General features: G+C 42.6%; 1 long non-coding RNA gene across 1 annotated transcript; it reads right to left on the bottom strand.

The window, feature by feature from the left end:
* Positions 1 to 43,131: 43,131 nt before the first annotated feature.
* On the bottom strand, positions 43,132 to 45,019 carry LOC140190828 (uncharacterized). The gene is made up of 3 exons (XR_011883693.1): positions 44,445 to 45,019; positions 43,923 to 44,085; positions 43,132 to 43,826 (listed from the first exon to the last, which is right to left on the bottom strand). It is a non-coding gene; the product is annotated as an uncharacterized lncRNA (long non-coding RNA).
* Between the last annotated feature and the right edge of the window lie 27,070 nt (positions 45,020 to 72,089).

Genomic DNA, 72,089 nt, shown 5'->3' with positions numbered 1-72,089 from the left:
AAAATATGCATTCAGTTCCTCTGCCATCTCTGTATCTTTCATCACAATACCTCCAGCGTCATTCTGTATTGGTCCTATATGTACCCTCGTCCTTTATATACTTAAAAAAGCTTCTTTGATATTAGTCGCCAGCTCCCTCTCATAATTCATCTTTTTCTTCCTAATGACCTTCTTAGTTTCCTTCTGCAAGTTTTTAAAAGCTTCCCAATCCTCTATCTTCCCACTAGCTTTGGCTTCCTTCTATGCCCCCTCTCTTGCTTTTACTTCGTCATCTACTTCACTTGTGACTTCACTTGTCATCCACGGTAGTGTCCTTCTTCCCTTTGAAAATTTCTTCTTATTTGGAATATAACTGTCTTGCACTTCCCTCGTATTTCACAGAACTCCAGCCATTGCTGCTCTGCTGTCTTTCCTGCAAATGTCCCTTTCCAGTTAACTTCGGCCTGTTCCCTACTCATGCCATTGTAATTTCCTTTATTCCACTGAAATAACGACAGATTGGATTTTATTTTTTCCCTCTCAAATTTCAGTGAACTCGATCATATTGTGATCACTGTTCCCTAAGGGTTTCTTAACCTTAAGCTCTCTTATCACATCCGGATCATTGTACAACACCCAATCCAGCACAGCTGATCCCCTAGTGGGCTCAACAACAAGCTGTTCTAAAAAGCCATCCCTTTTACATTCTATAAATTCTCTCTCTTGAGGTCCAGTACTGACCTGGTTTTCCCAATCCACTTGTTAAAATCCCCAGTGGTTATCATGACATTGCCCTTCTGACACGCCTTTTCTATCTCCTGCTGTAATTTGTAATCCACATACCAGCTTCTGTTTGGAGGCCTGTATACAACTACCATTAGGGTCCTTTTACCCTTGGCATTTCTTAACTCAACCTATAGAGATTCTACACCTTCCAATTCTATGTCATCTCTTTCCAAAGATTTAATATTATTTCTTATACACAGAGCCACACCATCCCCTCTGCCTACTAACCTATCTTTCCAATACACCGTATATCCCTGGACGTTCAGCTCCCAATGGCAGCCATCCTTTAGCCAAGTTTTGGAAATGGCCACAACGTCATATTTGCCAATCTGTAGCTGAATTTCAAGATCATCCATTCTATTTCTTATGCTGTGTGCATTCAAATACAACACTCTCAGTCCAGTATTTGTTGGTTTCTGTTTTAACTACACCACGCCTCTATTGCCCTGTAACACATGCCACTGTCTTTGATTAAGCCTCATCTCCTGCTTGTTCTTTCTCTTATATCTGTTGCACGCTATCTCTGATTTATTTCTGTTTTCCCCTTCCTCAGCCCTATCACTCCAGTTCCAATCCCCCTGCCAAACTCGTTTAAACACTCCCTAACAGCTCTATTAAACCTGCCTGCTAGGATATTGGACCCCTTTGGGTTCAGGTGTATCTGGTCCTTTTTGTACAGGTCGTACCTCCCCCAGAAGAGGCCCCAGTGATCCAGGAACTCGAAGCCCTGCCCCCTACACCAGTCTCTCAGCCACGCATTAATATGCCTGATCATGCTATTCTTACATTCGTTAGCATGTGGCACAGGCAGCAATCCTGAGATTACTACCCTGGAGGTCCTGCTTTTCAGCTTCCTACCTAACTCCCTGAATTCTCTCTTCAGGACCTCCTCCCTTTTTCTATCAATGTCATTGGTACCAACATGTACCAAGACTTCTGGCTTTTCACCCTCTCACTTCAGAATACTCTGCACCCGATCCGAGACATCCCATACCCTGGCACCTGGGAGGCAACACACCATGTGGGTATCTCTATCAGGCTGACAGAACCTCTTTTCTGTTCCCCTCACCATGGAATCCCCTGTGACTACCGCATTCCTCATCTTCTCTCCCTTCTGCACCACGGAACCAGGCTCAGTGCCAGAGAGCCAATTGCTGTGGTTGTCCTCTGTCAGGTCATCCTCCTCAACTGCATCCAAAATGAGATAACCATTACTGAGGGGGATGTTGGGATGTTTTCACTCAAGAGAGTCTCAAACAAGTGGAGTTAGCCATAAACTAAGACGCTGGTCATTTAAAACTGAAGTGTTTAGAAATTCCTTCAGAAGCAGAACCAGGTTTAATATCTCTGGCACACATCATGAAATTTGTTGTTATGCAGCAGCAGTACATTGCAACACATGGTAATATATATAGGCATCCATTAGTCTCGTTAGACCATGGATTTCCAGGGCGCAGACCTGGGCAAGATTGTATGGAAGACTGGCAGTTGCCCATGCTGCAAATCTCCCCTCTCCATGTCACCGATGTTGTCCAAGGGAAGGGCACTAGGGTCGATACAGCTTGGCACCAGTGTCATTGCAGAGCAATGTGTGGTTAAGTGCCTTGCTCAAGGACACAACACGCTGCCTTAGCTGAGGCTCGAACTAGCGACCTTCAGATCACTAGACCGACGCCTTAACCACTTGGCCACGTGCCAACACAATACATAATAATGAAAATACATTAAAAAGTAGTGAGGTGGTGCTCATGGATTCGATGTCCATTCAGAAATCGGATGGCAGAGAGGAAGAAGCTGTTCCTGAGTGCCCTCAGTCTTCTGAACCTCCTCCCCGATGGTAGCAGTGAGAAGAGGGCATGTCCTGTGTGGTGGGAGTCCTTAATGATGGATGCCGCCTTTCTGAGGCACCGCTCCTTGAAGATGCCCTGGATGTTGGGGAGGCAGATGCTCATGTTGAGCTGACGAATTTTACAACTCTCTGCAGCTTACTTCGATTCTGTGCAAATACCCCTCCCCATGCCAGAAGATGAGGCAACCAGTTAGAAGGCCCTTCATGATACATCTGTAGAAATCTGTAAGTGTCTTTGGTAACATACCAAATCTCCTCAAAGTGATTCAGATGCCGGTGAACCTTTAGAATTCTCTGCCGTGACAAGTGATTGAAGCTGAATCAATAGAAGTTTTTTAAATGGGGGTTGATAGATATTTGATGAAGGATTCAAAGGATTTGGAGAAATGGCACAGGACAGGAGTTGAGGCCAGCCTAATCATATCAACTGGTGGGCAGGCTTCTAGGGCCTAGTGGCCTACTCCTGCTCTTACTTACTTGTGGTCTTGTGGTGGTGTTTGGAACATAGAAGATTGGACGTGGTTCCAAGGAGGTATTTAAAGTCATGAATGAGTTCACTGTTCATATTGGCAGAAGGGTCAAGAACAAGGGCATAGAATGAAGTTGATTGGCATCTGATGAGCAATTTTTTTCTCATGCAATGAGTTAGAATCAGGAATGTACAGGTAGGGGCAGAAATGGAGGAAGCCTCATTTATGGTATTTCAAAGAGAACAGGGCTGCACTTAAAAGAAAGAAATGCAGGATTGTGGAAAGGATGAGAGGGATGAATAGCTCTAGCATGGACCAGGCAGGGACTGGATGGGCCAAATAACTTTCTGAGACACTGTGATCCTCTGTGATTCACCTGAAATCTTCGTTGAAAGAACATTAAACAATTCAAACCTGGGAGCTTTCACTCGTTTGATTCCAATCATAGATAATTAAAGTCATCTTTGCAAAGTTTTAAGTGGCTGCAATTTTAATAATATCCTTTCCAGAACTTCACAAAAATACCTGCATCCTTGTACTGAAGCACATGTCACTAATCTATACTGCACACCTTGATTTTTTCTCTCTCTCTCTCTGAAAATATTGAGTTCCAGGTCAAAACAGTGAGAAAATTAATATTCAAATCCTGACATGAAATAACTCACAGTTTAATAAATGCTTTGTAGTTTCTAAATCCAGGAGCTGCAACTAACACGCTAATATAACTCATAAACCAGGAACAAACTGTTGCTGGTATTGGCAGAAGAATATTAGAAGTGTTTTTGTCTGCAGTTATACTATTAAACCATTTAAAGTAAACAAGCGTTAATCTGTATTAATGTAGCTGCTGCCATAATCCCTACCACACATCATCGTTACCTAGGGAAATTAATCATGCTTGTGGCACTTAACCGTTTGCCAGCGCCGTGAAAGCTGATGATATGGTGCACAAAATAACCTGTTTAACCCATGAGCTAATTTTGAAGGCTTTAACATCAAGCCCCCTTCTTGCCCATTTCTTGGACTCTAACAACTGATTAACAATTCACTTCCATTTGATGTTGCACTCCGTTCTTTCCATATGAATTTGAGGTCAGCAGGTCCGTGCGAAGCTGGAAGCCTCACCTTGGCTTTCCTTTTGTGGTCGGTCAAGACCAAGCAAACTTTATTAACTTCATTGGTTTCAGTAGCGGGGTCTGCATAGATTGTAACCATTTCTGGTTCTCTAGATAGATAGATACCTTATTGATTCCAAAGGAAATGACAGCGTCACAAGTAGCATTACAAGTGCACAGATATACAAATATATCAAATATTAGAAGAGATTTAAGAAAGAATTAAAAAAAGTTACCTCAAACAGTCTAACAGGAGGGTCATCACTTCCCCAGTTGTAGGTCGACTCATTATAGAGCCTAATGGCCGAGGGTAAGAATAACCTCAGACAGCGTTCTTTGGAGCAAAGCAGTTGTCTACATCTATTACTAAAAGTGCTCCTCTGTTCAGCCAAGATGGCCTGCGGAAGGTGAGAAAGATTGTCCAGAATTGCCAGGATTTTCCGTAGGGTCCTTTGTTCTACCACAGCCTCCAGTGAGTCCAGTTTGACTCCTTTCTAATCGGTTCATTGAGCCTGTTGGCATTGCCCGTGTTGATGCCATTGCTCAGCACACCACTGCATAGAGGATTGTACTGGCGACAGCGGACTGGTAGAACATGTGAAGGAGAGGCCTGCGTACTCCAAAGGACCTCAATCTTCTCAGGAAGTAGAGGTGATTCTGGCTCTCCTTGTACACAGCCTCTGTGTCGGAGCTGCACTCGAGTCTGTCATCCAGGTGCACCCCCAAGTACTTGTAAAAGGGTTAATGTCCCCAGTATCTCACCTAATGAACAAGAAAACTGAAACCACAAATGCCAGTCTTACATTATTACTTCAGCTTTGCTCCCTGGCACATACACAATTCACCCTGACACCCACCACCATAGCCCCAGCCCACACTCCAACCCAATCTTTCCTTTGAACTTCCTGGGCTTCTGTTCCCAAAAGAGTTCCTCTTTCTTTAATGTTTGCTGATGGAGGAACCGGCTATTCACTTCAGGAAGAGGAAACCAGAGGTCCATGAGCTAGTCCTCATTGGAGGATCAGAGTTGGAGATATTCAGCAACTTTAAATTTCTCTGTGTTATTACTTTGGAGGATCTGTCCTGGGCCCAGAACATAAGTGCAATTTTGAAGAAAGCACGGCAGTGCCTCTACTTCCGTAGGAGTTTGTGTAGATTCGGTATGACATCTAAAACTTTGACAGACTTCTACAGACGTGTGGTGGAGAGTATATTGACTGGCTGCATCACAGCCTGGTATGGAAACACCAATGTCCTTGAACGGAAAACCCGACCAAAAGTAGGCTCTTTGGCTCTGTCTGTCACGGGTGAATTCCTCTCCACTATTGAGCACATTTACATGGAACATTGTTGCAGGAAATCAGCATCCATCATCAGGGTCCCCCACCACCCAAGACATGCTTTCTTCTCGCTGCTGCCATCAGGAAGAAGGTACAGGAGCCTCTGGACTCACACCACCAGATTCAGGGACAGTTATTGCCCCTCATCCATCAGACTCTTGAACCAAATGTTCACTCAACTTCACTTGCCCCATTGTTGAGATGTTTCCACAACCTATGGACTCACTTTCAAGGACTCTTCATCTCATTTTCTCAATATTTATTTCTTATTTATTTATTTATTTATTTATTATTGTTTATTTCTTTTTGTATTTGCACATTTTATGTCTTTTGCACACTGGTTGAACACCCAGGCTGGTCCCTCATTGATTCTATTATGGTTATTATTCTATTATGGATTTACCGAGTATGCCCGCAAGAAAATGAGCCTCGGTGGTGTACATGGCGACATATACGTACTTTGATAATGAATTTACTTTTAACCTTTCTCCTCTTTGACAACTTGCCTGTTGGATAATTTTATTTATCAACACGAGAGCGAGTTCCAAAAGCAGGTGCTCATTCAAAGCTAAGCAAGGTCCCAGTCCTCAGCTGCCCGGTAATCCCAGCAGAAGGTGAGCGTGGGTGCCACGGTAGTGTAGCGGTTAGCTTGCCGCTATTACGGCCCGGGATGTTTCGGAGTTGGGAGTTCAGGGTTCAATTCTGGCACCTCTCGGTAAGGAGTGTCTATACATGCTGACCGTGAAAAGTGTAGGTTTTCTCTGGGTCCTCCAGTTTCCTCTCACAGTCCTAAAACGCACCGGGTAGGTGAATTGGTCATTGTAAATTGTCTCATGGTTAGGTTAGGGTTAATCCAAGTCTGACGGGGTTTACTAAGCCAGCAAGGCTTGAAGAGCTGGAAGGGTCTATTCTGCACTGTATTGGTAAATAAATAAATAGACAAACAAACAAATAAACAAATAAATATAAGTGTAGCGGCTTAGGTTGATTCCCTAGTTCATCATCTGGAGAACCTGAGGCTGCCCATAATGTCTCAGAACTGAGATCCACAAAATGAGCCTTTCAAACCAGGCTCAATATCATTCTAGGCCGTGCATTTAGTTATCATCAGAGCTGCCTCAGTGTTAAATAATGTGCACCTTAACACACTTACGTGTTGGCACGTGGCCAAGTGGCTAAGGCGTTCGTCTAGTGGTCTGAAGGTCCCTAGTTTGAGCCTTGGCTAAGGCAGCGAGTTGTGTCCTTGAGCAAGGCACTTAATCACACATTGCTCTGCGACGACACCGGTGCCAAGCTGCATGGGTCCTAGTGCCCTTCCCTTGGCAACATTGGTGGTGTGGAGAGGGGAGACTTGCGGCATGGACAACTGCTAGTCTCCCATACAACCTTGCCCAGGCCTGCGTACTGGAAAACCTTCCAAGGCGCAAATACATGGTCTCACAAGACTAACGGATGCCCAAAGATAACCACTTATAGAGAGTGATTCTAAAACAAAAAAAATATAGTTTTGTGATTCTATTTGCTCTACCTTCTCACCTTTAAGTTGTAATATCAATTTCTCCTTCCGGTAAACAAATTCCAAGCCCCCTTTCCTCTATTCCCCCTTTGACCTCTTACTTCTTCTCACCTGCCTATTACTTCCTCCTGGATCCCCTCCTCCTTTCTTTTCTCCTATGGTCCACTCTCTTATCATATCAGATTCCTTCTTCTCCAGTCCTTGACCCTGGCCTCACCTATCACCTTCAGCTAGACTCCTTCCCCTTCCCCCACCTTTTTCATCCTGGCATCTGCCCCCTTCCTTCTCAGTCCTGATGAAGGGTCTCAGCCTGAAACATCAACTGTTTATTATTTTCCATAGATGCTGCCTGACCTGCTGAGTTTCTCCAGCGTTTTGTGTGTGTTGCTTTGGATTTCCAGCATCAGTGGACTTTCTTGTGTTTAAGTTGTACAAAAAAAAAAATTACCAAAATACCATGAAATACATAAAACAAAGTAGTTTACAACAGGTTCCTACATGGTTCCATTGTAGAAAATGGTAATGGAAAACAGTTTTCATTGGACACACTGATTTGGCCAATTTGGAAGTTTTGAGTAATATTGAAGTACGTATTTAATATATGAGAAACAATGGGAAGAAGATCAGAACTCTGCAGATAATGGAGATCTGAAATAAGAACAAACAATGCTGGAGGTCAGGCAGCGGCCATGGATAGCGAAAGGGAGTTAATGTTTTAGGTGGAAGCTGCCTTATTAGAAGTGGAAATGAGTAAAAGACAAGTTAGTTTAAGGTTGCAAAGGACTTGAGGGAAGGAATGGATAGGACAAAGGGAATAGCTGTGATAGTGCAGGACCACGGTTGCCATGAGGATAACTTGAAGAGTTCTTCTGGTCAAAAAGGCGATGATGAGGAGGAATAACTTTAAGCAGAGTGTGCACAATCTGTGGAGGTCAAGTCATTGAGTATATATTTAAAGTAGAGGCTGATAGATTCTTGATTAGTAAGGGTGTCGGAAGTTACAGGGAGAAAGCAGGAGAATGAGGTTGAGGGGGATAATAAATCAATCATGGTGGAATGGTGGAGCAGACTCGATAAGCCAAATAGCCAAATTCTGCTTCTATGTCTTATGGTCTTATAACACAATCAAAGAAATGTAATATGTTTCAGGTCATAGAGCTGTGGAATGGGCCCAGCAGGCCAGGTTGTGCTGCCAAAGCCAATATCAAATATGGATGACTTACTGCATTTTGTTCTCCATTATAGTGCAGCGACGTCCTTGTGATTCGATGCCCTGAGATCCTTGGGAATAGTTTCTCTGAGGGTGGCAGAGGCATCCAAAACTAGTTGGATTTAAATGCATGAGGGTGAGATGGGAATCTGTATTCCCAAACTCCCTTGTGTTTGAATGAGCACACTCAAGAGAACACCAAATAAAATGAAAGCCTTTTGGTATTGCATTCAGCCTTGTCTTGAACTTCATAATCCAAACAGGATTTGGTACCTCCTGATGCACCCTGCCAGAACAGAAGTTCTGACCTTTTCAGATATTGTTTGATGAGTACCTTTTGGCCTGGTACACCTTGGAACAACAGTTGGATTGTTCCTCAGCCTGTGACCTAATCTAATGACATAGCCTCTCCAGGTCTCTGCAGTAGTTTTAAACCACTGCTGATTTTGGGTTTAACTCCTGCCAGTGAGGAAGGAAAGAAGATCGAGCTAATTTCTTCCAAGTGTGATTTTACATTGACCAGACAATGAGCAATACAATCCTTCCAGATAGATTTTTGTGGTTTCTGGTAAAAAAAAAAGCAAACCTCTTATTATTTCTCTTAACTTTGTAAAATGATTAACCGTATTTCCTTTTGCAGCTGCTTTTTGTTCATATGCAATACCAGCAGCAAAGAGTATTTCTGTGGATGGTAAATTCTGAAGGCTCCAGAACTGGTAACTGGCAGAATTAAAGTAATCCAGTTGTGCCTCTTGTCACTATCGAGGTTTGTGGGAAAACTGCCTGGACTTATTTTTTCATCACAAATTAACCATTGTCACCTTTGAAATAGATTTCACTTTAAAGCTATTAATGCCCAAGCACGGCTAAATGGGTAGCACAGCAACTTCAGACTGCAATCTCCTGCTGTGTTAGCTTCGCTGAAGAGGGGAAAGCCCTAAAACTTGCATGTAAGTTTCTGGGTAGTGCAACGTGAGTGAAGTATCACAGGGATGAGCGCATCAACAAAAAGAGGTAATTAACTTTGTTCCAGACAAATCACTCTGTAAATTCTGTTGGGTTAAGCAACACTAGCACAAAAGACGCAAGAAAGCCAGCCCCTCAAGCATGCCTTGCCATTCAATATAATCATAACTGATCTGCCCTAGGCCTCTAGTTCTCTACAGTGCCAGTTCCCCGTTGCCGCCAATTCCTAGATTTTTCAAAGATATTGCTTTCTCCTCTTTATAGTGTTCTACCCTCTAGAACACTCTGGAGCAGAGACTCATCACCTTTTGAGTAAAGAAATTGTTACCCACCACAGTTTTAAATGACTGCCCCTCTTATTTTGTAAATGTGTCCTATAATTTGTGACTCTCCTATAAATGTAAACAACTCAACATGTGCAACTTTTTTTACAAAACTATGAAAGTTTATTTACAAAACGTGTACACAAGGTGCAGTCAGTCAATACTTACAAGACAGTAAGTATACTCAAATTAAAATATGGTTACTACCATTTTTAAGTGTCTATACACCGAGGTGACCACTGTTCATGGATATTTTTTGTATCAAAAAAACTATAAAAGTTTATTTACAACTCAAAAGAACACACAGCTCCTCTAAATTGTGCAGTAGACCTGCATTCCTCTAAACTCCGAAGAAGGCAGGTCTACCTTTGTTTCAGAAAATTCTCTCATCCAAGAATTACTATAGTGAATCTTTTCTGGACTCTTGCTAATGCTGGGATATCTTTTCTTAAGTATAAGAATTCAGGCTGTAGCCTCATGACTTTTCTCTGCAATGACCTGAGACTGTAGCTTGCTCCAGATTTGTCACTTTGCTGTTTGCACAATTTGACTTTTTTTTTCTCACTGCACTTTGGGTATTTGATGGCCTTTTTTATGAGTTCTTTTGCGGACTCTTTGTTTTGTGGCTAACTATAAGGAGGCGAATCCCAAGGTTATAAAATGTCTGCATACCTTGATATTAAATGTACTTTGAACTTTGAACCTATACAAGTGTAACAATAATTTTAAATGCCAACCTCCAGAAATAAATGCCAGCACAGTTCACAGAATTATAAAAATAAGTTTTTTTGGCCCTTGAGTTCCATACCAGCTCTATGTAAGGACAATCCGGCTAGACCACTCCTTCCTATAGTGCTGGAAATTCCTCCATTTCATCTGCTTATCCAGGACAACTTTGAATGCTGCCATTGAATCTGTCCCCACTCCTGTCCATGGTATTAGTCTGAGGTTAGCTATATCAGTCTTCCTCCATAAATAATAGCCAACTACTTGAAGAGCCATCCTAAGTGAAGTGACTTCAAGGACTCGTCGCTTAAAAAAAATCTTCCTTAAAGTTCTTTCTTAATTTCATTAAAGTCATACACTTAATTTTGAGTTAGCTTTGATACTTAGAGTCATAGAAAAGTACAGGACAGGAACAGGCCCTTCAGCCTATCTAGTCCTTGCCGAACCATTTAACTATTGACTTGTACCTGGACCATCATTCTCTGTACCCCTACCATCTATGTACCTATCCAAACTTCTCTTAAACGTTGAAATCAAACTCTCATGCACCACTTGTGCTGGCAACTCGTTCCACTGTCTCACAACCTTCTGAGTGAAGAAGTTGCCCCTCATGTTCCCCTTAAACTTCTCACCTTTCACCCTCAAGCCATGAGCTCTAGTTGTAGTCCCACCCAAATTTAGTCCTTACATTGGATGGTCAAGTATGAACTGACTAATTACTAGTGATCACATTCTTCTTTCTTGTAGTAAGATAGCACAGCTTTTAACTCAACAAAATTAGAACCTATCAAAGACAAAAACAATAATGTACACTTACAGCCGCCAGGTGGTTCAGCTGATTGAGGTCGAGACAATAGGGTGGTAGATCTGGGTTTAAAATGCCCTAGGACTCAGTCTGTTAAAGATAAAATCAGGTCGGCATGTTAAGGTCAAGAAATGGCAGTGTACACTAACAGTGACTTTTGAAACTCATAGCCGTGAGCAGGCAGTCAACATTGAGGCAGGTCTACCTCTTACTCAAGTTTGTAATTATGTTATTTTCTCTCCCCTTCATTTATTTTCTGCATGCAGCTGACATTCAGCAGGCTTGGCATGTGACCTGTTCTCAGCTTCCTATTGATGGCATATTTGAACCATGATCTCTCTCCGTCTTTCTCTGCAAAAACACAGAGTGGACACATGTCTATCATTAGGGAGAGGTCAAGGGTGACGCAAGACAGTATCTGCTTTTCCCCATAAAAAGCAGCCCGCTAATAAAAAAAATGTACTCGCCAAGTGCACGTTTGAAAGTGGTGTGTTCTGAGAATTTCATTAGAAAGCCCATTAAAGGCCAAAATAGAAACAGGCATTCCTCCATTTTTGTGAAAGGAAGAATTTTATTTTTGGAAGAGACAGAGAGAAAATTGTTCGGTAGAAATCCAGGCGGAGACTTAAACATGAAAGCATAGTAAAGGCTCCAACAAAATCATTTTGAGTTATCTGATGTTTTTAATCCCTTAAGCAATTCACTCGCCTTCACTCCCTAGCTCTCACTGAGATCAGACAGCAACTCTGTGGGGAATACAGTCCTGCGTCTGAATCCAATCACAGTGGTAGCACCCTGATAAAATGAATGGTGTTGCTTTGATCAGCTTGAGGTACCTGGATTGACGAAATGTATAATATCTACCCCCTACAATTTATGCTTTAGAGGCACAAGGATCAATAACGAAGGAGACAAAATAATGTCACCTCAGTGTGATAGATTAACATTGCATTTTCAACTTCCTGAAACCACTCTATCCATACGCTTGTAATTCTTTTACTTCTTGAAATCTGATTGCTGTAAAAGAGTGCTTTTAAAATGAAAACAGGCATTGTAAACACAAGAAATTCTGCAGATGCTGAAAACCCAAAATAACACACGCAAAATTCTGGAGGAACTCAGCAGGTCAGGCAGCATCTATGGAAGGGAATTAGCAGTCGATGTTTCGGGTCGAGACCCTTCATCAGGATGGTATTGACAAAGGGTCTCGGCCCATAAGATTGACTGTTTATTCCCCTCCACTAATATTGCCTGACCTGTTGAGCTCTACCAGCATTTTGTGACAGGCTCTATAATTGTGTCCCCTTTCCTTCCCATGAGATTAGGCCAAGTGACGTAACACAGTACTTCAGTATTTTGAAAGAGTTAAGTTTGTTTGTCTGTATATGCTACACTCTGACCTGTTCACATAAGTGGAGGGAACTCCAGAGGTGCACCAGATAAAAGAAATTACACAATACTGCATCTTTTCCCAAATACTTAGTGCATCTTAATTTCTGCACGTAGGTTGCTCAGGGTCATCTCTACCTTGCAATACTTACCTCAAATGTTCATTCGGCTGCAAGTCAGAACTTGAGGCCAAAGTTCTTGTTCCTGGTTTTCACTCTTGTTTTGAAGGTCTCACTCCCTGTAGTTCCAATCTCCTCCGTCTACAGAACCTAAAGAGATTTTTACTCTCCTCTGATTCTCGCCTCTGGATATTTCCAGATTTCTTTGCTCTGGAACTTCTTGGGCCCCAGTCTTGGCAATTTCCTTTCTAATTCTCTCTTTTCCCCCCTCTTTCAAGACACTCATTTAAACCAATGTTTAAATTGCTATTAGTCATCCTCCATCAGCTCTTCAGGACATGCCATCATTTTTTCCCCTTAATCATATCCCTAAATCTTTGCTGGCCACAACTGATGTGCCAAATAAATGGAAGACAGCAAATGCGGTGCATTTACGCAAGAAAGTCAGCAGGGATAAATCAGGTAATTATGGGCCAATTAGCCTTAATGGCAGTATTAGCAAAATTCTTAGAGAAAAAAATATCTACACTTGTAAAGGCACTGGATAATCAGGGTTAGTGAGAATGAATTTGTTGGTGTGAGATTTTATGAAGACATTTATAAATATATTGATGAAGACAGTGCACTTGATGTGGTTAAAACAAAGTTCAGTAAGGCCTTTCACGAAGTTCCACATTCAGTAAAGCCTTTGACAAGGTTCCACATTCGGTAAGGCCTTTGTCAAGGTTCTCTATTTGGTAAGGCCTTTGTCAAGGTTCCACATCCGGTAAGGCCTTTAGCAAGGTTTCATATTTAGTTAGGCCTTTGGCAAAGTTTCACATTTAGTTAGGCCTTTGGCAAGTTTCCACATTCAGTTAGGCCTTTGACAAGTTTCCACATCCAGTAAGGCCTTTGGCAATTTCCATATTCCGTAAGACGTTCAACAAGGATGGCCCAAAAGGCCAAGGGATGGCCCATGGGATCCAAGCCAGGTTGGCAAATCCAGTCCAAATAGACTTGATAATAGGAGACAGAGGTCAAGGATGGAGGGCTGTTTTTAGGATTGAAAGCTTGTGAACAGTGGTGCATCAGAGGCAGACATCCCACCTCTCCTGGAAGTTCTGGGAGTCTCTCGCATATGAATATTGGCTCCCTGATGCCCGCAAATTATATACAATATCACAGAAATCAATTTTTTGAGAGCGAGCGAGAGAAAGGAAGAGAGAGCACGCGAGCAACCACGAGAGACAGAGAGAGCAAGCGAGAGCGTGCCATGGCAGAGTGTTCCAAAATAAAAGAAAATATAAAACGTATGTCACCCCAGACTACACTAAGGTGTACCCCTGCCTAATAGGGGTCAAAATAATGACAGTGTTGCTCACTGCGCTGTTTGCAACAGTGATTTTTCTATTGCCCATGGTGGGTTGAGACTGTAAAAGACATGTTGAGGTGAGTTTAACAGGTGTCATTCATTCATTAGTATAGCTAACGTTATTTAAACTAGCTGGCTAGCTGCTAAGGAGCTACTCTATTGCAGACATCCCACCTCTCCCGGAAGTTCCGGGAGTCTCCTGCAAATTGATGATGCTACCTCCCTGAAATGAGTTTTTGCAGGGTGGGATGTCTGCAGAGGAACTGTTACTCTTACAATTTTATAAGCAATTAATGACCTTGATGTGAACGCGGGAAGTAAAGATTATGAAGTTTAGTGACAACACAAAGTTTGGTGGTGTTGTGGACAGCTGAGTGTAAGGTAATGCATCCTGGGGGAATTGCACAAGGGTAGGACGTACAATATGAATGTGGATCCCTAAGGAGTAGTCAGAAACAAAGGAGTCTTAGTCCAAAGATTCCTCAGAGCAGAAGCACAGCTGGATAGATGTAGATAAAATTATGAGAGGCACAAAAAGGTATTAACACTTAGACCAGAGGGTTTAAGTTTAATGCAAAGAGTAAGAGGTTTAGAGCAGGGGTTCCTGACCATTAAAAATGTCATGGACCAATACCATTAAGCAAAGGGTCTGTGTCCCCAGGTAGGGAACCCCTGGTTTAGGGGGATTTTGAGGAAGAATAATTTTCACCCAAGGGTGTCTACAGAGATGGCTGGGGCAGATGGTCTCACAAAATTTAAGAAGCTTCTGAAGGAGCATTTGGATTGCCAGGGCACAGTAGTTTATAGGGAAAGTCCTGGTAAATAGATATTCAGTGGTTGGAATAGCTATCGTGGCTGTTTCTGTGTGCATGCCTCAGCGACTCAATGATTCAAGATAGACCATATTGCCATGTGGTCTTCTTCTGCGGCATAATGGCTTGATACTTCATTTTCTTCAAATAGATGTGTAGAAGTGAGTTGCTGCCCCCCTGTCCGCCAACTCGTAAAGCAACCCACAAAGGCTGTGATCAGAGTATTCCTGTAGAATTGGTTGGTATGGATTGAGGCATTGTGGAAGGTAGATCAGAGTGATCCAGCAAAGTTACTTGAAGTTCTTGGCACGCTGCCTATATATAACCACAACTTTCATGTAAGTCAGTCGCAAAGCACCAGGTCAAACGTCACCCCATTTGAGTCGGATAAGGATCAGAGCTGAGTGAGTGGGTGGAACAGTGGCTGGACTCAATACCACGTTAGCTTCGTCTCTCCAGCTCCATGGGTTCACGTTATGGGGCTCTCCGTATTACCAGCTACTCAGTAAAGCTCAAATTCCAGCTGAGAAAACCACTGAACTCTTATGGTTGAGAGAAATGTTCAGAAGAATTGTTTGCTGAGGTTTCTACTGAGGAATGTTGTGCTTTTTTAACTGGGCTGTTGCCCATTTAATAGGATTGCTGGTTTCATTGTCTATTTCCACTTTTTTGGTGCTTCAGGAATTATTCACAGAAACCAACAACGTTTCTCTTCTCCTTCCACTTTTCTCTGCAATCTAGAATTTGTTTTTCAGAATATTTTTCCTCAGATGTGTGGAAGTTCAATGGGCTGAATTGGTTCTAACACATTTGTCTGGGCCCCTCAGTTATAATAACTCAACTACTTTTAAGCTTTGAAAAGAAAACAGAAATTTCCCAAACCTCATCCCAGCCTAGATTCTGCAGTGGGATGTTGAGCCTTTAAGCGAATGAGCAAAAAAAAAAGCAACTGGCAAAAGGAAATGCAATGTGGGGAAATTTGAAGCGATGCTCTTGGGCAAGAGAAGCCAAAAGTCAATGAGGTGTTTTCACTAGTGGGTGAGTCAGGAACAAGGGGACATAATGACTAAATAATCCCACTGCTGTCTGTAAGGATTTTGCATGTTTTCCCCGTGACTGTATAGGTTTCCTCCAGGTGCTCCAGTTTCCTCCTACAGTCCAAAGACGTACCGGTTGGTAGGGTAAATTGTCCTGTGATTAGGCTAGGGATTAAATTGGGGATTGATGGACAGCATGGCTTGAAGCGCCAGTTCCATGCAGTATCTCAATAAATCAATAAACAAATAAGTAAATATGAGTCAGTATTTAAAACCACATTTTGAGGAAATGTTTTCTTTTAGGAAGTAGCGGATCTCTCAAATTCATTGCTTCCAAAGATGACGGAGGCCCAGATCACTGGAGTTTAAGGTAAAGACTGATAAGTATTTGAAACATTAAGGTAATAGGTTTTGTAGGAAACTGACGCAGAACAGGAGCCAAGGCCACAGTAGATCAGCCATGAATGGTGGACAGGCTTGAGGAGACTGGTGGGCTCCCCGCTCTCTTACCTTCTTGTGCTCTTAAACATAATCAATGTGGGAATCCCCAACTCTCTAGGGTAGATAGTTCCAAAGATACGCAACTTTGAATGAATAAATCCCTCTGTAGGAGCCATGTATCTGTTCTCTATCCGCAGGGTATTCTGTGCTGAGTGTTTATTGTGGTAACTAGTCACATGAGTGGGGGAGCGTGGTAAAAGCAAAGGGAATAAGCTATGTCTTCATGTTTTGTTCATTGCAGTTGGCGGCTTGGGACTAGCGGATGTCCTGTCTTTTGCTGACCACTCAGTAGCGTTCAATTACATTTGGGTATGCTTAAGTTTCATTGCATCAAGATTGTACGCTTGCTAATTGCTGATAAAGGATAGAATAAGGGATTCGACTTCTGGAGCAGTCACTGGGGCTGGGGGCACGTAGTGCAAGTATAACAAGTCCGTGGAGTCACCCGTAGCGGCAATTATTTTGATTTTGGTTTTGCCTCTACAGCCCTCAAGGTCAATCCGACATGTTGGACATCTTATCTCAGATCATGCTCCCTGGTTCTGGACTCAGTGACCAAGGTGAAAAAAAAACCTTAACAAATTCATCTTGTCAAAACCTTTCAGAACATCAAAATAAATCCAAACTGGCAAATAGGCAGGTTTTTAAAAGCAAGGTTATCTTCACCATGTTGTGAAGGTAACAACGTAGCAAGGGTAATCAAATTATTATGGAAAATGGCAGGAATTAACACAACACTTTAAGATGATCCTGAATTTTTGAATGATAGATTAATGCTGACAGCAAAATATATAGGGGGTGACAATGTGGAAGAATTGTTTTCTTAAGGTTTGTATCTACTGCAGGAAAGTCTTTCAACAGTTACCTTTTATAATTAGTTACAATGGCAACAACCCACTTTTGTGAGAATGATTCAACGAGAGAGAAAAAAAAATCCTTTTAAGAACGCTCAAGATGTTGGGACACTGGACTCATTCCAGAACAACACTTTGTTGTGTCAGAGGTAAATGATCTGAAGAGATCATATCTCACTGACTTCAAACACTTCAAAAGACTTCACATAAAACAAATTCTTTAGAAAAGCACCCAGTGATGATATGCTGGTAGAGAGTGCAGAAATTTGCCACAAGATCCCACAAAATGGAAACAAGATCAATGACGCAAACGCGAGGAATTCTGCGGATGCTGGAAATTCAAGCAACACACATCAAAGTTGCTGGTGAACGCAGCAGGCCAGGCAGCATCTCTAGGAAGAGGTACAGTCGACGTTTCGGGCCGAGTCCTGACGAAGGGTCTCGGCCCGAAACGTTGACTGTACCTCTTCCTAGAGATGCTGCCTGGCCTGCTGCGTTCACCAGCAACTTTGATGTGTGTTACAAGATCAATGAAGGGTGTTGGTTGGGGTGGAGGTTGTGGCAAGTTACCAGATGCGCCATGTTACGTTCTATAGTACTGTATCCACTGACCAGGCTAGGAGAACATCTTCAGCATTCTCCTAGCTCGGTAAATGGATACAATGGTCGAATGGTTAAGCTTCTGTACAGCAACCTGGAAGCCTAAACTGATTAGTTCAGTTCCCACTGTGGCATGTTAAAAAACTGAGTTCAATTAATCAGGAACAATGGACGTAAAATTCCTTTCTCTCCTGGACAGTCCTTTGGGATTGAGGACGACTTGGATTTATTTGCTTCATTGAGCTCTGGAGTGGATGCTGAGGTCAATTGTGGGTGCCTGCGGACTCGGCCATGGGGGTTGGGGGGGGTTGACAAGCAGTGCTTGAGGAGGTGGGGTTGGTAGTTTCAGAGGTGGTGTATTTTTTCTGCCTTTTACACTGGCATTCTTGGTGCTCCCAACCATTAGCAGAGGTTCTCTGCGCTTTCCTGTCAGCTGATCCTCTTGCCTCCTAATGTCTCTGAGGCAATTTCTTTCTCCTTGATGTAGAGTTGCTGGCTCAAGAGTATCCTACATTTGCAATTCATTAGCTCTTGGATTTCTTGATAATTCTCATCAAACTTGATGCGTTCTACCAGAAAGGCCATAAGACTTCTCAGAGCTGCTAATTAAAAAAAGCTTCAAGGCAGGCAGGATGTTTCCATTGCCTCCAAGGCTTTGGAGCCAGGATAGTGGATGGGACCGTTCTCCATCCAACAGGTATCAGGATCAGTCAGGGATGAGTGATATGATCACCCATAAGATCCCTGGCTCAGATGATGATATGACCCAACTGGTGCCAATGCCTGGGACCGCAGTGTTAGTCATGTGGCTGTCTCTCTGGGAAAATAGAATGTTAATTATGACAAGTCTGTGCTCCAAGTATTTTGCCAGAAGAAGGGCCTCATTGAAGTTGGCTTTCCCAATTCCCTTCTCCACGATCACGCACAGGGAATTGCCTCGAGCGGATCCGTTTGCCCCTCACTGGGATACGAATCAAGACCTTTTTCCCTAAGGTTTGCAAAAGCCCTCTTTGTCCTTATCTGTGAGCTGACTCTGGATGTGAAAGCCAATGAGTTGGAGCAGAGCAGAATTACAGACACAGTACATAGAGCACTCCCTGTGGCTTATTGCTCAGATTTATCACACGTAACAATGCTTCTCCTACCACACACAAATCATTAAGGTCACATCACCCTATATCACTCAGGAAGGGGATTAAGCCTAGTAGTTCTGCTAATTAAAAACAGCAGCATGTATTTCCCAGAAATTATCAAGCAAGATTTAGATTCCATAAATATGTTTACTCAATTTTAAGGTAACTCACATTTCCCCAAATCAGCTAAGCACATGGTGCTTGAATTTGTCCGCTTCACAAGAACAACAGAGATTTACGTTTGATCGGTTTCAATTATATCATTTCCTAACCCTGGTCCGGAAGGATTTGATTTTAATTTATGCCGACCACCCACCACCCGGCAGCTTTCAAGATTATCGCAAATTTTCATCAGATGCTCAGCCTGAACATTTCTAAATTCAAAATGAATGTGGACCCCGGTGTGGCAGTTTTACTGCCCAGCTCTTGGAGTTTTTGAGAAGGTGACAATAAGTCGCCTTCTTGAAGTTCTGCTCAGGGGTAGGTAGTTCCAATATTCAAAGTTCAAAGTAAACTTATTACTAAAGTACATATGTGTCAACATATACAACCCTGAGATTAATTTTCTTCTGGGCGTTCACAGTAAATACAAGAAACACAATAGAATCAATGATAAATCACAAATAAGGGGATGGACAACCAATGTGCTAAAGACAAGAAAATGTGCAAAAAAAACCTTAATAATAATAATAAATAAGCATTAAATATTGAGAAACACACACAAAATGCTGGAGGAGCTCAGCAGGCCAGGCAGCATCGATAGGAAAAAGTACAGTCGACGTTTTGGGCCGAGACTCTTTGGCAGGACTGGAGAAAAAAAGATGAGGAAAAGATTTAAAAGGCGAGGGGAGGGGAGAGAGAAAAGCAAGGTGATAGGTGAAACTGGGAGGGGGAGGGATGAAGTAAATAGCTGGGAGGTTGATTGGTGAAAGGGATACCGTGCTGGAGAGGGGAAAGTCTGGTTGGTGGGGGATAGAAGGCCATGGAGGAAAGCAAAGCGGGGACGAGCACCTGAGGAGGTGATTGACAGGCAAGGAGATAAGGTGAGAGAGGGGCAAGGGGCTGGCTACTGGTGAAGGAGAGGGCAGGGGAGGGCATTACCGGATGTTCGAGAAATCGACGTTCACGCCATGAGGTTGGTGGCTACCCAGTCGGAATATAAAGTGCTGTTCCTCCAACCTGAGTGTGGCCCCATCATGACAGCAGAGGAGGTCATGGACCAACATATGAGAATGGGAATGAGAAGCAGTATGAAAATGTGTGGCCACCGGGAGATCCTGCTTCTTCTGGCAGACGGAGTGTAGGTGTTGGAATAAGTGTTGAGGACATGAGTTGAAGAGTTCGAGAAAATTAGTCCATGGGTTATGGCAACAGTTCAGTGATGGGGCAAGTGAGATTGGGTGAAGTTATCCCCTTTGGTTCAGAACCCGGTTGGTTGAGGGGTAGTAACTGTTAGGGAACCTGGTGGTGTGAATCCTGAGGCTCTTGTACTTCCTTCCTGGTGACAGCAGTGAGAACAGAGCATGGCCGGGATGGCGGGGGTCCTTGACGATGGATGCTGCTTTCAAGTGATAGCGCTCCATGGAGATATACTTAATGGTGGGGAGGGTTTACCTGTGGTTGACTGGGCTGTATCCACTTTTTGTAGGCTTTATCCCTTCAAGGGCATTGATGTTTCCATACCAGGCTGTGATGCAGCCAGTCAACATACTCCCCAAAACACACCTATAGAAGTTTGTCAAGGTTTTTGATGACATGATGAATCTTCGCGACCTCCTAAGAAAGTAGAGGCAATGCCATGCTTTCTTCATAATGGTACTTAAGTGATGGGTGCAAAAAGATCCTCTGAAATGATGCTTTCTGACTCTCTCCACCTCTGATCCCACAATGAGGACTGACTCATGGACCTCTGGTTTTCTTCTCCTGTAGTCAGTAATCAGCTCCTTGTTCTTGCTGACATTGACTGAGAGGTTGTCGTTGTGGCACCACTCAGTTAGATTTTCATTCTCCCTCCTACATGTCGATTCATCACCACCTGTGATTTGGTCAATGGCAGTGGTGTTGTCAGCAAACTTAAATATGGGCATTGAAACTGTGATTAGCCTTACAGTTATAAGCATAAAGTGAGTAGAGCAGGGGAGTTAGCACACAGCCTTGTGGTGCACTTGTACTGATGGAGATTGTGGAGGGGATGTTGCCAATCTGAACTGACTGGGAATTTCCAGGATTTAGAACCAGTGAAGAAGAAGGTTGGTGGAAGGGTAGCTGAAGTAATGCTGTTCCCTTTTGGTTGATACGCTTATCCTTCTTGGTGGTAGAGGTCATAGTCTTATATTTTGAGATGGTGTCATTGGAGAGAGTCCAGAGGAGGTTCTCAAGGATGATTCTGAGAATGAAGGGGCGGGAGGAGAAGATGGCGGCGCGACGCAGCGCGCGCAGCTCTCCGGTGAAATGATATCGTATTTGTAAGTAGGATGTCATGGACAATTCTGATTTGATGGAGACAGACATAAGAAGCACAGAGGAACATCTGGAGAAATTTCCAGCTGCCGCTGCTACTGTGCGATCGAGAATCTCCGGAGGGAAGGCCCCAAAGTCCCCGGCTTTGCCTGCTGCTGGCAACCGAGGCTGGGGTCGAAGCGTTTGGCAGAGATGGTGCTCGGTACTTGGTGTCGGAGGGCTGATCGGAGCTCGAAGTTTTCGGACGACTCAGAGTCGGACTGTGGTCGGGCATAGCAGGGAGAGTTTTCTTCCTTCTCCCGTCTGTGTGAGATGTGGGGCTTTCGAGAGACTTTGAACTCTTTTACTGTGCCCATGGCCTGTTCTTCATCAAGTTATGGTATTGTTGCACTATTGTAACTATATGCTATAATTATGTGGTTTTTGTTAGTTTTTCAGTCTTGGTCTGTCCTGTGTTTCTGTGATATCACACCGGAGGAATATTGTATCATTTCTTAATGCATGCAATACTAAATGACAATAAAAGAGGACTGCATGTCCTCATAATCTAAAAATCTAAAAAAAATCTAACATATGAGGAGCCTTTGGTAGCTTTGGGCCTGTACACACTGGAATTTAGAAGAAAGCAGGGGTGGGGTGGTTCTCATTGAGACCTGCCGAATGTTGAAAGACTAGATAGGGTGGATGTGGAGAGGATGTATTCTATGGCGGGGGTATCCAAAACTAGAGAGGACAGCCTCAAGGGGTGACCTTTTAGAACACAGGTAAGGAGGATTTTTTTTAGTTAGAGAGTGATGAATCTGAGGAATGCTCTGCCACAGACTGTGGTGGAGGTAAAGACCATGGGTCTATTTAAGGCAGAAGTTGATAGTTTCCTGCTCGGTCAGGGCATCAAAGGATATGGTGAGAAGGCAGGTGTATGTGATCGAGAGGGATTTGGGATCAGCCATGATGGAATGGCACAGCAGATTCAATGGGCTGAATAGCCTACTTCTGCTCCTATGTCTTATGGTATGTTTGAGATGCCATAGTGCATGAGCAGGACGAAGGATTGAATTCTTAGGGTATTGGATGGGGTGCTGATTTAACTATTTTGTCTTTGATTTTAGAGTTCCCTGAGACTCATGTCGTGCACAAGTCCATGTAAATGATGATTATTCCTTTACACTCTTGTTGTATCTTGTAGATGGTGAGGGAAAAGAAAACCTCTGGGAACCAGAAAATGAGCCATTTGCCTTTGACTTGATTTGGATATGCTTGCAGATGGTCCAGTTGAAGTTCTGGTTACCCATCTGGTTGATTCAGTGATGGAAAAGCAGGTAAATATCAAAGTTGGGATGTTAGACATTTTATCTTTGGAGATGGTTACTTTTTGACTCTTGGAGAATTTTTCAACATTTTAATAGCGGAAGTTCCACGGGAGACCAACGATCTGAGCAGTGGAGAACCCTGGAGAACGTGGCACTTCAGTAAAATTGCAGACTATTAGCTTCACACTTATTCTGGTTTTGTAATGAAAGTCCTGGGATTTCCTGGTCACCTTATCTCGAACAAAGCCCATTTATTCCTTCCCCCTCACTTACTGTAGAATAGTACAGCACAGCTCAGAAATGTTGTGCCAAATCAATTAAATTAGTAATCAAATAGCCAATTAAACTAATCCCTTCTGCCTGCACAAATGTCCATATCCTTCCATTTCCTCACATTCAGGTGCCTTTCTAAACTTCTCTTAAAAGTCCTTAATGTGTCTGCCTCTACCACCACCCTGAGCAGTGCATTTCAGGTAAAAAAATAAAAACTGCCCCCCACATCTCCTTTGAAATTACCCCCTCTCACCTTAAATGCATGCCCCTTGGTGTTAGACATTTCAACCCTGGGCAAAAGATACTGTCTGCGTGCTCTGTCTATGCCTCTCGTAATCTTATAAACCTCTGTCAGTTCTCCCCTCAGCCTCTTCCACTCCAGGGAAAACAACCATGCCCTCTAATTCAGGCAGCATCCTGGTAAACCTCTCCTGCACCCTCTCCAAAGACTTGATATTCCTCCTGTATGGGGTGAGCAGAACTCTATGCAATACTCCAGTTGTGCCTATAGATCCCATGTATCTTAATCTTCTGGATGAGCCTCCCATAAGGGATCTTGTCGAGCGTTTTACTAAAAATCCATGTGGACAACATCCACAGCTCTATCTTTGTCAATTGCCGACGTCAATCATGTTGTCCAAACCTCAACCAGGTTAGTAAGATACGACTTGTCCCGCACAAAGGCATGCTGGCTCTCCTTAATTAGGCTATGATTTTCCAAATGCTCATAAATCTTATCCTTAAGACTTAGAGTTTCCAGGATTATCCCAGGTTTCTTTCTTGATTGGCAAAAGGGATATGAGAGGATCATGGGACGGACGGGAGGCCTAGGGAGAAAGAAAGGGGGAGAGAGGAAGCCCAAAGGATGGGCAAGGAGTATAGTGAGAGGGACAGAGAGAGAAAAAGGAGAGAGAGAGAGAGAGAGAGAGAGAGAGAGAGAGAGAGAGAGAGAGAGAAATTAATAATTAAAAATAAATAAATAAATAATAGATGGGGTACAAAGGGGAGGTGGGGCATTAACAGAAGTTTGAGAGGTCAACGTTCATGCCATCAGGTTGGAGGCTACCCAGATGGAATACAAGGTGTTGTTCCTCCAACCTGAGTGTGGCTTCATCTTGACGGTAGAGGAGGCTGTGGATAGACGTATCAGAATGGGAATGGGACGTGGAATTAAAATGTGTGGCCTCTGGAAGATCCTGCTTTCTCTAGTGGACAGAGCATAGGTATTCAGCGAAATGGTCTCCCAGCCTGCGTCGGGCTGAAATGTCGACTGTACCTCTTCCTGTAGATGCTGCCTGGCCTGCTGCGTTCACCAGCAATTTTTATGTGTGTTGCTTGAAGTTCCAGCATCTGCAGATTTCCTCGTGTTTGCACATCAAGAATATACCTCTTATCCCCAAATGAGCTCAGAGGGCCATAAGGCCTTAAAAGGATCAGAAAAATAATAGCTCTCCCTTAGCACTATTGAGGTAATAGACTTCAGAGCACAGAAATTTTTTTTTAAGAGCTCCAGGCTTACTGACATCAAACAGCATTTACTTTCTGAATTCCATCCAGAAACGCTAGAATTACTCTTACCAGATTTTGAGATTTAATGGGCCTATGCTTGCAGCTAAGTGACCTAGTAAATACAACATTATAAAGGGGTGCTGCTCCTAAATGATGAGGCCCTTGAATGATATAAATGTCAATTCCTCCCCCATCTCACTCCCCCTCCACGAAGAGGGTGAGAACCAGAAGTAACTCTGCCCCAAGACAGCAGGAACAATCCTTAATATCCTGCTAAGGGTGACCCGTCAACTATAATTGTTCCCGGATGTTGAGAACTATTCCAGATTATTTAAATCAATAAAATGGTTTTTAAAAAGTTAAAAAATAACTTTAAAATATTAAATGAATTTAAAGCTACAAAATAAATTCAATTTATTCCAAAAAATATGTTAAAAAACTTGAATCACTGGAAACGATTCCATGCATTGAAAGTAATGCATTCATTGTCTCGCCATCACAGGTCCAATGGGCGGATTCACTTAGTGTACACACTGGGGAACTCCTGCGGTTCTTCTGCAGTATGTCAGAAGGACAAGGATCAGCATTTCAATTAAGCAGACAAGAGTGGGATCGGAGTTATTTGTGAAGCCACATGTTAGGGGGTAAAATAAGTATTTCCCTCCAGGCTCTGACCTGCCCCCACCTTTTTCTTTATACCCTGCCTCACTGGACAACTTCATATCCATCAACTGTTATTTTAACGAAAGAGGAAATTTACCTGACCTGGAAAGTCCTGAACCGAAGTTTACTAACTCTTACAGTTCACAACTTTTCCTGCAGTAGTTCGATGCAAATCATGTTTGGATTCTAACCAGGTCTGGTTCCTTAAAATTCCTACTTTGATACTGAAAACCTCTGGATTAATAACCTATTAAGCTAAGTGCTCATTATACTGTTAACAGATCCCTTTTGCTCATTACCTATGTCAGAGACACCATTACTACAGACAGAACGCTATAGCCAGATGACCCAAAAACCCTGCCAACAATTCAAAGTAAAGAACATGAAAGCTGAAATAAAAGAGTCCAAGGCACTTCCATCAATAACTTGGCAATTCATTGGTCATATCTGTAATTGCATAATCTGACTCTTAACCTTTAAATACAAGAGGTACTTTGATTATTGCTACCGAGGAAAATCTTATGGAAGGAATAAAACTATAATATCACGGCTGAAAGACATTATTGTTCTTTTCTCTCTCATTGTCAATGTCCTTGGTTTAACACTAGTCAAGAGGCTCTGGATTCATGTCCTTCCTCAAAGGGGTGAGTATTTAATTCAGACTGACGTTACAAGAAAAAAATGCACCAATTGAGCTCAGCAATTTTACAGATTGCCATTTTCCTCTTTTCATCTATGTATCCAATACTGTTTGTAAGATATTTTCGTATAACATTATATCTTGTTTTCATCTTAGCCAGATGAAAACGATCCCACCGCTCTCTTTGAGGAGTGTGCGAGTCCTTCTTACCTTCAGCTTGAGCAACATGAGAAAAATGCTGTATGGCCTGGAAGTTCATAGGATGGAGTCATGGAACATGACAGCACTGAGAAAGGCCCTTTGGCCCATCTGGTCCATGCTGAACTATTGATCTGCCTAGTCCCACCGACCTCCATTCGGATGATAGTCCTATCTACCCCTCCCATCCATGGCTATGGATTGGACTGAAGATCTCATCTACACTTCCTGCAGCAAATGACAGATACCCATTATACTTCATAGAGTCGTGAAACACTACGGCGTAGAAAAAGGCCCTTTGGCCCATCTAGTCCTTGCCAAACTATGATCCTGCCTAGTCTCATCAACATTCCTCCAGACCAAAGACCTCCAAACCCCTACCAAACTTCTCTTAAATGTTGAAATCGAGCCGGGATCCACCACTTCTGCTAGCAGCTCGTTCCACACTCTCATCACCCTCTGAGTGAAGACATTCTCCCTCATGATCACATTAAACATTTCACCTTTCACCTTTAACCCATGACTTCTGTTTCAAGTCTCACCCAACTTCAGTGGAAAGAGCCTGCTTGCATTGACCCTATCAGTGCTGGTTAGTTGATGTCTGAATGGAGTAAACCATCTCCTGAAAGTTCTTTCAAAAAGTTTTTTTTGAAAAGTCATGGAAGTTGTTAGTCACAGTTCCAAAACAGTGGTGGCAGGATGCCTTGTGTAACACTAATCTCTTTCAGCAACAGCAGGTGTTAGTGCAGTATTTCCCCTCTTTGTAGCTCCTTTCCTCAGAGTTCTGGCCACTAGAAAAAAATATTTTCTCTCTGGCACGGGTTCAGTAGGCAGATTTGATCAATGGCATTATTAAAAGCTGTTTTTTTCTCTCTCTAGAAACGAACAATGCAGTCAGCTACAGGACAAAGGAAAAACAAAAGCTCCAAAGTTGGGAGTGAGTAGTTGGAAGAAAGAGAAACCTGCTCAGCTTTCTTGTGCAAAGAGCACTTACAGTAAGACTTTGCCAGAGACGTTTCAGCAAGGGAATGATTGCATGCAACCAGTGGCCACGCTTTCCCCTTCAAGGTGTGAATACAAAGGGCTGCATTCTCCAAATATCAAATGTCTCTCACTTTGCTGTAGAGATTCCCCTTACTTCTTCAGTACTGCGTTTAGCAACAACTTCTCATGTGTGGCATAAGTTGGCACAGGCAGCCTCAAGTTAAAGTTACAACTCACGTTTAATTGCCATTCAACAAAGCACGTGTATACAGCTAAGTGAAGCGTCACTCCTCCTGGGTTAAGGTGAAAAATACAGTACTCACAGCACATATAGTCATGATAGCACATACAGTCTCAAAATAATATTAACACGTCCTTGATTGGCTTGAAGGTTGATGGTGCGTGGGGTGCTGCCCTGGAGCCAGGTTTCTGCAAGAACAAGCAGACGAAGGAAGCCCAGCTTGTCTTCCAGGCGGAGCAGCACCACCCTGCAGAAACCAGCCCCCAACTCGAAATGATCCTGAGACAAGATTCCTGAAAGTGCAGGTGATCCTAGCTTTGAGCAATTCTGTAGCGGGGTGGCTGGCCTAGGTATTGTTCCTGCAGGAAGTGTTGACCTGGAGTAAGTTCTCAGTGTAGAGTGGGTGGAAAGGGTCCCTGCTAGCACCTCCTTTGCTGGATGTCTCTCGCCTGCATTTTTACTCCTTCTCATTTGATGGACATGGAACCATTTCCTCTCCTGCAGGAGCTTTGGTGGCCACTTCGTTCTGAGCAGTGAGCTAGGCGTGTGAAGGGATCTGAGTTTGACGTGGTGGTATGGCACTCTGCCCATGACTGCAGGCGTCTGCGTCTGATCTTTTAAATAGCATATTGTTTAAATCTTCAGTTTTATTAAAATCTGTTCTATTGAGAGCGAACAGCCCCGCCCAGTTGCTGTGAAGTGCTCTGTGGTGCCAGCTCTCACCAAAAATGAATTTGAATTACCATTGACAATATATTGACCAATCGGATGGCAGAAAAGCTCCATTAGGGTAGACGAAATTCTGGTGTTAGCTCTCCCAGGAACAAGCAGAAAACTGGTTAAAGCTGTCTCTATCCACACAATTACTGCTTTCTCTAACATTGTACAATCAAATTTCTTGATCTGGCTGCATAGTTACCTTGCAGTGGGACCATGCTGTTCCTCGACCCTCCATCATTGACTACATTAAAGTTCTGGGATGAAGATGACAGTATAAATGTGAAATCCCTTTTTCCACTTGAGTAGCCTTTGTCCTTCACTTTATCTACTTTAGTTTGTATTTTTCTTTCTTACTCCCTTATTCCCAAACATTTTCTTTTGGTTTCAATTGTCCTCTCATCATTTCATAAATTATTTTAGACTCCATACTGGGCATTACAGAAAATTATCATTGGTGTTAAAATATTTTACTATATTAAGTACAAATTGTTTAGTTGAGCAAACCCATAACTCACTTCACACAGATATATATTTGTTCTTCAGAGTCACTTTGAAGTGGGTCCTACATACTTCGGAGCTGGCAAGCAATCTGCTAAATGCTAGTTTATTAATCGTTAGCAAGTTGTATCTCATTTAAAATTCCACAGATGTTTAACTGAAGGACTTGACTGCCAGCAATTTATGTCTGCTAGCAAATAATAGCTACTTTGTCTGAAAGAGTGGTTGTTGAAAACTGGAGTGAGATCTTCTTTTGCCACTAGAATGGTTCTAAAATATTGTCTGTCCAGTTTCTTCTTGTCCGTACTAGTGTGACTAAAAAAGGTTTCTAAATCCAGTTGCTTTAACTTAGTATGTGTAATCCAAATTTAGCAGTGACCATACTCATTTTTGTTTTTAAAATTTAAAGTATAAACTTCAGGAGATAAAATATCTACAAACGATGGCAAATAATGCACATCGAAGGTCTAGAATAAGACCATATACATAACAGTAGAATTAGGCTATTTGGCCCATCGAGTCTGCTTTGCTATTTCATCATGGTTGATCCATTTCCCCTCTCAACCCCCATCTTTTGCCTTCTTCCCATATCCCTTCATGCCCTGACTAATCAAGAATCTATCAACTTCTGCCTTAACTATACTCAATGATTTGGCCTCCACAGCCGCCTGTGGCAATGAATTCCACAGATTCACCACTGGCTGGCTAAAGAAATTCCTCCTCATCTCCATTCTATTATGAGTCTGTGTCCTCTTGTCTTAGACTCCTTAAGCATGGGAAACATCCTCTCCACATCCGCTCCTATTGAAGTCTTTCAACATCTGATAGATTTTAATGGGTCACACCTCATCCTTCTGAATTCCAGTGAGTAGAGGCCCAGAGCCATCAAACACGCCTCATATGTCAAGCCCTTCAATGTCAGAATCATTTCCGTGAACCTCCTTTGAACCCTCATCTAATAAATAGATGATTGAATAAATGCATCTCATAAATAAATAATTTTCATCCTCGGTTTGCAAAATTACTCAAAATTTTCAACACTCTATTAAGCCTCATTTTCTCTGCTCTGAGAAGAATAATTGAACATTTCTAGTGGCACTTAGATAAAAAATCCAGACATTACCTTTTGATTGGCAAAGCAGGCATAAGGAACCTGCTTTCTGCTTCTATTTCTTATGTTCCTATGACTAATTCTGGTGTGACTTCTATGTTCCTCTCATCTTAGCTAAATATCCGGCTGTCAGTCAGGATTCACTGGTGTAAACAAATCTTTTATGTGATGCACGATGACGTTGGCCAGTTCAACAAGAAGCTCTACCCGTGAATTTACACTGGGTAAACAATCTACCACAATTGCCCTGTGACCGTTGCCTTCAGACTCAAATTTGTTCGGCCTGCTTGGGAACATATTCTAACGGCAAAACTGGTTCTCCAAAATCATGTGCTAACCATCGCATGAAGTATCTTCAAGGTTTCAGTTTTGCGTGGTTGCATTTTGAATTGCGATCCTTCAAACATGACATTTGGGCATACAGTCTAAATATCTAAATTAACTTCACTTGAATGAATTCCAACCCACTTTGATTTGAATTGCAAATTTTCATTATTTGATTGGAACTTACATTCACCATTTCCATAAGTGACTTCTACTAATATTGAATTAAACAGCATGTAAGTGGTGGTGCAGCTCTTTGTGTCTATGCTTTTAGATTAATTTTTTCTCCCCTCTCTCCATCCAGTCTGGATACATCTACTTTTTCAAGGATACTTGTGATTTTAAAGATTTGGGTCAGATTTTACTAACTATCTAGCCAATGCATTGAAGATCACAAGAATTTTTCCACATCTTCGAAGGTTCTTTTCCCAATAATACTCAATCTATTTCCTTTGGTTTCTGATCATTCTGTCATTGGAAAGTCTGAGGTAAAACTTATTTTTTAGTTAAATATACTGTGTGTGTGATGTTGTGTCATTTGTACATTTTGCTCTGGCCCTTAAACCCATTGACTTCAAAGGAACCAAGTTTCAGCTTTTGAGTAGAATCCTCCTAGACTACTATTCTATATACAGCTCCCACCTTTTTATTTTGGTATCTTTTCCCTTCCTTGTCAACCCTGAAGAAGGGCCTCAGCCTGAAACGTTGCCTGTTTATTCTTTTCCACAGATGCTGCCCGACTGGCTGAGCTCCTCCTACATTTTGTGTGTTGCTTTGGATTTCCAGCAACTACAGAATTTCTCGTCTTTAATATATCTCACGTTTGTGCATGTCTATCTGGGTTTCCACTGGTTGATAAAGTTAGTTTTGAATATTCCTTTTAAATGCCCCCTTCTCTGCTCTAAAGAAAACAGTACTAACATACACAGCTGAAGTTCCTTAACACCCATTCTTGTAAGTCACTTCTACACTCTCTTCCCACTAAAATGCAGTGACCATCATATGATACAGTGCTCCCATAATTTGAAAAGACTTAGGATAATTTCATTAATTGTACGTGCTTATTTTGTTTTAGAAAATTTAAGATTTTGTTGCTTAGAAGTTCATCTGTTGACATTAGGATTAAATTTGCATCAGCAGTTGCATTAACATAATGTATCACCGTGGTTGACGTTGAGGTATGTAATTAATGAAAATAGTGCCGTTCCAGATGAATGGTTCAGTACAATGCCTGCGAGGGCTGATGCTCAATTTGGAACAATGGGAATCCTCAAAAAGACAGAGACATATGCAAGGTGTGCCAAGATGTTATTGCTGGGAAAACCCAGCAGTGTTTCCCCACCCAGATGTGTATATGTATGTGTGTGTGTGTATCTCTCTCTCTCTCCCTCCCTCCCTCCCAGCACATCTATGCAGACCGGTTTGCCTGGCTACATTTACTCATATTAAGACCCTACCCTTCCAAGTCTTGTGCATTTTAGTGTATGACTAAATGCCTCTTAAATATACTGTAGTAATTGCATCTGATTCCATCATCTTCACTGGCAGTACATTTCAAATTCCCTTTAAATCTCTTGCCTCTCACATTAAAGCTATATTGATTTTGATACTCCTATCATAGGAAACAATTCTGACTATCTGTACAATCTCTCATAATCTTCTGAACTTCCCTCGGGTCACCCTCAACTTCCTTCACTCCCAGGAAAGTACACCTGTCCTTGGTAATCAACCTAATGTATAGTAGTGGCAGTTCCGTAGTGTAGCGGTTAGCACGACGCTTTACGGTACCGGTGACGCAGGTTCAATTCCCGCTGCTGTCTGTAATGAGTTAGTATGTTCTAAATGTGACCGTGCGGATTTCCTCAGGGTGCCCTGGTTTCCTCCCACAGTCTAAAGACCTATCGGTTGGTAGATTAATTGGTCATTATAAATTGCCCTGTGATTAGGCTAGGATTAAATTGGGGTTGCTAGGTGGCCTGGCTGAAAGGGCCGGAAGGGCTTACTACATGGTGTATCTCAATAAATAAATAATATAAATACAAGTGATTTGAGTAAGCATATATTTATGTCTGTGACTGCGTGTGTATGAATGGTATGTAGGTGGTAAGGTATATATGGGTGTGAACTATGGTCATCAATGGGAATTTATATTTGCCAGTTTTAGGAGGGGGCTATATATATAATATATAGGAGAATGAGGGGACATTTGATAGAGGTACACAAAATTATAAGGGATATATATAGGCATCCATTAGTCTCATGAGACCATGGATTTGCTCCTTGGAAGGTTTCCAGGGCACAGACCTGAGCAAGGTTGTATGGAAGACCAGCAGTTGCCCATGCTGCAAGTCTCCCCTCTCCATGCCACCGATGTTGTCCGAGGGAAGGGCATTAGGACCCATACAGCTTGGCACCTGTGTCGTCGCAGAGCAATGTGCGATTAAGTGCCTTGCTCAAGGACACACACGCTGCCTCAGCCAAGGCTTGAACTAGCGACCTTGGAATCACTAGACGAACGCCTTAACCACTTGGCCACGCGTCAAGGTGTATAGATGGGGTAAATACATACAGGCTTTTTCCACTAAGGTTGGGTGGGACTGCAACTGGAGGTCATGGATTAAGGGTGAAAGGTGAGATATTTAAGGGGAAGATGAGGGGAAACTCCTTCACTCAGAAGGTAGTGAGTGTGTGGAATGAACTGCCAGTAGAAGTGGTAGATGCAGGTTCAATGTAGACAGTTAAGGGAAGTCTGAATAAGTAGGTCTATGGTCTGGGGGAATGTTGATGACACTAGACAGAATCATAGAATGGCATGGACTAGATGGGCTGAAGGGCCTGTTTCTGTGGTGTCATAGTGTTCTATGACTCTATAAAGTGTAATGGGTATCAGCCATTTGCTGCGGGAAGTGTAGATGAAATCTTTAGTGCAATACGTAGCCACATGAGGGTGTCTGGGCAATTTGCCTGCTTCTCACTTTAAACACGCTGTGGGTTGGTGTCCGTGTTAATTGCATTCTCACACATTCAAATGATAAGAATAGTGCCAAAATTCCTACTGGGAAAATATACACATTCGTTAATTTTTTTCAATTCACTGATCAAGTAAACAGACATAACTCAAAATTTGAGAGCTATTCCCAGTGTGATCGTAAAGTGTATTCTATTCACTTTGCAAGATCTGAATGGGAAGAATCTAAGAAACAAAAAAAAAGTTTTTCTTAAAAACATCCAGCCTTCAGTAATAATAACTTTACAGCATCCACTTTATCTGCAGGTATCTGCACACCTAGCGAGTTAACAGATGTTTTTTGCAGTAATGTGGTAGGGACACACAGATGTGCCAGGCAATATGAATTACAACACTCAATCCATGCAGCCTCATAAAATGCAACTAGTTTCCAAACTGATGTTAACTTTCTCAGTAAATCCACAGGGGACTTCTGTGAGTCTTCCCCTTCAAACGCTAAATTAAACAATATCCAAGCAATAGGGCCGGTCATTGTTTCTCGCGAAGTTATTCACCAAAGAGTGGAAATGAACTTTTGGAATCCAAAAGCACCAGACCAACACCGTGGCACAGCTGTTCCCAGTGACGTTTCTAGTTGCAGAGAAATAAACTCTCATGAACGTCTCTGTCCGTCTGCAGCAGCAGGCACAGTGACTCAGCTCTCGGTCAGAAATCCTCTCAGATAACAGAATCTTCTTGGCCAGGTGGGTTGTGGAACCATCGGTGACTCTGATGACTTTGTAAAATGGGTGATGGGTGATGGCCTCTCTCCGAAAATGAAGAACAGGAGGGGTGTAACGTTCACTGCTGCTTTTATGCACTTTAACACTGTTCTGAGATCAAGAGTTTTGAGCAAATAACAAAATAATTACTCCTGCCACCAGTGAAGCATGATGCCAGTTATTTAAGAGAATAAAGACATAATTCTGAAGAAGCATGAAGACGAACTTAACAGAAACCAAAGTATCGAACTTCTGCCCTTCCCTCCCACATGAATTCTATAGGAGAATTTAGCCCATAAAATCCACAGTCCTTTCCCGAATGCACCTGGACTTACTTTGAGAGCTGAAAGTTGTTGAGCCCGGCACTTACCTTGAAGGAAATTTTACTTGATGCACAGCTGGATATTGGGAATGGGGCTGGAATAAAGCTGGAGCAGTGACTGGGAATTTATTCTGGGACTAGAGCTATGGTTAGGATTGGGCTGGATATGGATGAGGTGTTGGGAGATGGGACTGGAGCAGGAGTGGGACCAGCGATAGGAATGAGGCTGGTGTTGTTGGTTGTGACCGAGCCTCGTACACTAGAAAGTTAAGTATGAAAGGTCCAGGGGTGTCCCCTTAGCAAAAGGCAGAATTGAGGCTCACCAGAGATGTGTCTATGCGAAGAAGTGGTTGAAGTGGCGGCAAGGCCTCCTATGAAAAATCGTGCTCAGGAAAATGGACGTTATAATTGTTGTGGATCTACGATTATGGATCTGAGCAACATCACTGGAGCTTCAGCTAGACATTTGAAAGAGGGCCCCGTTAACCTGCAAGCTGTTCAGTGAAGGCAGTGGCTATTGGAAGCTGAGGGAATATAGGGTGAACAATGTGGATGAATCCTTTTTAACAGCTTCCTTGGGCTTAAATCAACCCTGGTGAGTTTCCTGATCTTCCACAAAACCACAAGATACACGGTGGCATTGAAAAGTTTGGGCACCCCTGGTCAAAATTTCTGTTACTGTGAATGGCTAAGCAAGTAAAAGATGAACTAATTTCCAAAGGCATAAAGTTAAAGATGACACATTTCCTTAATATTTTAAGCAAGAAAATTTTTTTATTTCCATCTTTTACAGTTTCAAAATAGCAAAAAAAGAAAAGGACCCAAAGCAAAAGTTTGGGCACCCCGCATGGTCTGTACTTAGTAACACCTCCTTTGGCAAGTATCACAGCTTGTAAATGCTCTTTGTAGCCAGTTAACAGTCCTTCAATTCTCTTTTGGGGGATTTTCGCCCATTCTTCCTTGCAAAAGGCTTCTAGTTCTGTGAGATTCTTGGGTGGTCTTGCGTGCACTGCTCTTTTGAGGTCTATCCACAGATTCTCGATGATGTTTAGGTCAGGGGACTGTGAGGGCCATGGCAAAACTTTCAGCTTGTGCCTCTTGAGGTAATCCATTGTGGATTTTGAGATGTGTTTAGGATCATTATCCTGTTGTAGAAGCCATCCTCTTTTCATCTTCGGCTTTTTTATAGACAGTATGGTGTTTGCTTCCAGAATTTGTTGGTATTTAATTGAATTCATTCTTCCCTCTACCGGTAAATGTACCCCGTGCCACTGGCTGCAACACAAGCCCAAAGCATGATCGATCCACCCCCGTGCTTAACAGTTGGAGAAGGGTTCTTTTCATGAAATTCTGCACCCTTTTTTCTCCAAACGTACCTTTGCTCATTGAGGCCAAAAAGTTCTATTCAAAAGGTTCAAAGGAACATCTAAACAATCCTGATGTAATTTGGAAACAAGTCCTGTGGACTGATGAAGTTAAAATAGAACTTTTTGGAAATCAGTTCATCTTTTACTCGCTTAGCTATTCTCAGTAACAGAAATTTTGACCAGGTGCGCCCAAACTTTTGCATGCCACTGTAGGAGCAGAATTAGTCCATTCAGAACATCAAGTCCGCTCTGCCATTCCATCATGGCTGATTTATGTGTCTCTCCTTCTGCCGGCAACCTTTGACGCCCTGATTAATCAAGAAACTATCAACCTCCGCTTTAAATATACCAAATGACCTGGCCTTCACAGCTGTCCATGGCGATGAATTCTACAGATTTACCACCCTCTGGCTGAAGAAATTCTTCCACATCACTATTCTAAATGGATATCCTGTAGTCCAAGACTGTGCTCTCTGGTCCTAGACTCCCCCACTATAGGAAACTTGCTCTCCAAATCCACTCCAGTATCAATATTTGATAGGTTTCAATGAGATCCCCCTCATTCTTTAAAACTCTAGTGAGTACAGGCCCAGAGCCATCAAATGCTCATCATACATTAACCCTTTCATTCCTGGAATCATTCTTGTGGCCCTTCTCTGAAACCTCTACAATGCTAGATAAGGGGTCCAACACTGCTCACAATATTCCAAGTGCACTCTGACCAATGCCTTATACAGCTTCAGCATTACATCCTTGCTTTTATATTCTAGTTCACTTGAAATGAATGTTAACATTACACTTGCATTCCTCACCACTGACTCAACCTGCAAGGTAACTTTTAGGGAATCCTGCATGAGGTCTCTCAGGTCCCTTAGCACCTCAGGTTTTTGAATTTTCTCCCCATTTAGAAAACAGTCTATGCCCTTATTCCTTCTACCAAAGTGCATGACCATACAGTTCCCAACACCGTATTCCATCTGCCACTCCTTTGCCAGTTCTCCTAATCTGACTAACTCCTTCTGCAGACTCCCTGCTTCATCAAAACTACCTGCTCCTCCACCTGTCTTTGTATTGTTTGCAAACTTGGCTGCAAAGCCATCAATTCCATCACCAAAATTATTAACATGTAAGTGAAAAGAAGTTGTCCTAGTGCCGACACCTAGTTACCAGCAGACAACCAGAAAAGCCTCCCTTTATTCACACTCTTTGCCTCCTACCAATCTGCCAATGCTCTATCTATGCTAGTATCTTTCCTGTAATACCATGGGCTCTTATCTTGTTAAGCAGTCTCATGTGTGGCACCTTGTCAAAGGCCTTCTGCAAATCCAAAATAAACAACAACCACTGATTCTCCTTTGTCTATCCGGCCTGTTATTTCTTCAAAGAATTCCAACAGATTTGTCAGACAAGATTTCCCTTTAAGAAAGCATGCTGACTTTGCCATTATTATCATGTGCTTCCATATATCCTGAAATTTCATCCTTAAAATGGACTGCAACATTTTCCCAACCACTGAAGTCAGACTGACTGGACCATAATATCCCTTTTCTTCTGCCTACCTCCCTCCCTTCTTAAAGAGTGGAGCAACATTTGTAATTTTCCAGTCCTCCCGAACGATTCCAGATCCATTCCCCTTTCGTTTTCCGTTTACTTTATGTAAGGAAACCAAGTTGAATTTTGAAAATTCTCAAATTCCCATGGAAATTAAGAATGTTGCGGAATAGTAACAGGTTGAAGTTAAGAGACCCTGGCCTCCTGCTCCTTGGAGTGGATGGAAATGGAATTAAGTGATGTGATAGTTGAGTGAAGTTGTCCCGTCTGGTTCAAAAGCCTGATGGTTGAGGGGTATTAACTACCCCTGAACCTGGTGATATGAATCCTAAGGCTCCTGTACAGCAGAGAGAAGAGAGGATGGCCTGGCTGATGAGGTCCTTGATGATAGATACTGCTTTCCTACAACAGCACTCCATGTAGATGTGATCAATGGTGGGGAGGACTCTCCCCGTGATGGACAGGGCCATATCCACTACTTTTTGTTGGCTTTTCCATTCAAGAGCATTGGTATTTCCATACCAGACAGTGATGCATCCAGTCAATACACCCTCCACCACACATTTGTAGAAATTTGTCAGAGTTTCAGGTGATATGTGGAATCTAACTTCTAAAGAAGTAGAAGCACTGCTGAGCCTTCTTTGTAAAGGTCCTTATGTGCGGAATCCAGGGCAGATCCTCTGAAATGATAACACCGATGAATTTAAAGTTTCTGACTTTCTCCACCTCTGATCTCCTGGGGAGGTGCAACGAGACCTGGGTGTCATTGTACACCCGTCATTGAAAGTGGACATGCAGGTACAGCAGGCGGTGAAAAAGGCGAATGGTATGCTGGCATTCATAGCAAGAGGATTCGAGTACAGGAGCAGGGAGGTTCTACTGCAGTTGTAGAAGGCCTTGGTGAGACCACACCTGGAGTACTGTGTGCAGTTTTGGTCCCCTAATCTGAGGAAAGACATTCTTGCCATAGTGGGAGTACAAAGAAGGTTCACCAGGTTGATTCCTGGGATGGCAGGACTTTCATATGAAGAAAGACTGGATCGACTAGGCTTATACTCGCTGGAATTTAGAAGATTGAGGGGGGATCTTATTGAAACGTATAAAATTCTAAAGGGATTGGACAGGCTAGATGCAGGAAGATTGTTCCTGATGTTGGGGAAGTTCAGAACGAGGGGTCACAGTTTAAGGATAAAGGGGAAGCCTTTTAGGACTGAGATTAGGAAAAACTTCTTCACACAGAGAGTGGTGAATCTGTGGAATTCTCTGCCACAGGAAACAGTTGAGGCCAGTTCATTGGCTATATTTAAGAGGGAGTTAGATATGGCCCTTGTGGCTAAAGGGATCGGGGGTATGGAGAGAAAGCAGGTACAAGGTTCCGAGTTGGATGATCAGCCATGATCATACTGAATGGCGGTGCAGGCTCGAAGGGCTGAATGGCCTACTCCTGCACCTATTTTCTATGTTTCTATGTTTCTACAAGGATTAGCTCATGGACCTCCGATTTCCTCCTCCCGAAGTCAATAATCAGCTCCTCGGTCTTTTCGACGTTGAGTAAGAGGTTGTTGTTGGGGCATCACTCAGCCATATGTTCAATCTCCTTCCTATAGGCTGATCTGTCCCCATCCACCATCTTTCTTTCTTTTTCAATCTTTTTTATTAATTTCAAAATATAGAAACAAAACATAGCAATAATACAGATAATATGAGATGTATTGTTACATTTAAAAAAAGAGTAATTGCAAAACCAAATAGTGGAAATTACCAAAACTCCCATACATGTAGAACTGATCACGGATACATCCGCCATCTTTGAACCAGAATCAGATTTAATACCGCTGACATATGTTGTGCAATTTGTTGTTATGGGGCCGTACATAATGATAAAAATTATGAATTTCTGTAAATATATATAGAAAGTTAAATTAAATAAGTAGTACAAAACAGCAGTGAGGTAGTGTTCATGGATTCAATGTTCATTCAGGAATCTGGGGGAAGAAGGTCTTCCTGAATCACCGTGTGTGTGCCTTCAGGCTCCTGTACCTCCTTCCTGATGGTAGCAAGGAGATGAGGGCATGTCCTGGCTGGTGGGGGTCCTTTTGAGGCTTTCACTCCTTAAGCAGGTCCTGGATGCTGGGGCGGCTGGTGCCCATGATGGAGCTGGCTGAGTTTACAACTCCCTGCAGCTTGTTTCGATCCTGCGCGGTGCCTCCCCCTCCCCATTACCAGATGGTGATGCAGACAGTTAGAATGCTTTCCACGGTCCATCTGTACATATTTTCGCGTGTCTTTGGTGACATACTAAATTTGCTCAAATTCCAAGTGAAATAGAGCCACTGCTGTGCCTTTGTAACTGCTTCGATATGTTGGGCCCAGGATAGATCCTCGGAGATGTTGACACCCCGGAATTTGAAATTTCCATTCTTTCCACTAATGATTCTTCGACGAGGACTGGTGTGTGGTCTCTCACCTTACCCTTACTGAAGTCTAGAATCAATTCTTACTGATGTGAGTGCAAGTTTCTTGCTGCGACACTGCTCAATCAGCTGATGTACCTTGCTCCTGTACGCCTTCTCGTCACCATCTGAAATTCCGCCAACAATAATTGTGTCATCAGCAAATTTATAGACGGCATTTGAGCTGTGCCTCGCCACACTGTCATGGGTGTATAGAGAGTAGAGCGGTGGGCTAAGCACACATCCCGGAGGTGCGCCAGTGTTGATTGTCATCAAGGTGGAGATGACAGATTCAGCCCACGACAGTGGTGTCGTCAGCAAAGTTAAATATGGCTTTGGAGCTGCTCTTAGCCTCACAGTCACAAGTATAAAGCGAGTAGAGCAGGGGGCTAAGCACACAGTCTCGTGGTGCACCTGTGCTGATGCAGTTGTTGGCAAAAATCTCAGACGTCGATGAGGTACTCTACACGAATGAGATAGACTGGCTGGTTGACTAGTGTTGTGACAACTTTGTACTCAACATCAACAAGATCAAAGAACTGATTGTGGACTTCAGGAAGGGGACCAGTCTTCATTGAGGGATCAATGGTGGGAAGAGTTAGCAGCTTCGAGCTCCTGGGTGACAATATCTAAGAGGTTCTATCCTGGGCCCAACACATTGATGCAATCAGCAAAAAGACATGCCAATGGCTCCACTTCCATAGGAGATCAAGGAGATTCAGTATGTCGCTAAAGGATCTACCACATTTCAATAGATGTACAGTGGAGAGCAGTCCGACTGGTTGCATGACTGCCTTCTGCGGTACAGTGCACAAGATCAGAAATTGTAGACTTGGCCTGCAACGTCATAGGCACAACACTCCCCACCTTCAAAGATATCTTCACCAAGGACTCTCACCATTAGGCACTTGCCTGTTTCTTGCTAGTACCACTGTGGAGTAGATGCAGGGCTTGAAGACCCATACCCGTCAATTCAGCAACAGCTCCTTCCTGAATCAGGTTTAATATCACCAGCACATGTCACGAGATTTGTGGTTTTGTGGCAACAGTGCAATGCGATACGTAATAATTAAAAACTATAAATTATAATAAGGATAAATATATAAAAATAAACTAAATAAATCATGCAAAAAGAGAGCAAAACAACAAAATGACATTGTGTACATGAGTTCACTGTCCATTTAGAAACCTGCTGGCGGAGGGGAAGAAGCTGTTCCTAAAATGCTGAGTGTGCCCCTTCAGGTTTCTGTACCTCCTTGATGGTAGCAATGAGGAGAGGGCATGGGTGATGGGGGTCCTCCGCTATCAGAGTTCTGACCAGCCCATGATCCCAAAAACACTACCCTGTTGTAACTTGTGGTTTGCATTGTTTATATATGTTTGTAATTTAGAGTTATCTTACCTCCTTGCAAGGTACTGCTGCTGCAGAACAACTAACTTATTCATTATAAAAATCACTGATACCAAATGAGATTCTGATTCTGGACTTGCACGTGCACAAAAGCAAAGAGCAGAATAATCACATTGGCACTTGTGCAGGATTGTGAGAGACAGGAGGTGAGCCCAGCGATCCAAAAGCTTGTGGCCGCCCTGCAAACCATCCCACAGTTTTCCCAAGGGAAGTAGCCTGTCGTCATTAGGTGTGCCAGTCAGTGTTCCTGGCAAATTAATACAGCAAGAGTAAAATTAATGTGTTTCTGCTTATTATTACAGTACTAGTTTGCATAAGTGAGTTGCACTGCGCATATGTTCATATAGTTTATGTATTTTTGGCAATTTTAGTTTATCTGATTGAAGCATACATAGAATACATTGCACTGTACATTTGTAATTATGTATGTGAAGGTTGGATGAGGAAGGTAAGAACTATTATATGAGGAGCTGACTTGCATGAACAAGTGATCTTGCCTGGACTTAGCTAGGGGACGTGATACTGCCACAGGCATTGATTCCAGATCCTCACAACTGGGAAGACCATAAGACATAGGAGCAGAATCAGGCCATTGAGTCCGCTCTGCCATTTCATCACAGCTACCTTATTATCCCTCTCATCCCCATTCTCCATTCCCTGTAACCTTTGGTGCCTTTACTAATCAAGAACCTATCAGCCTCTGCTTTAAATATACCCAATGACTTGGCCTCTACAGCCGCCTGTGGCAATGAATTCCACAGATTCATCACCTCCTGGCTGAAGTAATTCCTCCTCGTCTCTATTCTAAAGGGATGTCCTTGTATTCTGAGGCTGTGCCCTCTGGTCCTGGACTCCCCCACTATAGGAAGTGCTTCATCTCAGGTCTGTCTGGAGATAGTCCTGACAGGTGCCCTGTCTTCTCCACACAAACCTTACTCCTGTCCTCAAATTCTTCTGTCAAAAACTTCCACCTCTCCATCTCAGAACCTCAAATAGTCTGGCCCTCAGCGTCCTCTCTGTGCTTTTGCACTACCAGCATTGTTTGAGGCTCAGTGGACATGTGTTTGATCCCGGTTCACTCACGGTTTCATTCATTAGCATAATATACTGCGCTTGCCGTTTCAAACACAACAATTTAAAGATGATCTCATTGCAATGCAATGATGAAAGTAGGGCCTGCATCACTGTTACACAGAAAACATACTCTGATGCTTCAACAGCCTTTTTTTCCTCTCCGGCAGAAACAAGTATCTAGGCCATACATCTACATGCATATATGCATCGCTTAACATGTTTAAGGTGGTGGGGTGGTGGTGATGGTAGTGCTGGCTCAAATGAAGCAGGCAGCTCCATGCAGGTTCCCCCTCTGCTAATTACCCCAGCACCTCCTACCCAAACGCAAAGAGAACGAAGCAAAAGGAGACTTAAGACAGAAAGAAGAATGAAGAAGTTTCTAACCTCACTGGCCTACCAGTGACAGTCCTTCCTTTCGCACAGAACAACCATGTTTTGCTAACCTGACGTCGTTCTATCTGAAGGGCCAGCACCCAAACTGCGCTCCTTATCCTCGCTGAGATCCCTGGTTTCCCCAGCTATTAAACTCAGTCGCATCTGTGTGCTTGCCCTGGGAGTCAGGGTCATGGTCAGTCTCAGGTTTCGAGCCCCAGGACCCTTTCAGTCTGCCGCTGACGATCTCTGCCCCCTCTCACAGTCTGCTGGTTCATTGATGCATGGTTCAGGAGGAGAGAGACCATGTGGCTTTCCTTCATCCTGTGGAACATGCAGAGGAGCCATGGGCATCTGGTTGTATTGCAGTTCCCCCAAAATACACCATCGACAGGCTGAATTTAACCTTCAATATTTTCTTGTCAATCTCCTGCTGAGAGCTCCTAGCTGGAGCCCTGCAGGGTCCCCTTTACCTCTTGGTCTCCTTTGCTGGCTCGTCTGAGTTCCTCTAGCATTTTTGACCCCGCCCTCCAACTCCCCAACCCCGTCCTTGTGCCCTCTGATCACTCAACAGCAGCACTTGCATGCAGATGAAAGATTGTCGCTAGTCCCCTTTAAGAGCGGGCGGCGAAGATCACTTCCGCTGGGCTTCACGCTGACAAATGCAAGAACTTGCAGCACATCAACGGAGGACTGCGTACCAAAACCAGAAACGTCATTTAAATGCTGCATTAGACAAAGAACGCCAACGACATTGTTCTTTGAACCTTGCAGCTAAAGCTCTTGCTTCATTTGTTGCATTCATAAGCAGCATTATAGAGACTCCCAGCAATATTTTATCACCAAGTGAGTGGTATGAGATTAGTGCCGGGTGACTGTGACCACAGAAGATGAACCAGTTAAAAAATAAATTACAAAAAAAATCAGTGTCCACACAATTGGATGTACCATTAGCATATCGCAGAGCAATTTTCCATTGATTTTCTACGACCCTCCATGATCAATGCAAATATTTTATTTTTCAAATCCATTTACCCTAGCAATGGCTTTGATGTGTTAAGACTAGCAAAACTTATTTTGTGAAGACTTTTAGTAATTTGTGCTGCGAGGGTCACCAGGAAGGTATCCTATGGTTCTATGTGTCTTCAAAGGTGTTTGAAAGGCTGATGATTCTTAAATCTGTCATAAAGGTAGGGATCATACATGTTCTACTTACTGTCATTTATATAAACATTCCACGTATTTCTGACTCTCTTCTTCTTCAATCCAGGGAAAGCATCATGTGGAGTCTTTTTAGATTAGAAGTTTGATTTGCATAGCTTTAAAAGAGCAGTTATGTTGAAGAATTTCACTTTTCACGATCTGTTCAGATTAATTAATGTAATACACCATCAAAATAAATAATAAATAATGGCCCAAGGCCTGAATCCGTGTTGTTCCTTTGGCTCTGCATTTCAAAGTTTTGGCCTCAGTGGGTGGGGTGAGTGAAAGGCAAGCCCTCCTGAGGAGAAAAACTCTTTGGTCTTTGGTGAAACTTTTTCTTTGCTCCACAGGCCTGTCATTCTTTTCTTTTTGGAGTTCTCTGATTTGTGTTCTTGCTGTTACTTTCAAGACTTTAAAGTTTGCTCATTTTGTAGTGAGCTCATAAAGCCATTGAAAGTTAGGGAAAACGTGTACCCCAGATGTGCTGCTTTGCGAGGCTCTTCTCACATTGCCTGATTAGATTCTCAAATACCTGAGTGGTAACAAATAAAATTATTGTATACCTACCCAAATGACCCGGACACCTCCAAAACAAAAAATTGTAGACTATTTGTCACCTGATACGCACCTGAGAGGGAGTAACATTTCTGCTTTAGGCTGGCTGAAGGAATTTCCCCGCCGGATCGTTTTAGCTCTCGAGCAGAATCCGGGCAGCTGCTGGCAGTAAGTGTTTTACTTTCGCTGACATTGCCGTGAAGCTGTTACCAATCCAAAGTCATTTGAAGCAACATCTGTCGAAGTGAAAAAAAAGAAATAAACGTTCCCGTCGGGATGCTGGAGATTTGTCCGACCGTTTGACCGCGTGGATCACGTGTGTCTGAAAACCTGAATCAGGGCAAGAATTATAGTGGATGGGGGGGTGGGGGGGGTTCCTCTTTTTTTTTGCAGTAACACATTAATTTTTCAGCATTCATTTTGAGGATTAAAGTATGATGTCGAATTTAGTTGGAAAAAGGAAAAGCTCCAGGGAAGTTATGAAAGGAACCGTGGGATTTTCAGATACTCGGTACATGTCAGTTGTGTTAAATTCTTGCTTTTATTAAAACTGTCCCTGAGGACATACTCCATTTGTGTAATAAGGCTCACTTACCATTTTGTAAAGAAATGCTTGAACATTTGGATGCGATTTTACCAAGCAAGCTGAAGACTTTGTTCAATTGAGCCATTGTGCTATCAGAATTGGCAGTAAGTAGGGTTACCTTTCTCTCTTGGAAGCTTGGTTGCTAAAACTGCCAGGCATTCACTTCCTTGCCAGAGCAGCTTCAATCTGATCTGTAGATCTCGAGGAAATTCTTTTATTTAACCTTATCTCCTGCCTTGGTTTCCCTCACATATCAAATGGAAATAAGCCATTTAGGATTCGAGTTCAGTTCCTGAGGCAAAAGGAGCTCTGTGTCTGTCTTTGAGGGTGGGTCAGTTAATACTAATTATCATACCATGGTTTGACTGCCTGGCCTTTAATGTTTGACAGCAGGGAGTGACTGTGGGGCCCACAAGGGAAAATGGTTTTCCTATGGAGAATTCAGGAGGTGTAAGAGGGGCTCACATACTCCTCATGTGGCTTAAACACAGCACTCTTTCTTTTGATGGTCTGAAGGGCAATCTATAGGTAATTTTTAAAAATTCACCTTGTGTGGGGGGGACTCTCCTGGCCCTGAAGAATTGTCCAACTCTCATTGCTGTTCAGCTCCGATAGCACTGCAATGATGTCATTGATGATGTAATCAAAAGCTCATCTGCATATTTAAAGAGGACCCTGCTGTCATAAGGCCACCACATAGGATTGCAATGGAGATATCTTTAAGGCCCTGGGTGTTACTGAGAGGCCATTTTAGCTGTTGGAACAGAAAATGGGCTGTGTAGGATGAAAGCTGGGTTTGGGGATGATTGATAGGAGAGAGAAGGGAGCCTGAGTGCTTGATCTTGGCATTGCGGTTATGTTAGCAAGTGGTAGAGGGCTGGGAGTGGGGTGGTGGGGCGAGGCACTGCGCATAAGCAAGCAAGGTCATTCTGGACTGGGAAGGTGGATGGACAGGCACATACCCCAGATGGGGAGGGGAACACGGTAAATATCTGTGAGGGTGATTTGTAGAGGTCGTACCTGGAGTGTAGGGGACGTAGGTCGTGGAGGATCAAGGGATTTAATCGATGGTAGGATAATAAGCCTTTTCCGATTTAAGGGTCTTATCCATTGGGGGTCAGTCGATGGGGCTGATACCAATGGTGACCAAAGTAGATATTAATGGCTCAAAGTAAATTTGTTATCAAAGTACCTATACGTCACCATATACAACCCTAAGAGTCATATTCTTGCGGGCATTCACAGTAAATATAAAGAAACATGATAGAATGAATGAAAGACCACATCCAGCAAGATGGAAAAACACCAATGTGCCAAAAGCTCTCTTTATGACGCTATCTACCTGTGCACCACTTTCAAGATCTGTATTCTCAGATCACAATGTTCTACCGTACTCCCCAGTGCCCTACTGCTCTGTGTGTAAGTCCTACTATGCCATTTTTCTGCCCATTTTTTCCAGCTGGTTCAGATCCTGCTACAAACTTTGATAGCCTTCATCGCTGTCCACTATGCCCCCATTCTTGGCACCATCTGCAAATTAGCTGATCCAGTTTAACCAGCTGACAAACAACAATGGGCCCAGCATTGGTCCCTGTGGCACACCACTAATAACTGGCCTCTAGTCAGAAAAGCAACCACCTACTACCACTCTCCGGCTTCTCCCGTAAGGCCAGTGTTTAATCTATCTAATTTACTATCTTATCCTGAACCTTCTTGACCAACTTCCCATGCAGGACCTTGTCAAAGGCTTTGTTGAAGTCCATGTAGACAACATCCACTGCCTTGCCTTCATCAACCTTCCTGGTAAATCCTTGAAAAGCTCTATAAGGTTGGTTAGACATGACCTACCACACGCAAAGCCATGTTGACTATTTCCTATTCAGTCCCTGTCTATCCAAATAGTTATATATTCAGTTCCCTTGGAATACTTTCCAATAATTTACCCGGTACTGATGTCAGGCTCACCTGTATCTGGTCTGTTTCAGTCTGTCTTTTTCTTCTTCCCTAATGGTTCCCATTATCAGATCCAGTCCTGGTAGCCCTTGTATTCCTGTTTATCACCCTCCCAACTGTCTCTGCCTTCACTTACTCGCCCCCCCCCCCACCTTACTGTATCTGCCTCTTTTCACTTTCTGCCTCTGTCTTTCATTGACCCACTTCCGTCTCCCAACTTCGCCCCTACCCCTCTCCTGCCTGACTCAATCTGCCTATTATCCTTTAACGTTACCCCTGTTCACCAAACACCTCTGACTCCTTTCTCACTACATCCCCTCTCCCTAGTATACCGGCTCTTTCCCCTCTTCACTCTCAGTCCTGATGCAGTGCCTTGACCTGAAACAAGAATGAAAAGGTGTTGCACAGGTTATGCTAGTAAATATGTTTTAAATTATGAATAAGATTTATCTTTTTAGGAAAAAAAACTTCTTTCCCCTCTGAGAACATCCAGCAGGTTGTATGCTGCTCCATATTCCCATATTCTGAAAATCCTACAAAAGGTAGTGGATTTGGCCCAGTACATCGCGGGTAAAACCATTGAAGCACATCTACATGAAAAACTGTCGTAGCAAAGCACCAACACACACAAAATGCTGGAGGAACTCAGCAGGCCAGAGAGCACATATGAAAAGAGTACAGTCAATGTTTCGGGCTGAGACCCTTTTGCAGGACTTGGATTTCCAGCATCTGCAGATTTTCTCTCATTTGTGGTAGGAAAGCAACATCCATCATCAAAGATCCTCACCACCCAGGACGTGCTCTTTTCTCGCTGCTGCCATCAGGTAGAAGGTACAGATGCCTCAGGACTCACACCACCAGGTTCAAGAACAGTTGCTACCCCTCAGCCGTCAGGCTCTTGAACCAAAGGGGATAACTACATTCACCTATTGTGATGTTCCCACAACCAATATAAGGATAAAGTATTCTTTATCTTGTTATTTCATGCTCGTGTCATTTATTGCTATTTACTTATGTTTGCATTTGCTTGGTCTGTTGTCTTATATGCTCTTGCACCTTCATTGATCCTGTTTACAGTTACTATTCTATAGATTTGCTGAGTATATCTGCAGTAAAAAAAGTATCTCCGAGTTGTATGAGGTGACTCTGATAATACAAATTACTATGATATTCCAGCATTTGTCTCTGTGGTCTCTTGACAGGTATGTGGAGAAAAATTGTGCGGTTATCAAGTGAACTATTAAAGATGGCCACTACTGATCAACACATTCAAACGGTTCTCAAGTGAACCTTTAGCTGGAAGGTACTGGGTGTGGAAATAAGCCCCGTTTCCTGGGAGAAGGTCGGTCAGTTTTGGTGTCAAAGCCTGCCGTTTGATTGTGCATGAACGAAGTTGGGGGTGGAGGGAGGGTCAGAGGTGGATGGGGTTTTGCTCGGGGTGTGTGGGAGGCAGGAACATTTGCAACTGCAAATATTAGTGAGAAAAGCAATTCATCATCATTTTACCAGGATGGCAAAGTAATTTCAGCACCCTGTTAAACCCAGGACCTGATTTTTCTCAGATGGCATTGTAACTATATCCACATGTCAAATAGCTGCAGATTGTCGTCCTGTGCTGGGGCTGTTTAACGGCATGCCTATTTCAGGATGTCATTTGAAAACATGTAATAGAAAACATTTGTTTCTGTGAAACTAAAAGAAGCTCTTGAATCCCTAATATAGTTTCATTTCCTGTTAGCTGCCTTCCTGTAATGTCCAGAGCTACTCTCTCCAAGGTCTCAGAACTGTTTACATTGCTGCCGATTTAAGACCTTCAGATCCAGCTGTGCAGGTGCCCCAGAGCGTTGACAATGCAGTGAAGCCACATGACTACACTGGCACTCTGGTTGCCCAGGAAACACACATCAAAGGTAGGCTTTGATATCACTCTGGGCCAGTTTTGCAGTACATGCACACAGACAATATGCTGGTTAGAAAGCTCACAGTCACAGAGGTGAGATTTTGTGTAACTGTGATATGGGTATTTTACAATACAGTTTCAAAACAGAGTAGAATTCAAACTTGATTCACTCTGTATATAACCATGCAGTGTAAGAACACAATGCTTTCAAAATTTCAAAGATTTTAAGGTACATTGATTATCAAAGAATGTATAAGTTATACAACCTTGAGATTTGTTTGCTTACAGGTAGCCACAAAGCAAGAAACCTGAGAGAACCCAATTTAAATAAAGTAAAGGCCAAAACCCGATGCACAGGGAAAGGGGAAAAAACACACTCATCGTGCAAATAATAAAAGCAAGCAACAACATGTTGAACCAAAAGAAGTCCTTAGATCCAGACCCCGAGTAGGCCCAAGCCTCGGTATCAGTTCAGTATCATGTTAGTGAGCAGGGAGCACATCAGTTGGGGGCAGTTTTCAGAGCCTCAGCCCCACAGAGAGAGGAGACAGAACATTGCGGGAGAGCGAGTGAAATCGGCTCTCGGCTCCAATAGCACTGCCCTGTCTTTCTAGTATATCATTTAAATTGTCCAAACAGGGACCTTGCAGTAGGATCCAAGCACCGCTGCAGTGAGAGGCTCTGGGCCTAGAACATGCCCAGCAACTGTCAATATCATGACTTCTGCTGATGTTATTATTATTAATTATTTGTCAGGTCTGAGCTTTAATAAAGCTTCTCTTTGTAAAACTCATGAAAACACCAATCACCAGCTAAAGATTTGGTCATAATATTCTAAGTTTATAAAATGTAGGAGCAGAATTAGGCCTATTGGCCCATCAGGTTCATTCTGCCATTGAATCATAGCAGACATTTTTTTCCCCTACACCGTTATCCTTGCTACCATCAGGGAGAAGGTACAGAAGCCTAAAGCCACACATTCAACGATTCAGGAACAGCTTCTTCCCCTCTGCCATCCGATTCCTGAATGGACACTGACACCATGAACACTCACTACTTTTTTATTTCTATTTTAATATAATATAACTATTTTATATATATATATATATATATATATATACACACTTACTGCAATTCACATTTTTTCTGTTATTACGTATTGCATTGTACTGCTGCTGTCAAATAACATATTTCATGACAGATACCCATGATATTAAACATGATTCTGATTCCTTCTTCCATTAACGCCAAACCCTTTTAAAAATCAAGAACTTAACAATCCCTGCCTTAAGTACACCAAATAACTTGACTTCCATGATAATGAATTCCACAGATCCACCGCCATTCAGTTCAAGAAATTCCCCCTCATCTCATTTCTAAAGGGACGTCGACTTACTCTGAGGCTGTGCCCTCAGATCCTAGACTCTCCTACTAATAAAAAACGTCCTCTCCACATCCACTTTATCCAGGCACTTCAGTGCGATATACTTGCAGGATAAGAGTTTATAGGAGAATGGTATGGACGTTTTTATCCCATTTGCAAACTTAATTTGAACATTTAAACAGCTAAAACCAACAATATCAACTGAAGTTGGGACAGTTGGAAAGGTGACAGACTCATGATTTAAGTGATGCAAAACTGCATTCTGGAATATGGCACTCCAGGTGATTACTTCCCCAGAGAAATCTGTTGATTTCTACAATAAATTGTTTATTTTGATTTCTACAATAAATCTCTCCATAGCCTATTCTCTCTCACCTAGCCACCGACTCCACCCTCACTCTCTCCCCACTCACCGACACACTCAGGACAACTTACAGTGCCCAGTTAACCCGCCAAGCCACCTGTCTTTGGAGAATGGGTGGGGGGGAGCTGGAAAACTGGGGGAGGATCCACATAGTCACAGGGAGAATAATGAACACAAGAAAACTCTGCAGATGCTGGAAATCCAGAGCAACACACAGTAAATGGCAGAAGAAATCAGCAGGTCAGATAGCATCTACGGACACGGGTGAACAGTTGGTGTTTCAGACCGAGACTCTTCTTCAGGACTGAAAAGGAAGGTAGGAGATGCCAGAATAAAAAGGTGGAAGGAGAGGAAGGAGGAAAACTTTACAGAGATGGCACGTGAGGTCAGACTTGAACCAGGACTGCTGGAGCTGATGGAGAGTTGCATTGCCTGCTGATTGTTCTGGAAGACGATGAGGCATGTGGATGACTTCCTGTCTCAATCAGACAGTGTGCTTAAAGTCTGGTTATTGGAAATAACCAAATGATAAGCTCTCAGCATAAAATATAAAGCAATGTTAGCAAATTAAAATCTATTGCTACATTGGCTTTAGCTTTTTTGACATTTTATACAATGCATAATCATATTTTATTTTTTCTCTGTCATCCTTGGAAGTGAGATAAGTTAAAATGTGATAAAAGTGTTCAGCCCATAATTGGTGCATTTGAAAATGATTTTAAAAACTTGGCATTCTCTCATCAGATCCTAAGAATTAAGGAAAAGGGAAAACTCATGACATTGTGCAAGAATTTATAATGGATATTTGTCACCACAGCTTTAGTTAGGAATTTCAGACTGCAGCAGATTCTGACCTTGGTCTCAAGGATCCGCAAGTAATGCAAAGATAAAAGTTTTTCCATATTATTCATTCCTGTAGGGTTTCCAAAACCTTTTTTTTTTTCAAAACATATGGATTTCCATATGGAAGGACAGTCAATACCAGAGAGACAGCAAGAATAAAAGAGGAGATGAGGGGAGATGACACATGAACCCATCAGAGTTGTATCTCGATATATTTCTCATGGCATAGGAGGAGACCATTCAGCCCATTCAGTCTATGCCAGCTCTCAGAGTGTTCCCATCCGTTCTACTTATCTTACTGTAGCCTAGATACTCCCAGATGTCCAAAAACTACTCAATAGGCTCCTGATATCCACTTTCCCAAGTAGTCACTTAGCATAGCCAGTTAAGCTACCAGTATATCACTGGGATGTGGAGGGAATCCAAAACCCACTCATTCACAAAGAGAATCTTCCTACCAACAGCTCCAGAGGTCAGAATTGAACCTGGGTCATTGGAGCTGCATGACAATGTAGGCTAATCTAATGGGTGACAGATAACACATACTGTTCATAGTAGAAACTGTTCTACGTAATTCACAAACACCATCACGGAGTTGTGTTCACTTTACGAGACTGTGTCTGACGTAACGCTATCAGTGGAAGACAACTGCTTTTGGTTTTGTTCGTAATGGAAGTAAAGGGCTGTAGCTTTTGTCAAGCACATAAAATGACACTTGCATGTTACAGTATATTGGCAAAATCCTACAACAGCAACGCCATCTACTGCACCACTGTTCTAACCTCTGATGGGATGTGGGCCGTGTGAGAATTCTAACTGGAAAATAACCTGGAAACACAGACTAATTGTTCTGGTCAGGAGGGCTGTGTTTCCACACTCCACACCACTGCTATAATTTCCGTAATTCATGACAAATGCCAGACTTTTACAACCCAAGTTTTAGATATTCACAGGTGTAGACGTGAGGGCTGTGTTTACATATGGATTTTTTTTGTCACTCATCATGAAGAAGACAACTTCTCCTAACTTTTCAAACCCCTTTTAAAATTGAGGGCAAGGTAGGACACAGCCCAGCACATCAGAAGGTTGACCCTTGACCTCACACATAAACCTTGGTGTGGGTTCGCTCCTTATTGCCACCATCATGGGCCAAAGCCCCACCCCACTGAGGATATCTTCTAATGGTTGTGCCTCATCGGTATCAGGTTTAATATCACTGGTACATGTCATGAAATTTGTTGTTATGCGGCAACAGTACATTGCAATACATAATAATAAAAACTGTAATTTAAAGTAAGCATATATATATAAAAAAGTTTAAATAAAATAAATACTGTAAAAAGAGGAAAAAAATCGTGAGTGCTCTACTCTCTTTCTCATTAAGGACTCTTGCCATCTGGGACATGCCCTCTTCTTATTGCTACCAGCAGGAGCTTGAAGACCCACACGCGATGTTTAAGGAACAGCTTCTTCCCTCTGAACAGTCAATGAACCCATGAACACCACTTTGCTATTCATCTTCACCTCACATTCAGTAAGATGGCAGTGTGCCCAGAGGCAGTGGCCTCTCCGGGTCCGAGCAAAGGTTTAATTGCACATCCTTTATGTCTTTTAAACTATTGCAAGATACCGCTCACTATAACCGACGTCGAGTACAGCACATTTGCCCCACTGGTAAGCTGCTCGATAGCAATGGAGCTGGACCTGTGGCTTACCGTGTCGCGGCCTGTTTCAGCCACCCAGGGAAGAAGGAGTTGGTGGCGCACTGAGGCGGATCGCGACCCAATGGATGGGGTGGTGATTGTCTTGTTCATTTTCGGTGTGATCGCCAGACCCTGTTGGGCACTGGTAACGTAGACTGCTGCGAGTCTGATTCACTGGCTCAACGCCGGAACCGACGGCGGGAGAGCTGCGCGGCTTTAGTTGCTTAGCGGACCAGGCCTCATCCATGCCTGTTACGCTGGAGCCGGCTGGGTGTTGCCTGACCTTGCGCAGGAGTTGCTGGCCCCCCTCCATCGGTGCTGCCCTCCAGTGATTGCTCTGTGGGAGGCAAGTTCGATTGTGTTCGACCGCGCCATATGAGGAACTGCTGCAGAAATGTAGCTCTGGGACAACATCCATGCAAAAACAATCTGCAGGCCATGACACTCAGGGACTTGGGCTGTATTATTTTTTAAATATTATCTTTTCTTTACTGTTTTTCTGCTGTCGTAATTACGTGTGCTGTGTAAGGTGTGTGACTCTGGTTCTGTGTTTTGCGCTTTGGCCCCACAGGAACACTGTTTTATTTGGCTATCTTCACGTGAATGGTTGAATGATAATTAAACTTGAACTTTATTGATTCAATCATATTGTAGCTTTTAGTAATTTGTTACACCTGCACTTCACTTCTGTCACAAAACAACAAATTTCATCAGTTATGTCAGTAACAATAAATCTGATTCTCATTATCATCCTCCTTGCTCTGCACTTTCTCTGTAACTGTAATGCATTATTCTGCTTTCTGTTATTGTGCTCTCTTGAACTACGTCAATATACTGACGTGATTAAATAACTTGCATGGATGGTCACTGTCCCTCGAGACATGGGGCCGTTGGAGTCACATGTACCACCACCACTTGTAAGGAGTTTGTACGTTCTCCCTGAGACTGACGGGGTTTCCTCCGGGTGCTCTGGTTTCCTCCCACAGTCCAAAGACATACCGGCTAGTAGGTGAATTGGTCATTGTGAATTGCCCCGTGATTAGGCAAGGGTTAAATCATGGGGTTGCTGGGCAACGTGGCTCAAAGGGCCGGAGGGCCCTATTCCGTGCTGTATCTCAATAAAATAGAAATAATAAACCGGTTTACTAATTTACCAAGTTAAGCGTGCATCTTTATTGTACAAGATGCCTGTTCGAGAGCCTTCTATCAGAGGGATAGAAGCTGTCTTTAATCCTGGGGTGATACATGTTGATATCTTTTATCTGACGGATGTGGGGAGGGTGAGTGTGTGAAGAGAGAATGGCCAGGCGGGAGGGGCCTTTGATTATGTTGGCTCTTTTCCTGAGGCAGTAGGAAGTGTACGCAGAATTCATGGAAGGGAGGCTGGTTTTCGTGATGGACAAAGAATGTAGAATGGAAACAATGACCTGAATTCTGGAGAGTGGATAACAGATTGCAGGGAAGGAGCAAAGATGTAAAACTGAACATATTAGGGGTCCTTTCCTCACTCATCTGAAACACTACAAGCACACAGATACCAAAAACTGATCAAGTGGCAAATAGTACCAATCAAATGTTACTGACAGACTCCCTGCATAGCTAGACCACAGAAAAGATGTACATAAAGCCCCAATAAAAGATTGCTGTTTATCTCCCACTGCACACTTAGTTCAGCTTGTATCAGTATGTGGTGCATACTGTGATGTATGAGTATTATGTTTTATTGAGGATTTATTGAGTATGCCCATGAGAAAATAAACCTCGGGGTTTCATATGATGACGTTCTATGTACTTCAATAATAACTTTATTTTGAACTTTGAACTTTTGAACGTCTGGCATGCAGTAGCTTTGATGATAAATAATGGGTGTCCGTGCAAACACCAGCCAAAGGCAATGTGATGTGTGTATCTACAATTCTCCTCGTGGCCAATTTTAATGTTCTCTTCTATCAAGGTTCAATGTTACCTTATGTGAGTGTTCCACAATCATACTGTACCACCTTGTGAATTATACGGACCATTCGCACTTAGGGTTGCCCAACTTAGTACCTGGTATCCACTGCCTTGCTTTACAGAATATTTTACCCTTTTGAATCTGCTCGGAAATAAATTGTGAAAGTGGAAGGGAGTAGAACTTGCATCATAACACAGATGAAATTCTGCATTCATGTTTAGTCCCAGAAAAGAAGGAAAGTGGAGACTTGTTTCACAGCCCCTGGGATGGACTTCCTTCAATTACTTACTTCTGGTCTGTTCATTTATAAGGCATAATAAAAATTCAATTGAAGATGAACTAATTTTGAAAAAACCTACTAATTATATCCATTCAATTAAGGATATAAATGACTCTCTGTGGGTCTAAACTGAACGGGGGGTGTGTGGCCACGCTGTAACTGAAATACTCTTGCACACATAGCCTTTTTTGCCACACGGCTGTCATTTTCATTCAAAGGTTCAAAGGTGCAATTTAATGTCAGAGAAATGTGTACAATATACATCTTGAAATGCTTTTTCTTCGCAACCACCCACGAAAACAGAGGAGTGCCCCAAAGAACGAACGACAGTTAAACGTTAGAACCCCAAAATCCACCCCCCCAGTTCCCCTCCCTCCCACGCGTAAGCGGCAGCGAGGAACAATCCCCCCTCCCCTTCCAGCAAAAAAAAACATTGGCACTGCCACCGAGCACTCAAGTGTGAGCAAAGCAACAGCAAAGACACAGACTTGCAGTTACCCCAAAGACTTGCATTTCACCCGGTATTTGACATACCATAGGCTCTCTCTCTCCCTAATAATGGAGAGGGAGGTGTCTCCATTTTCCCAGTGAGCAGGGAGACATAACAAACAACTCATTGGTTTACAATGTTGAATGTCCGTTACATCACTGTTTTTGAGCTCTGTGCCTGAAGATTGCAAAGATCCCGGGTCTCCAGACACACAGTCACAGATAACCCGACTCCCCTGACGACACACGGGTCTCTTATCGTGACACCAACTCTCGATCCGCCCATCTCCAGAGCCCCGAAATCCTAGGCTTCCGAATCTGAGCCGGATTCTTAGGCTGGACCTTTGGTGTGCCGAACAGCAACGACCGATCGGGTCCCGTTCCCGCAAAGAGCCGTAATCAGTGTGTAGTTCCAGATGAGGGTCTTCAAAAGAACCCTGAAAGGGAAAAATAGAGATATTAAAGATGGAAATAGAGTTGTTTCTGTAGATGCAAGCATTAACCCTCCTAAGCTCCACATTTAATATACAACGAAACTGTTGCCTTAAAACTATTGCAGCAATATGGTGATTTCAAATTTGTTGTTTCTGAGAAAGTTAAGACTGGTTCAATTAAGACACTCACTGATATGTTGAACTTTGTGCTTAGTAATGGAGAATTTGAAGAACTGTCAATTCCTGTTGACGTCGTTGGAAAGTTTCAAGCTTCTAGTGCTGACAGTGAATGTGAATTCAATCAAATGCAAATCCAGGAACATTTGAATGATCTAATGAGAGGATTAAGACGCATCTTTTATCTTGACACAAAATTAATCTGGGCAGTGTTTATAGACAATGGATTTGTAATAATGATAGATGAGAAAAAGTTTACAAAAAGTGGAAGATTTTATTTGTTGTACTATATTTCAACTGATAAATAAAATCAGAAGTATGTGATTTCTCAGTTTTCATTCTAAATACTTATAGTATGCATATTACAAAGCAGATTTTTAAAGTGCCATGCTGTTTTCAGGCCTGGTAAAAATTTCCTGGTCAGAACAATGGTTGGTCAGTGCAGTTGTAAGAAAAAAATTAGAGGGCACATTGCTCTGTGGTATATTCATACAATGTTCCCTCAACGTTTTATCAAAGACTACAAAAACAAAACCCCTGCACATCAGATTATAGGAAATGAAGTACTCCAAAAGAGTTTCTGCCCCAGCCGTGAACTGTTTGAAGAATTTAGAGGGCTCACCTGTGAATAGAATATGAGCTCGTGTACATTCCGGTGACCTCTTGGAAACTTTCTGAAAAGCCAAGAGCTTTGCAAAGAATAAGTGTGAGTAAGAAACGAGCTCCTGCTGAGGGAGATGATGAATAACCTGCAGGCCACAAACTGAGCCCTGAGCCATGAGCTGGGAGCTGCTGGTGTACAGCACTTACGCTAATCAAACAGTGTGAAACATCCATTTTAATCGCAAATGAGAGGGGCTCCTCAAAGACGAACTGAAGTGAGAGGCGCAGTTCAAAGCCTTGGCGCTTTCTTTATATTAAGTCAGAAATAAGGATTATTTTTCTGTGGTAACTTATACCAAAAAGCATTCTGATGTTTGAAGAAAAAGCAATATAATTAAAGAAATATAGTTGTCTTTCATCAAAGACCAAACAGTTGCATTCACTAATTTCAATGATATAAAGAATCATAAATGAATTTTAACAAGCCTGAAAATTTAGCCCATTTATGCTCATTGAATTGGCTTTTGGAATTCAAATTTCTTTTTCATTTTTATTACCCAAGATTAACCCATTCTTCAGGTTAAGAGTCAAGCTAACTATTGAAAAGGTCTAGGTTTTGTTGCCTCAAACTCTCTGCTGAGCTTTCAAAAATATGAGGTGGCCGGTGCTAATTAACTGACCCACTAGACAAATTTGGGATGATAAGCTATTATATATTACCAGCCTGCACTCCTCTGTTTGAACCAGAGCTGGCAATATGTGGTGTGGCTCTGCAGTGGTGGGGGTGTGGGAAGTTTGTACGCAGTTTCAATGCCACTTCCTTCCAGGCAGGGTGAGCAATGATCTCTGGCACGTTTGGTGGCATCCAACAGTTTCTACCATAGTAATACTTCCAGTCCTCTTTGTCCCTAGTTGGTTCAAATGTTGCACGTCTCCTACACCAGTGTTTTTGCTTCTGGAAAGACTCCCAGTTATTTATAATGGTAGGCATTGTTGTATGCAAATCATGCTGTCAGCCATCAAAGATCTCCTCCATTCATTTGGTGTTCCCTTCATTCCTAAATACTGGAAGCATGGTATTATTCACGTCCCCAGTATTGAAGTTTCAAAGTCGTTATTTATAATGTTATAAGGACCCGTCTGCTGTTATCCCTAAGTCAATATTGTCAACGTGAATGACTACCCTAGATATCTGTCCTTTTCAAACCCATAACCTTAACTCAATATGAGAAAGTCTGGAGACACTGGAAATCCAAAGTTACACACACAAAATGCCGGAGGAACCCAGCAGGCCAGGCAGCATCTATGGAAAAGAGTAAGCAGTTGACGTTTCGGGCCGAGACCCTTCTTCAGGACTGAGACACCAGAATAAAAGTGTGCAAGGAGGGGAAAGAGCCTAGGTGATAGGTGAAGCCAGGTGGGTGGGAAAGGTTCAGGGTTAGAGAAGAAAGAATTTGACAGGAGAGGAGAGTGGACACCATGAGAAAGGGAAAGAGGAAGGGACCCAAGGGGAAGTAAGAGGCAGGTGAGAAGAAGTGAAGATTCAGAGTGGGGATGTGTTGTTTCAGTTCAAGGGATATGGCTCACCATTCTGAAGGCATTGTCACCATAGTAACTCCAAGTAATTACAATCCAGTTTCTTCCCTCATCCCAAAGGTGTGCAGGCTAGTATATTGATTGGCTTTGCAAATTGACCCTGATAAATAGGTGAGCAGTAGGATCTGAGAACCCTGCCAGTCTAGCAATGTTTCAATGAGACATCCTTTCATTCTTCTAATTTACAGAGAAATGAGGCAAATGTTTTGGTCACACTCAAAAGACATCGCCTTCATCTTGGAAATCAGTCTAGTGGCTGCATATTGTACCAGCTCCAAAGGACAGAGACCAGAACCATACAGAGTATTCCAAGTACGATCTCACTAACGTCCTGTACTATAATACCAAGACTTCCCACTCTGTTATTTGAATCCTTGCTGCTCATGTTGTAATTGGCATTTCCCATTTCATCCACCAGTCTATGATCTAAAAAAAGCTGTGACTTGATAGTGAAATCCTCATCCTTGGAAATAATGGAGAAAATGTGTAGATTGGGTGGTTAATAGTTGGGTTGAGTTGTTTTCCACTCTTGGCAACGTGGTTGCAAATGTTTCATCACCAGTGTGCTGTTAATTGTGGTGTGTCCTCAGAATGCTTGGCATTTATATAGTTTTCAACCATCTGATTGGTCGTCATTACAGAAACCCAATTGTGATGTAGGGAGGAAGTCTCGTCATTGATTGGTTGTACGTCAGCCTTCATGTGTTGAGGTCTGAAATTCTGCCCGCATTGGTTCATAAATAGGATTGATGTCTGCATGTCTGTTTACAGAATTGTTGGTGGAAAACCATGCTTCAAGAAATTTTCTTGTGTGTTTGCTTGTGCCATGACTTTCACTGATGGCCTGTCGAATTTGTGCCCCTCTCGATCTTCATGGGCAGAGACCAGGGAGTGTGGGAGGGAGAGTTGGCCATGCTGCTTTATGGCCAGTTCACGTCCATGGATCCTCGCGGATAGTTTTCTCTCAGTTTGGCCAACGTAATATTTTCTGCAGTCTCCACATTGGGTTTTGTAAACCACATTGGTCTTGACCAATAGCTTGGCTTGTTCTTTTAGCCTGCAAAATACTCTCCTCAACATTGCTGTTGGCTTATCTGCAACTGAAATTCTATGTTCTTAGAACAGTCCGGCCAAAATCGGAGAACAACTCAACCCAACCATCCTCATTCTTATTATCTAAAATTTCCTGGGTCTCATTCCTCCAAACCATGTAACTCCCTCGACCCTATAACTCACTAACGTATATGCACTCTTCCAATGCTGATCTCCAAATCATACTTGAGATTAAATGGCCCTTATTTAGCAATTAGGTTTTCATCTTCCAAATCTCTAGATTGCCCACCCTGAATTATTCCATTTTGATATCCTTTATTTGCCTTTAAGGTGCACTTTAAAAACCCCATTTATAATCAAGCCTTGGTCACTTCTCCTTACGTCATCTACGTGGCTTGACATAGTTTTGTTTCAGTGATCTGGTGAAGTGCCTTGGGACAGTTTACTCTGTGAAAAGAGCCATATTAATGAAAGTTGTTGGATTGGACAATAAATGCAAAATCAAAACATTTTGGAAATACTCCGCAGACCAGGCAGTATCTGTAGAGAAAGACAGAGTTGATTCTTTAGGTTATTGACCTAGAGATTAGAAGAAACAGTTTCATTTGGAGAGAAAGATTCTTAATGAGGTACGTTCTGAGAGGTTGTTTCCACTGACTGGAGAAACTTGAAATTGCCTTCACTACCTCAGAATAGTGTTGGTCATCTAGAATTGAGTTCAAAAGAGATTTCTTCACTTAAAAAACGTGAGCCATTTGGATTCTCCAAACCAGAGGCCCATGGATGTTTAGTCAGTCAGTACAGATAAGGGAAGAATTTTAGATACTTTGGGAGTCGAAGGATACAGGAGGGAAGCAGGAAGGTGGATAAGTCAGGCACGCTCTTAGAACAGGTGTTCTCAACCTGGTGTCCACGGACCATTTGCTTAATGGTATTAGTCTAAGGCATAAAAAAGCTTGGGACCCACTGTCTTAGAGCATAGTGAACTAACTGGCCAATTGATCTACATGGGTCCCTATTTCCCACACTCTCAAAATCTAAATGTAGCCTGGCCATATAATTTACCTAGAATAATTCACTTATTGCATCTAATGTTATTCACTTACCTTCGAAAATCTCCTTATTTCTGTCTGTTCTTGCAATCCCTAAGGACATATCATCCTTTGAGCTTGCTGATTGACACTCCTCGTTCTGCAGGACATTCAGCTTGTGCCCAGATGAAGGAGCAGGCAGCATCCACTTCTTTGTTTGAGGATGTCCGAAACCATTTCATCATCAGAGAGGAAATTGTGGTGGTAGTTGGATCTATCATTCTCTTGTCCAACATTTCTTTCATTTATTTTTCAGATTCCTATTAGTTGTACCTTCCTGAAAATGTATTGTCTCTGTGTATTTTTTTTTGTTTGAGGATGCAAGCCAGCCCACTGTTTCCTTATGGATTTGGTAAGAAAAAGCATGGCCCACATAGGCGTCAAATCTCATGATCAAAAACAAGGAGGAATGCAAAAATCAATGAAAATAAACAAAGCAAAAGAGACAGTCAGAAATTCTGGTGGAGAGAGAAGAGCAGTTCTTCCTTAAGGTGGGCTCTTGGAAAGTGAAACACTGCAGATGCTGGAAAGCTGGAGTAAACATAGAAAAAAATCAAAATCAGAATCAAGTTTAATATCACTGGGAAAAGTCATGAAATTTGTTGTCTTTGTGTCAGCAGTACGACACAATACATAATAATAGAAAAAACGTGAATTGCAGTAAGTATAAATATGTTAAATAAATAGTGCAGAAATAGAAATAAAAGAAGTATTGTGGTACTGTTCATGGGGTCGATGCCCATTCAGGAATCGGACGGCAGAGGGGAAGAAACTGTTCCTGAATCGCTGAGTGTGTCCCGTCAGGCTTCTGTACCTCCTTCAGGATGGTAGCAATGAGAAGAAGGCATGACTTGGGTGATGGGGGTCCTTAATGATGGATGCCGCCTTTTTGAGGCATCGCTCCTTGAAGATGTCCTGGATACTATGGAGGTTAGTGCCAGTCGGGGATCTAGTGGGCTGTCTTATGAGAAAAGGCTGAACAAGCTGTGCTTAGAGTTTTGAAGAATAAGATTAGCCTGGATTGAAACATAAAAGAGCATGAAGAGTTTCAACAGAGTGAATGTGGAGAGGATATTTCCTTTTGGAGAAGATTTTCAAACCAAGGGATACACTTAAGTAATATGGATTTCATAATCAAGGCCACAGTGGATGAATTTCTGTTTCTCTGAGTGTCCCTGAAGGACAGAACTATGAGGGAAGATTTGAAAAAGGTAAACCATATTATGAGGGGTATAGATAGGGTAAATACATGTAGGCTTTTTCCACTGAATTTGGAGAGACCAGACCCAGAGATCATAGGTTAAGGGTGAAAGGTGAAATATTTAAGGGGAACCTGAGGGAGAACTTCTTCACTCAGAGGGAGGTGCAAGGGTGGAACGAGTTGCCAGAAGGAATAGTGGATGTGGGTTCAGTTGCAACATTTAAGGGAAGTTTGGATAAGTACGTGGATGGGAGAGACAAGGGGGGCTATAGTCCAGTTCCGGGTAGATGGGACGAGGCAAAATAAGAGTTTGGCACGGACTAGATGAGCCAAGGGGGCTGTAACTGTGCTGTAGTGCTCTATGACACTGTGGGTCATGGTGCTTTGGAGCTCCCTTCCCCTAAAGAGAGCTGAAGGAGAGTTTTTTGAACACCTTTAAAAAAAAAGATAGGTAGAACCTTGAAAAGTGAGAGGGTGAGAGGTTACCTGGGGGTAAGCACAAATACAGAGCTGAGTAGGTACGTGCAATAATCAGAGCAGCTGTGGTTTTGTTGAAAGACTGAGAGGCCTACTTCTTCTCCAAATCCTAATGTTTATATGTCAGGCAGTATCTCAGGGGCAAGTGGCAGAATTGGTTTCCAATTCATGACTGGATTTTAGAAATGGGTAAAGAGGATTTTTTTAAAGTTATAAAGAAGGGGTGAAGAGAACAAAAGAGAAAGTCCGTGCTATGGTGGAAGGCCGAGGAATTAGTTGAAGTGTAAAAGGTGTTACTTTAATGACGAGGTAATCGTCTGTTATCCTCTTCTTGTTATGATATCAGATTCCTGAGGCACTCCATGAGCCCTCTCTCAAAGGGACTAAGCAAGATCAACTCTTGCTGTAGTGAAATATTACCCACACCAGTTTGGCCCCAGGCTTCATTATAGAAATAACAAAAGCATCCACCATTATTCACATGTCCTGAAACTGCAACATCTGAAGGCACACACCTGCAGGTCAATACAGAAGTCTAGAAATTGTTACCAGACGTGTACTGAATTGGCGCCCCACTGTAAGACCTAACACTGGATCACACATGAGGACATAAAGTTGTTTTACTTTTCAAAGCATACTAAACCTACCGGTGGAAGTTCGGTCTTCTCCATTTCAGTGTTAGCTAAACTTTTAAGAGCTTGATATTTTTCAAATATTGATGAACTCTGGCATTGGAAATTAATTTCAAATTTAACTTGTTACGGACTTAAAAAAATAAGAAGAGGTTAATTTTTTTTGTTATATTTTTCTTATCAGATCATTGTTCCTGATTATGTTCTTTCCCTCTGTATAAATCTGTAAATAATTTGCTATGAAAGACTATTCAGCATTGCAAGTACGGCACTGAACGGATTTCGGCCTGAGATGTCGACTGTTTACTCTTTTCCATAGATGCTGCCTGGCCTGTTGAGTTCCTTCAGCATTGTGTGTGCATTGCTCGGTAATTTCCAGCATCTGCAGATTTTCTCTTGTTCATAACCTATGACCTCACTTTCAAGGATTCTGTGACTTATGTTATCAATGATATTATTTATTTATTCATTTATTTACTGTTCTTTTTTTGTATTTGCCCAGTTTGTTTTCTTTTGCACATTGGTTGTTCCTTTGTTTCTATGCAGTTTTCACTGAATCTATTGTGTTTATTTGTGTGTATTTATTTATTGAGATACAGTGTGGAGAAGACCTTTCGGCCCTTCGAGCCACGTCACCCAGCAACCCCCGATTCAACTCTGGCCTAATCACGGGGCAATTTACAACAACAAATTAATCTACCGACCAGAATGTCTTTGAGCTGTGGGAGGAAACCAGAGCACCCAGAGGAAAACCATGCAGTCACAGGGGGAACGTACCAACTCCTTACAGACAACGGCAGGAAACTGCGAATGCCCGCAAGAAAATAAATCTCAGGCCGTCTTATTTGTGCTTTGAATTTACTTTAAAAATATGCAAAATTGTTCTTTCTGTTCCACATTTCCCAATCATGATTATTGACAACATTCACAGTAAATGGAGGTGGAAGTTTTAGGCCCAATTTGAACCAGTGGTGAATAATGGCTGGGCTGTCAGAGGCAAGCAGCAACAAATCACTTCGGCCTCATCACTTTTATTTTAAATCCCAAACCTGCTTTATAATGTTAGTCAATACACCTGAAATTGGTGGAGAGAAATGTAGGGCTTCAGGCGGCAAACACAAAATGCTGGAGGAACTCAGAAGGGCAGGCAGCGTCTATAGAAAACAAGAACAGTCGACATTTCGGGTCAAGGCCTTCAGCAGGACTGGAGGGAAAAAGCTGAGGAGTAGATTTAAAAGGTGGAGGGAGAAACACAAGGTGATAGGTGAAATTGAGTGGGGAAGCAATGAAGCAAAGAGCTGTGAATTTGATTGGAGAAAGAGACAGAAGGCCATGGAAGAAAGAAAAAAGGGGGAGGAGCACTACAGGGAGGCAGTGGGTGGACAAGGAGATAAGGTGAGAGAAGGAAATGGGCATGGGAAGTGGTGAAAGAGAAAGGGGGTGGGGAAAATCAATGTTCATGCCATCAGGTTGGAGGCTACCCAAATGGAATATAAGGTGCTGATCCTCCAAACTAAGTGTGGCCTCATCATGACAGTAGAGGAGGCCATGGATGGACATATTGGAATGGGAATAGGAAGTGGAATTAAAATGGGTGGCCACTGGGAGATCCTGCTTTTTCTGGTGGACGGGCCATAGGTGATCAGCGAAGCAGTCTCCCAGTCTACGGTGGGTCTCACTGATATACAGGAGGCCACACCGGGAGCATCCGACACAGTATATGACCCCAACAGACTGACAGGTGAAGTGCTGCCTTCAGGCTGGTTATGTCATGTAGCAGAGAGGCTGTCTGTCACCTGTTCACCCACAAGTCCATCTACCTCCCAGCAATTTGCCGCTGGGAGAGTGTTACAAGGAGAAAGAGGTGAGCCCAGACTAGGAGAGGCCTAAACTTTCTTTTGAACTTTATGTTCAATTCAATTAAATAGACAACCAAATTTCATTTATTTGACATCAATAGGCATTTTTGTTACGGGCAATGTCAGTTTGAAATCTACACTGTTCATTGACAGTACATGTCGTGGCCTTTTAAAGTAGGCTTTATTTTTGACTATCTTTTCTTTTGGTCACAAAGCTGCTGGCCATCATATGAGAATGAAACATTTTGATTACCAGCCTCCTGATCCCAATCAAATTTTCGTGGTCTTTTGTGGGATATTTAATGCAGTTGTCTAAAGTTTTTTTGGGTTATTTTAGCATAGACTCTATACTTTTCTAAAACAATGAGTAAAGAATGAGGAGCTTTAGGCAAAAGCATTTGTGATACATACATTACAAGCTCTCAGAACCTGTTCAAGGCTCAAGTAGGTCTTTCTTTGTTAGCATCAGACTTTTGATGAGTTTTTTCTTTCTGAATAAGTGGTCCCTTTATCTTTAGCTTTCATTCATTTTGACTAACTAGCCACAACACTCACAGGAAAAACTCCAGACTTCAAACAACTTACGTTTAATATATTTTTAAAAATTTCCTCAGATATCTGGTTCCCAGCACCAATTCATTTTTGTCACTTTTATTTTCCTGCCAGATAGTACAAGCTGTAGACTGATGCTTCCCACTTACCTGATATGCATTTAGTGGTTTTTAAAAGATTGTTAGAAGGCACAGCGGTTCTTTCTCCTCAGCTGATAGTATCATGGTTTTGACTGCAAAACAGTAAAATGTAGAAAATTCCTCATCCTTAAGTATGTATTTTTCTTCTAAATGACTTTAGCATAACTAGTAATATGAATATTTTACTCTTCCTTCCATCTTATTGCTCCCTAGCCAGTAATAATTCATCTTTTATAACTCTCTCAAGAAACTAGACTTCCCTTTTCATGGGAAAGTACTTTCTGCTAACAATTACAAGTCCATTTACAGGTTAAATACAGCTGTAGTGTACATGTAGGTGGTCACAATTTTATTCTTGGACAGAATTCAAGAAATCCCAGGTATTCTTATGGGCAACTGATCTTTCATCTGCTGCCGAAGTCCAGCTGTTGCATTTTTCTTTTTTCTCTTCTCTCAGTAAACCCAGGGCTCTTCCCACAGACTCTATAAGCTTCCTAAATGGAACCACTCTTGAGACATGGCAGAATCCTGGTGTTGTTGGAAGCTGGAGCAGAAAACAATCTGCTGGAGGAGCTCAGAGGGTCAAGGAGGCACCTCTGGAGAGAAGCAGACAATTGTCCCTTTGGATCGCGTCCTTTCATCTGGACTGTCCAAATGTCTCTTCCATGTTTTTTTTGCACTCAGGTACCTCCTTCATTTTCTAACTTCTGTCTTCCGTTTAACTTCATCAGGCCTTTAAATCTCAAGCTGTCCTCTGCTTCCTTTTTCTCTCTGAATGCGACATTTGACCCTCTACTTCCACAATCGTTTACAGTGAAAGATTTTGCTCTAAGGTAAAATCTGACGCCAGCTTCCTTAAAGAGTTAAAAACTAATTTCACTGGAAAAGAAATCTTAATTTTACTGGATTTCTAATGAAACAAATTACTATAAAATGCCAGAGAGTATGTTGATGCTGAAAGAGGCACTGTATCATCATTTTAGGCTTTCCTGTAGCTAAAAATTAGTTACATTATCTTAATAATAATCTTTCCAAAATACTTGAATGGTCAGTAAGGGAAAAAAAAAAGCAAACGATAAATTTCAGTGAAACCAAATCTTGGAAGGATATTCTTCATATCAAATGTTAGACATCTGAAATACATTATTAAGTCTCTTGATCAACTGGTCCTGTGAATATGGCTTTAATTTTAAGAACTTCTCTTCCAGCAATAAAATATTACAGAAATTGAACAAAACTGTTGAATGGTTTTCCTCTTCGCTGTTGTAGCTATCTATAGATCTTCTGCATCATCCCTCATCAGGATGGTCCTCGTTGCTAGATTGGCACATTATGGCCATATTGGATTAGCATCGTTGAGGTAGAAGAAGAATAAAATGCTCTGTGGAGTGAATCATGGACATCCTGCACGCTCTGAGCTTGGCAATGCCAATGTCAACTAACTTCTCCTGTTCTACGGTCATTAACACCCCATTGCTCAACGGCCCACTGCTAGTACCATTCTGTTTGCTCTTATCTTCACAGGCTGTAGGACGTCAGTGGCCAACTCAAAGATCAAAGTTCAAGGTAAATTTGTTATCAAAGTACATTTGCGTCACCTGAGATTCCTTTTCTTTAGGCTATTCACAGTAAAAACAAAGAATCAATAGAAAACCTGCTCACAACAAGGACAGACAAACAACCAATGTGCAAAACACAACATTTCATTTTGTATTTTGTCTTTTCAAAGATGGTGGGGGTCCTTGATGATGGATGCTGCTTTCCTGTAAGAGTGCTCCTGTAGATGTGCTCAATGGTGGGGGGGGGGGCTTTACTTGTGATGGAATGGGCTGTACCCATCACTTTACTAGGCTTTTCCATTCAAAGGCATTGGTGTTTGCATACCAGGACTCCCTAACCCACCAACCCCGCCACCAACAGTCCACCTTCGCAAATGCACCTTCATAACAAGGGGAATTGAGTATAAGAGCAAAGAGGTCCTTCTGCAGCTGTACAGGGCCCTGGTGTGACCACACCTGGAGTACTGTGTGCAGTTTTGGTCTCCAAATTTGAGGAAGGACATTCTTGCTGTTGAGGGAGTGCAGCGTAGGTTCACAAGGTTAATTCCCAGGATGGCGGGACTGTCATATGTCGCAAGATTGGAGCGACTGGGCTTGTATACTCTGGAATTTAGAAGGCTGAGAGAGGATCTTATTGAAACATATAAGATTATTAAGGCTTTGGACATGCTGGAGGTAGGAAGCACGTTCCTGCTGATGGGTGAGTCCAGAACCAGAGGCCACAGTTTAAGAATAAAGGGTAGGCCATTTAGAACGGAGTTGAGGAAAAACTTTTTCACCCAGACAGTGGTGGATATATGGAATGCTCTGCCCCAGAAGGCTGTGGAGGCCAAATCTCTGGATGCATAAGGCATGGATGATCAGCCATGATCACAGTGAATGGCGGTGCTGTCTCGAAGGGACGAATGGCCTACTCCTGCACTTATTGTCTATTATAATGCCATAACGGCATTGCTATCCTATCGTAACTTTTAGCATTGAGTTGGAAATTTTGACACTGATTTCAAAGGACAGTCTTTGGAGTCTTTCTTACTTTCATTGTTGGTGCCTACCTCTTTGAATGGGTTGGATAATGAGTCATTTAACCGCTCAGATTATGCAACAAAGATTAGGTTGAACATATACTTATGTAATTTGCTGTGGATGAGGTAAAAGTGACACAAAATGACTCACTGGGAAATAGAGCTGGTAGTTATTTAGCATTTGTAGATTGTGAATGATTTGTAAGAAACTAACTTCTTATCCCTGCTTACGAGCAGCATACCACTCAGGAGTTGATGCTTTTTTCATGTGAATCTATCTGAATCATTTACAAAATATGGCTATTTTGGCAAAGCCACATATGTAGAGAGGAAAGGCAAACCACTTATGCGTCTTAAAATACTTTGATTTATAATTCTCTGTAGTGAGAATTGTTCTTATTTCAAGCAATAAAAGGATCGATTATAAATGACATTTTACGTGACTGTAGTTTTGCTAAGTCATCTGATTTGTTCTCTCTGCTATCCAACAGAGTAGCACTGCACTTTCCTAATGCCATTCTAATCTATCCTACTGTAGATGGAGTATCACCAGCTCTGCCACTATCACAGAATTGCCTGTGAAGTCTTCTCAAGGATTTCTCCATATACCCCTCCAAGTTCGCATTGACGTCTGCACTGTACTGGGACATTTGTATTTGCATCATGTGTGCTGACCACACCCCAGCTTTTCTGTAACACCACCACTCCCTTGTTTCTGAACTGGCACAATTCTGATCTGGCATTCAGTACAGAATAGGCTGAAGCTTCCTCCCACGAAATACTGTACTCGGTTCCCACTGCAAATTCCATTCTCTGACCACAGGACCTCTGTGCTTCACCTTCCAAATCTGGCATTGAAACAATCTGTAGCCAAAGCTTAATAGTTAATTTGATTCTGAAATAAACTTCCAACCATGCAATCCCATCAACACAGAGGCACCCTTTGTTGCATTACCTATCTTCCAGCTTGACTCAGCTTATCTGCAACTGAAATCCTGATCCATAACTTTGTTACCTGCAGCTTTACCAGTTGCTACACCGCACTTGATCTTAGTGCATCTCAATGGTCTCCCGGCTTTCCCCCCAGTTTTCACTCTGCATAAACCTGGGCTTATCTAGATCTATATCCTAACTTTCGCCAAAGTCCTTTTCACCCTTTTCAAAGTCAAAGTAGTGAAAGTCGAGTTTATTGTCATATATATAACCATATAACAGTTACAGCATGCAAACAGGCCATCTTGGCCCTTCTAGTCCGCGCCGAACTGTGCACAGTTACGTGTAAACATAGATGCAATGAAAACCCTGCTTGTAGACGTGTCACAGTCACATTTCATAGGAGGTTTAGAAAGCTTGAACCAATTTCTACAAATGTACAGGTTGAAAGTACTGGTTGCATCATATTCTGGAGCAGCAAATCGAATGCATAAAAAACACAAGAAGCTGCAGGAAGCTATTGATTCAGCCGAACCCATCACAGATATATCCCTCGATACCATGGGTACTATCTACAGGAGATGCTGCATTTTGAGTCAGAATCTGAATCAGAGTCACGTTTAATATCGCTGGCTTATGTCATGAGATTTGTTGTCTTTCTGGCAATGTTACAATGCAATTCCGAATAATAGAAAAAAATGTGAATTACAGTAAATATCTGTATATATAACATTTAAATTAATGTAAAAAATAGAAATAAAAAAGTGGTGTTTTCAAAGTCCATTCTGAAATTGGATGGCAGAGGGGAAGAGCTGTTCCTGAATCATCTGTCATCAAAGAACCCCACCTTATGGGCCATGCAACCTTCTTGCAGGCACCATCATTGTTACACAGAGGTGTCTGGAGCGACTGGAGGTGGACCCAAGTGCAGGACACAGGCACTGAGACAGACTTGGACTTGACTTGGAAGTCAGAACCTGGACTTGACTCGGACTCAGAGCTTGCAACTTGGAACTTGACTCGGACTTTGACTCGGAACCTGGAACTTGGAACTTGACTCGGACTCGGAGCCTTGACTTGGACTGGACCAGACTGGAACACAGAACCTAGACTTAGACTTGGACTTGGACACGGAAATGGGACTCCGACTTGGACTCGGACACAGAACCTGGACTTGGATTTGGACTGGGACACGGAATGACAAAACAACGACAGTCCATTCGAGTAGCGGCAAACGGCCTGCCTACTGAGCTGGATATGAGATGACAAAACAACAACAGTCCATTCAAGAAGCGGCAAATGGCTGGACCTACTCAGCTGGAAACGAGACGACAGAAACCAGACAATGACAGTCCATTTGTATCTAGACACGGAGAAGCTCATGAAGATGGTCCCTTATTCTTGGCAGCTCGGAAGACGGTCCCTTATTCTTGGCGGCTCGGAGTGGCGACAATCGGCCAGCAAATCTCAGCTGAACATGAAAATGACAGAATTCACATCTTAGCTCAGAGTAGCGGCAAAATGGCCGACAACTCAGCTGGACAGGAAAACGACTGAACTCACTAAGCAGCCACAGGCACCAAAGCAACTTAAGAGCCCACAATTCTCAGCTGCCCTGGGACGAGCATAGCCACACTGGCTACGGTGACGAACCAGCAGCGAGTAGACAAAAACCAGAATTTTTATGCTGCCGGTTCGAATGAGGATCAGGTGCCCTAATCAAGGAGCCCAGTGGAACACGGGGAAAAGGAAATCAACTGAAATGAGTAGTTAACGGACCGGACCATGACATCATAAGTCTACAGTCCCATGCAACCAGTTTCAAGATCACCCACTTCCCTTCAACCATTCATTTCTTGAACCAGCTGGAGAAACCTTAATCACTACGATTTAGCAACACTGTGACCACTCTGATGGCTGTTGCTAAAATGGATTTTGTTTGTTTTTCTAGTTCTGTCCTTCCTAGTCAAAATTATATTTAATTCATGTTTATTTATCTGCTTTTACAATGCTAATCTGCAACTTTATTACGTAAGATGTGAATGTAATTTTCTTGTGTTCAGGTAGATGCAAAAACTATAATAAGACATCACCAGCTTTTAAAATATATAAAGAGCATGCTTACATGCTTTGAACAAGAAAGAAGCAAAAGCCTTTATCCTTTTGGATGGCGCAATGGAGGATTAAAACATTGTATATAAGGTCTGCATTCGTACAGTCAGATTCTTGTCATGTTTGGGAGATTTAAGGATCAACATAAACACAGAACATAGAATAGTACAGCACAGTACAGGCCCTTCGGCCCACATTGTTGTGCTGACCCTCAAACCCTGCCTCCCATGTAACCCCCCACCTTAAATTCCTCCATATACCTGTCTAGTAGTTTCTTAAGTTTCACTAGTGTATCTGCCTCCACCACTGACTCAGGCAGTGCATTCCACGCACCAACTACTCTCTGAGTAAAAAACCTTCCTCTAATATCCCCCTTGAACTTCCCACCCCTTACCTTAAAGCCATGTCCTCTTGTATTGAGCAGTGGTGCCCTGGGGAAGAGGCGCTGGCTATCCACTCTATCTATTCCTCTTATTATCTTGTATACCTCTATCATGTCTCCTCTCATCCTCCTTCTCTCCAAAGAGTAAAGCCCTAGCTCCCTTAATCTCTGATCATAATCCATAGTTTCTAAACCAGGCAAATCTCCTCTGTACCCTTTCCAATGCTTCCACAACCTTCCTATAGTGAGGCGACCAGAACTGGACACAGTACTCCATGTGTGGCCTAACCAGAGTTTTATAGAGCTGCATCATTACCTCGCGACTCTTAAACTCTATCCCTCGACTTTTGAAAGCTAACACCCCATAAGCTTTCTTAGCTACCCTATCCACCTGTGAGGCAACTTTCAGGGATCTGTGGACATGTACCCCCAGATCCCTCTGCTCCTCCACACTACCAAGTATCAAGGAGCAACTTTATTCACCGTATTAGGAATTTGCTGTGGAGCATATGGAAGGCCTTTCCATGTCTTCAAACCATGCCAACCCAACAATTCCCCTGATTTAATCCTAACCTAATCACAGGACAATTTACAATGGCCAATTAACTTCCCTTTGAACTGTGGGAGGAAACCAGAGCACCCAGAGGAAACCCATGGGGAGAACGAGCAAACTCCTTACAGGCAGTGGCGGGAATTGAACCCGGGTCACCTGTACTGTTAAGCGTTGTGCCCCTTTACATTCTTTAGGAATGCATTACAATCATGGAGAGTCACGCTATGTGGCTTGTAGTTTAGTGTGACCACTGTCATTGTACACAGGGACATACAATCTATTCCACATGGAGCTTGATAAAAGACAAACTCTGCCTGGGTTTTAAGCTTAGCACATATTTATTTACAGACACTTCAATCATGGCTTCTAGCTCCACACTGATTGAATGCGGCCAGGTCACGCATGTCA

The sequence above is a fragment of the Mobula birostris genome, chromosome 31, assembly GCF_030028105.1.
Source record: "Mobula birostris isolate sMobBir1 chromosome 31, sMobBir1.hap1, whole genome shotgun sequence".
Lineage (NCBI taxonomy): Eukaryota > Metazoa > Chordata > Chondrichthyes > Myliobatiformes > Myliobatidae > Mobula > Mobula birostris.
The sequence above is the reverse complement of the archived record's forward strand: the minus strand, read 5'-3'. Positions and strand labels throughout refer to the sequence as shown.